The sequence below is a fragment of the Lemur catta genome, chromosome 3 (genome assembly GCF_020740605.2).
Source record: "Lemur catta isolate mLemCat1 chromosome 3, mLemCat1.pri, whole genome shotgun sequence".
NCBI classification, from domain to species: Eukaryota; Metazoa; Chordata; class Mammalia; order Primates; family Lemuridae; genus Lemur; species Lemur catta.
The window spans coordinates 99,630,430-99,702,518 of record NC_059130.1 but is presented as its reverse complement, the minus strand read 5'-3'; positions in this window follow the sequence as shown (position 1 = coordinate 99,702,518).

Sequence of the window (72,089 nt, the reverse complement as noted above, 5' to 3'; positions counted from 1 at the left end):
ACATGCTCTGCGGGGCCACCTTGGAGGCTGACCACACAAGGGCTGTTCTCCAGGCCTGTGGAGCGTGTGCCACAGACAACAGGCCTGTGTGAAGACAAGAAGCTTTAGGATGGGACATGAGGAAGCATGTCTTGACTGGTGGGTGATGGGGAGGGCTGGGGGTCTCTGCCCACAAAGAGCTCCCGGAAGATAACACCTACCATCTGCCCTGGGGGATTTGCAAGGTTACCTGCCAAAGGCAAGGGGCTGGACCATATGGCCAACTGAGGCTCCTGTCCCCCTCTGGAATCCTTTAACTCTAGATGTGTTACTATTCAAAGTACGCACAGCTGTCAGAGTTGTGAAAGAAGAGCTCTGGCATATACCCTCTGCTTTCCATTTCTTTGGTGGGTTTTTTTTTTTTTTTTTTTGAGACAGGGTCTTGCTCTGTCAACTGGGCCAGAGTGTAGTGGCATCATGACAGGTAACTGCAACCTCAAACACCTGGGCTTAAGCAATCCTCCTGCCTCAGCCTCCTGAGTAGCTGGGACTACAGGTGCATGGTACCACACCTTGCTAATTTTTCTAGTTTTTGTAGAGATGGGGTCTCGCTCTTGTTCATACTGGTCTCAAACTCCTGGCCTCAAGCAATCCTCCCGCCTCGGCCTCCCAAAGTGCTAGGATTACAGGGGTGAGCCATAGTACCCAGCCGACTTCCATTTCTAAGAGTTACAGTCTATTGAGTGTTTACCATGGTCCAGGCATTGTGCTTTTCATGTATCATCACATTGAATCCACTAACCACCATACAAGATAAAGGCTACTGTTCCCATTTTGCGGATGTGAAAACTGAGGCATAAGATCAGTGGCCAAAATTGGATTTTAACCCAGTCTGTGTACTCCAGATCTTGCACTCTTGATCTTGACAGCATGGACCCTCAGATCCCAGTTTTATTTCTCCAGGGCTGACCCTTACTCAAGGCTTGGATCCCCGTGGTATGTCTGGCGGAAGCTGAGTAAGGCAGTCATCAGTCAGGAGATATGGCTGCTAGTGCCAGGAACAACTTCATCAGCCTCTCATGCAGGGTGAGCAGGGCAAGAACCTGCTGAGCAAGTGGCCCCCACACCTCAACTCGGTCAGGGAAGGCCGGGGGCAGTCTGCTGCCCAGAGCTGCTTGGTCAAAGCAGCTGGGCCAGGAGAGAAGGGGCTGATTCAACATGGAGGCAGCCTTTGGGGTCATCAACCAGAGATGCTGATGCTGTTTGCTTCCAGACAAGCTCATCCTCTCTTTTTGTTGTCTCTGTTGGAGCATCCTGGAGATGGGCCCAGCAGGTGGCCGGGCAGGAGTGGCCTGGTGTCTGCCCTCGGCCAGGCCACCCCAGCTCCACCTTGTGCTGCTACAAGGGAAGAGAGGGGGAGACCATGAGGGAGATGCCAGGTCAGAGACAGAGACGTGGGAAAAAGTCTAGAGTTAGAGAGAAGCAGAGATCATGACAGAGAGACAAAAAGCCCAGACAGATGAGACGGAGGCCGTGAGAGAGCCGTGACAGGCGTGGAGGTCTAGACAGGCAAACAAGGATGAGCGCAGGGACCCCGCAAGACACAGAGCCCAGCCAGCTGGCAAGTGCTTATGGAGCCCCTCTGTGTGCCAGGCACTGTTCTAGGCACTGAGGACGCGGCGGTGAGTAAGACAACTGCTCTGCTTCTTAGAGCTTCTGTCTAGCCGGGTAATCGGCTGGGCTCGGAGAGACAGACACTTACATGTAATCTCCCCAGACACGGTGACTTCGGACAACAGTGAAATAATAAGCCAAGGTGAGGTGGCAGGGAAACTGAGGACAAGGGAGACAGAGAAAGAGACAAGAGAGAGACAGAAATGTCACAGGGACCTTTAGCAGACCAAGGAGTGGGGGAAGGAGGGAGGGGGGTAGGGGAGGAAAAGAGAAAGAGGAGAGAGAGAGAGAGAGAGAGACCATAAGAGAAGTGACACCAGAGAAACCAGGAGCTGCAGAGGCCACGAGAGAGATCCCAACAGTTATGCGTCCTAATGAGAGAACAGAGCCAGAGACCAAAGAAAGAGACAGGCCTAAAGCCGGGGAGGCTGGAGATGGGAACAAAATGAGGAAGGCACAAGCAGAGAAAGTTAGAAACCTAGAGTCAGGAAGGCAGAAAGGCTGGACAGCAACCCAGAGACACACAGAGACAGAAACAGGAGGACAGAGACAAAGAGACTATCACCATCACTTATGATGGCGTTGGATTTTCCAGGCTTCCTCTAGATCCATGAACTTCAACCTTCTCATTGCTGCGGGTTACTGTCATTATCCTCCCTGACGGGCCCCAAGGTTTGGAAGATATTTGTCTACCAAACAATCTGCATTTCATAAGTAATAATTAATTCACTGCCCCATTTTTTATTCATCAAAGACGTCTATAACTGGCAATCAGAGCTTCAGATCAGCAGGAGAGAGCCCCTGTTGCCACACTGAGCTGCTGCACTTCCAGCCAAAAGCAAAGAAATCTGCCATTTGAGTCATCAGCCTTGCTCAGGCTCATCACAGGTAAGAGCATCATTCATGTTAAGTTTTGGGAGCTGTTGACAATAGTTCAAAGGACACGCTCAGCCCTGCTGCCTTCACAGAACCCTGGGGTCCAAGGGCTCAGTTTTCAGATGACAGTCCCAGGAAGTCCCTTCATCCCGCCAGCACTGGGCTGCACTACCTGACCCGCGGTCCTGGGCAAGGTGGGCTCCGTTCTTGGGAGTGTGTCGCCAGAAATGGATACACATCTTCTATTCAAATAGCCAGTTTAAAAACCAACTACAGCTATTAAAGTAACAGTATAAAAGCTTCAGCTTAGCCCTCTAGCTGCTGTCCTAGTTCTTACCTTCCTCCACTGTCACAGCGAGTATATTCTTTTCTTTGACCTCCTATAACAGGGCTCATTACTCTTTTGGTTCTTCTCAAGCAATTCTCTGAAAGTCTTCCATTGTATTCCAGATTGCCTGGGCCAATGGCTTTTCCAAACTCAAATCTGTCTATCATTTAACATCGTAGACACTGCCCTCCCACTCGGTTCTCAGATGCTACACTCAGGTCCAAAAGACTTAAGTGTGAAGGTAGGTTTATCTGTGTACCGGGAAGGGCAATCTCAGGGCTCCCAGAACAACAGCCCAGCCTGTGGCCAACCACTCATCCCTCTGTCTTTGTCCCTTGGTTGTCCCTGTCAAGTTTAAGCCCTAAAATAACCTGTGGGGATTGGCATTTCTTATTGTGTCCCCCTGGCCATGCCCCCAGCTCTGAACCTGGGGGAAGAACTTGGTTTGAGGTCTATTTGTAACCTCTTCCTGAGCTCTGACCCTGAGTTGGGTTGGTCTTAGTTTGGTTTCTTACTGCCTCCCATCACAGTGTTCTTTGGGTTCTCCTGCAGCTCTTCCTGCAGCTTCACTGCCTCCCCTGCTGGCTCGTCTTCCTCCCCAGTGTCTTCAGTGGTGGGCATTCGCCAGGGCATCATCCCCTGCTCTCAGCAACTGCCCTCCTCTCAATGCGCTCTGCTGCACTTGTGCATCGCTCATCCTGTCCCCACCCTGAACAGTGTATGCCTCATCCTCCACTTCTGTCTATTCAGCTCGACCGTCCTCTAAGGCTCACTTTCTTCCCTATCCCTTGCTGCAGGGAGTCAACTGGATAACATGCAGGAGCTCAGGGGTCCCCCGAGACATGCAGGCATAAGGAAAGCTTGATAAATCTAAATCCCAGGGGATCCCAAGAAGACAAGTACAGAGTGTCTCTACTAGGCAAGCAGGGAGCCAGGAAAAAAGACCAGACCAGAATGATCAGAACCCAGAGAGACACTGGGACCAACCAGGAATGTGAACATAGATGGAACAAAATAAGATACTCTTCTACCTTTATGGCCAGGGCTGGGGATCCAGAAACTTGGAGTTTCAGCCACCGCTACAGGAGTGGGCACCGTGTGAGTTAAAGGCACAGGGTCAGTGCAGATAATTCCTAACTGCTACAAGAGGCTTCCCACCTCCCTGTCATCATGTACAATAGCAATCAATTTCTCTCTCTCTCACACACAGTATCTTTCCTCCCTCCCATTCTCCCAAAGCACTTCATCTTATCACCATTCATATATCATGTATAGTTGCCGTTTGCGCACATGTATTTTTCTTCTATTGAGAGCATGAAATTTCACAAATATTGGTGACATTAATTCCTCAATTGTATATTAAAATTGGGAGAAAATTCTACTTGAAAAAAAAAAGACTTCAATAAATGCACGCAGTGCCTAGGGATAGATTTATTCCCTTCTTACTTTCAATACTGTCTATAATTAATTTCTACTTAGAAATAGTGTTCGTTCATTTGTTAACATTTACTGAGTGTCTATTATATGCTAAGCATCATGCTAAGAGCTTGGGTACCACAAAAACCAAGATACAGTCCAACAGTCCCTCCCCTCCAGGAGCCTATGGTGAAAACAGGGAGATGGGTGAGTAAACAGTTGCCAGGCAGGTAAGAGGTGCTGCCACAGAGATGTGTGTCGAGTGTTTGGGGACTATGTACTAAGGGAATAGGGCAATTGGCCAAGACTTTGAAGGAGGCAGTGGTCAGGGAAGGCAGCGGTAGTACCTTAGTGAATTCTGAAGGACACGTGGCAGTTGGAAGAGGATTGAAGAGGGAAAGTGAATTTCCAGTCAGAATAATTAACCTAGAAAAAAAGGGAGAGCATGACACACAAATGAGTGGAATGACAGTTTGTTCAGAATGTCTAATAATAGGGTGCATGGTGGGGAGAGGAGGGGAGAGGTGAGAGATGGGGCTGGCTGGTGAGGGGAAGTGAAGTGAGATCATGAAGGGCCTTGTATTCAACGCTAGGGAGTTTGTGTCCCTATGTTATGTTAACTACCCCTGCCCCTTTGCAGAAGGTTAAGCAGGGAATGGTATGACTGGATTGGGGTGTAGTAGGACGCTTCTGGCCAATGTAGAGACGACGTAGGAAGATATTGCAATAGTTCAGGTGAAACGTGATAAAGACTTGAATGAAGGCATTTGGGACAGAGAAACTGGACAAATTAAAATGATTTTAGGTAGAAAGTGTCTACAGCCTTCAAAGACTGTCTGGGCTGCAAATTTGCTTTGACTGTATCCTATGTCAGCAGCCTTCCTGGGTTGGACTTGCTCTTGCCCTGGGCTCAGGCTTTCAGAGCTAATGAGCAGCAGTAGCCTCACCTCCATGTGCTGGCCTGTGCCAGCAGCTCACAGACTGATCAACCTCTATAGTCAAACATGCTGAGATTGATTTTTGCTTGCTCTCGATTTTATTAAAATTGAGTGTCACTCATGTCTTCTAGCTTTGCCAGCTAGCAGACCAAATTTCACAGTCCAAAAAAAACCCCAAAACCAAAAAACCAAACAAACCTCTGCAACTAACCTTTGCAACTAACTTCAGGTTCACAATCCATCCCCCCCTCCTTCAATACCCATTATTGCCTTCTTTTCCTCTTCTCGTTGCTCCAAAGAGCATTGCTGACAAATGTGGCTGTTTAACCTTAATTCCATCCTTTGACTATTTTTGCCCAATCAGGATCAAAGTTTACCTTGGTTGCTAATGGGAACCATGCTATTAGTTATCTATTCACCTATCTTTGAAGCTCACCACCAATGTGAAAGTTACTTTGCTTTAAATTCTAAGGGGGAGCTCATTAACTCTATTATGCTGGAAGAAGCAGTTCTAATGCAAACTACTCTTAAAAGAACTTTTTCTTCTCTTGAATATTTTAGAAATATTTTGTAGAGTAGAATTAATTTTTAAAGAAAATTACATAGTGTTTTTCTGATAAGCACAAATAGATTGAGGGGAGAGAAGGGGAGGGATAGAGAGGAGAGGAAGAGAGAGATAGGGAGGGAGGAAGGGAGGGGCAGAGGCTGCTTGAGCACAGGGAAAGACAGAGATAAATAGAGAAGGAATATGACAGAGACAGAGATAAAGTGGTCACAGATTACTTCCTATTGGAGTTGCTCTTTGCTGTTTGCTATAATTTTGGAGATAGTCCACAGAACAGATCATCAAAGCCACTTTTTTACACTTAGTAAAATACACCAAGACTCTATGACAACTACAGATTAAGGAAGTGGCACCAGCACCAACTGTTGATCCTGTAGTTTCACACTCCTAATTTCAGTGCTCACCAGGGCCACCACGACTTAACACTTTCACTTTCTACCCAACGGATGTTACATCTTGTAGCCATTAACCAGGATCATAACTCAGTAAGGGCTGACATGCCTTCTACCTCCTCTGCCCCTGACCTATGACTTGTTCTAATTCTCTTTCCTGCCCAGCTCCAGAAATTCTAAAGTTTTTGAACCTCCCACTGATGAAGACCATGTTGAAGCTGGTAGCATAAATGGAGTTCCATGGAGGAATGGGGTGGGGCAGGGGAACCCCAGCTCTCACAATTTTCCAGAGAAACAGCCACGTCCTTGTGTGCAACACTGATTCAGCACTATGGACAGTGACAACGAGCCAGGCAAGCTCCGAGTCCCACCCTCACCCTCTCCCCCCAAAACCATTCAGATCTGGCTTTACTAGAGAGTAGAGGAAATTAAACATTTAGTGCTGATGGTGGATTGTGTAGGAAAGGGTTGGTAGGACATTCTATAGAGTCAAAATGTATTGAGAAGTTTGAATTGTAAGTCTGGTAGCGTTGACTCTGCACTTTTACCAAGCTTAGGGTGCCCGCTCTGGGCCAAGCCTGGCTCACAGAGCTAGTAGGAATAGATACGAGACTCTGATCCACATCTGTACGGCTCCAAGACCCATGCTCTTGTACACAACGTGGAGGTTCTATGTCTGAGCCCTTAGCATGAAGGAGTCAGTGTCACCACTACAGTGGGTTTCCCATTGCGGAAATTGCTCAGATTCTGACCTTGTCTGCTCATAGATTCTGTGTGCTCTATGCCAACCCTGAAAAATTATTTCAGAGGGGAAATAGACTAAACAAAAAGAATTAAAAAGAAGCAATTCATTTTGGAAGGAAAGAAAACACACCCCGATAGCACAACCATTTTTCACTTCTGCATATTATCTTTTAGCCCTTGTTGACACACTGACATGTTTTCCATCATTACAATCAAAGCAATTGTAGTATTTGCATTGTATTTTCACTTAGTGTCTTATCATAACCTTTCCCTAAGTTGCTCTACAGTCTCTGTAATGATCACTTTTAATGTCTGTATAATGTTCTAACAAATGGATACATCACGATTTACTAAACAACCCCCTAATTGTTGAACATTTGGGTTATTTCCAGTTTTTTATTTCATAGCTTGTGCTATGATGAGCATTTTTATGTGAAAACTACATGGGGTGATTGAAAAAGCATGAGCTTTGGAGTCAGACAGAAGAGAGTTAAAACTCTGCTCTGCAATTTACCTCTGATATGTTGACCGAATTCTCAGAGGCTTCATCTTGGCAGAGGGGCAGGAGGCAGGGGGAGTGGACAGTACCAGGACAGAGGCATAAGTGCTTGTTGGGCAGAAGCAGGCAACCCACAGGGAGGGATGCAAAAGGCAGGTGGGAGCTACTGGTTATAAACCACCATGACTGTTCGACTTTGCCTCCTCGAGCCCAGAGCTGGGCAAAAGCAGTTCACCCAGAGGAAGGCACGCAGAGCAGATGTTTCTGCTTCGGCAAATATTCTGAACCCAGGGCCTCGGCTTGGCCATATATACTGAAGATCAGCTGCCAGAAATCTCCTTCAAGGAGGTCTGATGAGAGTAGGAGGCAAAGAAACACATCTCCCCCATTCCTCTGGGCTCAGCATCCTGAGCTTAAAGCCCTAGACCCAGCTCTCTGCGCCCAAACAACTTTCTCTGAGCCCTTTCTTCCTTCCCGCAAGCCCAAGGCAGAGCCTGCTCCCCCCAGCATATCTATGAACCCCGATCACAGCTCCCAGCCAGGACTCAGTCTTCCCAGCTCCTTCTGCCTCTTCCTTCCAAGGACGAGCCCCTAGACTCCTCTATTATAATCTCGCCTACTGCCCCATGAGAGTAGAGAAGCCTGAGAATTATCAGATTTCTGGAATTTTTCATGGTTTTAGTCATTATCCTTGCTTCTGTCATCCTGATGGGATACCCCTGGGCTTTTAGATGATCTCTATAGGCTCCTTTTGCCTCTCCAGGGTGAACCTACCTGCCCGGTTTGAAGAAGTATCAAGGCCAAGAAGTAGATCAGCACCAGTTGGCCATTCAAGTGTTTCCAACTCCAGTGAGAAATTCTGTTCTCAGGGGACCTCCAGACTGAGCAACTCCTTCCTTAGTGTGGCCCCTTTTCCACACCTACATAGCAAACAGGGGTTCTCCCCTTCCACTTGCCTCCAAATCTCCATGGTCACCCCCACTTGGGGGAGAGGGGGAGAGCAAGCAACGGAGAGGTAATGCGAGCCTGGGGCCCCATCGGCCACCCTCGAGGCACCACCCCACCCCGCCCTACCCCACTCTCCTCCCTGCAATTCCCGGTGCATGGTTGAATTGTAGGCTGAGTGCTCAGCCCCAGGGAGCAGGGGTGCCTTGGCAGGGGAAAGTTGCTGACCACCTCCTTCTTGGCTGTCAGGGATAATCAACATCAGGCCAGTTAGTGGGGAACACAAAACCTATTTAAAAGCTACATTTACCACTTGGCTGGTTCCATTACATTGTGCAATATCCAGGTGTCACGCTTTTCCTGCAAGTGTCCGTCTCAATGCTTCCTTGAGCTGTCGGGGTGAGGAAGTCACTGCCAAGAGCTACCCAAGGAGGACCCCCCCCAAGTGGTCTTCTCTGCAGGCTGCAGCAGTGAGAGGTTCCCCAGCCCACTGAGCCGCCTGAGGAGGAAGGTTCTGGAGCTGGGCAAAACAGTGGACACTACAGGCACCTGGTCTCCACTCTCTCTCGATGCTCCCTGCTGTGGTGGCTATGGTGCCACCTATTGGCTGTGGTGCCGACTCCATGACCCACCCACATTTGAGAATCCAGGTACCAGTGGGCATGAGCTGTTGGGTTGAGACCTCAGCTCTCGAGTAGAGTCCAAATGAGCAGGGTGACATGCCAGGGCTTCCTGACGTGGCCACGTTCTATTCCTGCCCCTGAATCTCCCACTGAGGGTCTAACCGGGGGCAGAAGAAAAGCTGGGGCCTCCGTTTGAACAGGGCCTGGAGCTCTCTCTTTCTGAGCTGTCCCCTGCCCCACAGCTCTGCCATCCATGTGGCCCCACCACCCCCTCCCCTGCCAAGCAGCATTCAAGCATCCTTTAAGCCAAAAATATCTTCGCTCACTTGCCCCTGGCCAGCCGTGTGCAGAGCCTAATCTCTGGGCACAGAACCCTTACGCTAAAGGGAAAATTCTGAGACTTTGAAGGAAATCTGTACTGAGATCGCCAAAGGTGACTCTCTTTTTATGCATCCAATAAATATTTGATGAGTGCCTACCAGGCTCTACCCTTGGCCTAAGGAAGCAGGGTGAGCAGAGCACGTGGTTTAGAGGTAGACGCAGGCGAAAACCAGGTAACCACAGAAATACCTACTGACACAGTGTGGCACGTGCCAGGAAGGAAAAGCACAGGGGTCCCTCAAAGCAAGTAACAGGGGTCTTGACCTGGGCTAGGGGTCAGGGAAGTCTTCGAGGAAGCCCCTTGAGGGGACCGTCTGTGTCCACCCTTTTTCCTTGTGCCTTGCAGTGTCTGGCACACAGAAGCTTCTTGCTTGTGGAGTGCCTAAGGAAGGCTTCTTGTCACATCTCTGTCAGTCTCCATCACCTACTTCATCCTCTCAGCCACAATCTTCCCCCCTCTATAGCCAGCCCCAAATCTGATTTTCCCCAAACGAGTGTCAGCCTTGTAGCAGAGCCGGGCCTGGCTGCCCCCGCTGCTCCCGCGTCCGTGGAGTGGGCACCCTTCGGATGAGCCTGCGAAGGACGCTGCTGCTCCAGGATGAGCAAAGGATCCGCCTCCCTCCTACTCTGTCACTTCTAGGCACTCTCCTCTCAGCACGCACGGCCCGCTGACGGCCCTGCACAGGGGCCTGGTGAACATGCCGGCTCAGGGTGGAAATGGAGGCCCCGGCTGAGCAGGCCTCCTCTGGGCTGGGTGCTGGTGAACTTGGACTTCCCAGTGGCCCACAGGTCCTCCAGGAACAGAGCAGTCACCTCCCATCCTTGCATAAAGCAAGCCTGCTTATGCTGGGGAAATGAGGGCTGCTCGTACCATAGCCTTAGATCAGGTGGATCTTGGAGGCACAAGAGCCAATCCTGCGAGGGCATCTGGTGCCCACACATCCAGTCACACTCAGTGGCATCTGCAGGGGCTGCCCACACCACCTGCTCCACGGGCATCTCTCCATCTTGCACGTGGCTGGGTCACAGGATAAACAGAAGACCTAGCTTCTGCCTCTGCAGCCTGACGGGGCTGCCAGAGCTCCATCCATATAGTCACACATCTGCAGTCAGGGTGGGCAAGCACAAAACCCACAGCACCGTGCGTCAGGAGATGCAGGGCCAAGTCTAGGCAGCCTTAACTCACTGTGTGAGTTTAGAAGTGGCCTCCCTTCTCTGAGGCTCATTTCTCATGAAGTAAGTGGTGGGGCTAAATCAGCGGGCCTTGAAAAGGTTTTCCTTGGGTCCCAGTGTCCCTTCAAGGCAAACAGGAGGCTGAGGGGCAGGGATCTGAGCTCTGCCCAACCCCACTTCAACCAAACCAGCACCAATTTTATCTGCTTTGTATATAAAGCTTCTGCAGAAAATTTTCACTGCAGAAAAAAAGTTTGTTGCTAAGAGCAGGTTGGAAAACCACTGGAGTGATAGTCCCAAAGGACCCTTCCGGCTCTGACATTTCATGATTTATGAGTAAATAAAACAATGTACATGAAAGGGGCTCGGAACATGGCAGGGGTGCAATAAACAGAGTCCATCATTACTGCTGTGATCTGCGTGTGTCACGAGAGCCCTGACAAATGCTCCGCTGAAATCCAGATGGGGGCCTACACCGTTTTCTGATATTCAAGTCTAGGAACCCCACTTGGAGAGGCTCGATAATTCCGTAAGTGGATAACTGCAGAAAGGAAAAGAAGGAGGGAGGGCAGGAGCACAGAGGAAGGAGGGGGCATAAATGCCAGAGTTGGGTCCAGGAGCCCTCGGGTGCTCAGGTTCCTAGAGCAGAGGGGTGGAGACCTCAGACTGCCAACTCCATCATTTGGGCCGCACATTGGTTGCCATGGAGATGGGAAGCAGGAGCCCAGGACACTGGCCTCTCCACCAGAGGCAGTATCTGCTCCTCTTGGTTTTATTCCGTTTAAGGTGGTGTGGAGGTGAGACCTCGCACTGCTCTCGCCCTGTGTGCCCGATGCCGCCTCACTGGCCTCTGCTCACCCCTGGGGCTTCTCTAGGCAGCCAAAGGCCAGGTCCCCTTTGGATAGAGGTCCCACCGCAGCGCACGGTGGGAATCCAGGCAGACTTCGCGAGCAGGCGGCGGAGGGAGGGTGGTGAAGAGGTGGGGTGGGATCCTGGGAGCAGAGAGTGACAGGATCAGAGTTAGAAGAGGTGAGTCTGACAAGCTGTGGAGGGTGGAGCAGAGGGGAACAGGCCACGGGCCAGGCTGGACGCTGCAGGAGTCATTCAGGTGAGGGATCCGCAGGCCTGGCTAGCTCAGCAGGGAAATGGACTGGAAGAATGAGCCCTGGAGTTTCTAGGGGACAGCAGAAACTGGATTTGTCACTTGGATCTAAAACCTGGGAACCTCAGAGCATAAACGAATCTTCAAGATCTCCTAGCCCAGCTTTTCCCAAATGCGCTCCCTAGAAAACCGGCCCCATAAGAGACTGTACTGGAGAAATGTCCAAGGTCAAGTTCGTTTGTAAATGGCTGTGCCCTGAGCTGGGGTCCTGGGCACTCACTACGTACATCAGCATAACAAAGGCTCCCAGAGGTCCTGCTGGGAAGCAGTTTTTATCTTAATGCTTGTTTGACTCAACTTTTATTTTCTCTTAGGTCCTGCTGTAAAGAAACTTATTTTAACTTTGTTTGACCCAACTTTGTATTTTAACTCTGACCATGGAGCTTCCCTGGTCCCCTTGAACACCTTTTTATACCTTCTGGAACATTAGGAAATTACTGACATCCTGTTATCATCAAATCTGCGCAGAGCACAATGGCGGCAGGCGAGTCCAGAGGCTGAGCTGCCCCAGAGATAATCACATCTATGACTCATGAGTCCCACCTCTGCGGATGGGGCCTGAGAAACGAGAGCTTAATGTGGAGTGTTGCATGATTTACAAGAGTGAAAATCATAAAACATCTGAACGTTCGACAATAGGAAATGGCTGAGTAACCTGTGGTTTCTTGATGGAACTTTTTGCAACATGATTATGAATATAATGTAGTGACACAGGAAATCATTTAAGATTGAATAAAGCATAAAGAACTGTGCCCCTGTAGTTTTTAAAAAATGTATGTATGGGAAAAATAAAGATAAGGAAACACAGAGCAGTTTGGTTTTGGTTTGGGTTTTTTTTTTTTTCCCAGAGAAACAATTTTCTCCAAATGGTGAATATAAGTTCTAGTCATAGAAATGAACAGTCCCCCTGAAATAGGTGGCAACTGGTTTGTACATCAGGCTTCTGTGAGTCTAGGTAGTTTGAGTTGGTTTCTTGCATTTCATTCCCTGCAGGCATCTTGAGTATCTGAATCTGTAGGGCTGAGCTCTGGTATCCTGGTTAAGTATGGCCCCTAATGAGGTCTACCCAGAATAGCCACATATCTTTCCCTCTGACCCTCATGTCATGTTCTCAACTTCAACAGGGCAAACAGGGCTTGGGAGACGGAATAACTGGAGCACATAAAGGGGGAATTTGACTCAGAATAGGCCTGCTGGGAGATTTCTACCTTGTTGCTTGGCCTTGACCTTGGCTGTGTATTGGACTCACCTGAGAAGCTTTAAAAATACTGATATGGGGGTCTTGGCCTCAGAGATTCTGATTTAATGGGTCTGGGGTGTGGGGTATTGGAGCTTTTAAAAGCCCAGGTGATTCCAACACGCAGCCGGGGCTGAGGATGCTGGTGTGAGCCAGGTGACCCGAGGCTGAGGTTGGCGTGGAGTGCTCGCCACTTCACAGGGGCTCTACCTGACGTCGGCACTACACGCTGTGGGGCACGAAGGCCACCTGGGGTCGAATAGCCTGGGAGGCCTCCCAGACGGGGAGCAGGTAGGTCAGGCCTCGTGGGATGACCCAGGGCTCCCTCAGAGGGGCTCACAGGTCAGGCAGGTGGCAGGTCCCCAGCGAGCGAGGCCTGGGCTCCCCACCATTCCTGGCTTGGGAGAAAGCACGCTGCCCCTTAGGGCTCCAGAGCCTGTGCTTTTCAAATGAAGACATTGTCGCTCTCCAATGGACGGTTTGTTGGGCTAAACGACTTAATATTTTTGGAGAAGAAGGAACAAAACCGCAGCAAGGCACCACCGTTGTTTTCCCCGCTGTAATTGATGGGGCTCGGTCTTGTCTGCCGTTAAAGCACAAGCGGCAGCTATTTTTCTTTTTTTAACCAAACACTGCTGAATGTGAAACATCGATTTTTTTTTAAACCGGGTTTCAAACTGAGAAATGTCTTGATCCCAGAAGTCAATCACCTGGAGCGTCATGGCAACTTCCATGGGCACAACAGTAGGGCGGACAAGGGGCCCCAAGGGGGCTGATCTCCCACGCAGAGCAGCCCCTGCCCGCCTGCCCCCAGGCCACAGCACCAGGCCAAGCCAGATGCACAGCCACCCCGCTCCTGGCGCCTGCCCCTCCCCCAGCCAGCAGTGACTGCCTCCAGGAGAAGGACCTCCCAGGTCTTTTTCAGAAGGGCCCATGGGGCCATTCCCTGCCTTGTGCCCCTCTCCCAGCCCCTCTTCTGGGATGGTCCAAGCAGCCCTCCCCTCCCCCCTCTCCCGCCACGCCCGTGCCAAGTCCATCCTGTCCCGGGCAGGAATGACACTCAGAGCCTCTTCCCCACTGGGTCACTGGTTCCTCACTGCACCACTCTAGAGAGTCCTTCCTGCCCCTGCTGCTCACCTGCTGTTTCACATCAGTTCCTTTTCACTCTATTGACTGATTCATTTGCTGTGCGCAGCTTTTTAGTTGGATATAATCCCATATGTTTATTTTTTCTTTTCTTGCCTGTGCTTTTGAGGTCTTATTCATAAAATCTTTTTCCAGACCAATGTCTTAAAGTATTTCCCCTATGTTTTCTTCTAGTAGTTTTATAGTCTCAGGTCTTATATTTAGGTCCTTGATCCATTTTGAGTTGGTTTTTATATAGGGTGAGATGTGAGAGTCCAGTTTCATTCTTCTGAGTCTGGATATCCAGTTTTCCCAGCACCATTTATTGAAGAAACTGTGCTTTCTCCAATGTATATTCTTGGTGTCTTTGTCAAAAATCAGTTGTCCATAGAAACGTTGATTAATTCTGGGTTCTCTGTTCTGGTCTATTGGTCTATATTTCTGGTTTTATGCCAGTGCCATGCTGCTTTGGTTCTTATAGCTTTATAGTATATTTTGAAGTCAGGTAATGCGCTGTCTCCAGCTTTGTTGTTTTTGCTCAGGGTGGCTTTGACTATTCAGGGTCTTTGTGGTGCCATACACATTTTAGGAGAAAATACTTGCAAACTATTCATCCGACAGGGGATCAATATCCAGAGTATAAAATGAATTCAAACATCTCAACAGCAAAAAACAAACAAACAAAAAACCCAACAAACAATCTAGTTAAAAAATGGGCCAATGATCTGAACAGACATTTCCCAAAAGAAGACATACAAATGACCGACAAATACATGAAAAATAACATCTCTAGTCATCAGGGAAATGCAAATCAAAACTACAAAAAGGTGTCATCTCACCACAGTTAGGATGGCTATCATCAGAAACACAAAAAATAACAAATGCTGGCAAGGATGTGGAGAAAAGGGAACCCTTACACACTGTTGGTGGGAACGTAAATTAGTACAGCCACTATAGAGAGCAGTATGAAGGTTCCTCAAAAAACTACAAACTACCATATGATCCAGCAATCCCACTGCTGGGCATGTACCCAAAGGAAAGGAAAAGAGATATCTGCACTCCATGTTTACTGCAGCACGAGTCACTATAGCCAAGATATGGAACCAACCCAAGTGCCCAGCAACAAACAAATGGATAAAGAAAATGTGGTATGCGTGCATGATGGAATACTATTCAGCCATGAAAAAGGATGAAATCTTGCTATTTGCAGCAACACGGATGGAACTGGAGGACGTTATGTTAAGTACAACAAGCCAGGAACAGAAGAATAAACACTGCACGTTCTCACTCATATGTGGAAATGAACAAAAAGTTGATCTCATAAAAACAAAAAGTAGAACAGAGGTTATTGGAGGCTGGGAAGGGGAGAAGGCAGAGGGGATAGAGAGAGATTTGTAAAAGGATACAAAACCACAGCTAGATGGGAGGAATAAGTTCTAGTGTTGCACAGCACTGTGGGATGACTATAGTTAACAATAATACATATTTGCAGATAGCTAGAAGGAGGATATTGAATGCTCCCAACACAAAGAAATGATAAATGTTTGAGATGATGGATATGCTAATTATCCTGATCAGGTCACTATACATTGTATGTATCAAAACATCAATATGCACAATTATGATGTATCAATTTTTTAATTAAAATAAAATAATAATTCATTGCCTGCAAGTAAAGTCCAAACTCTTCAGTGTGCCTTGCAGGGCATTCCAGAGCCCAGCCTGACCTCTTCTCTAGCCGCCTCAGGCTTTACCCTCTCCTTTCTAGCTCCGGCCCCACGGATTCCTGTTCCTTTCCCAAAGAAGTGTGTTCCCTCTGGCCATGTCCTTCCACGTGCCATGCTCTCTGCCTGGAACACTCTCCTCCCTTCCCTCCCCACCTCCTTGGAGAACTCAACTCCTCCTTCAGGTCTCAGTTAAAACATCGCTTCCTCCAGGAAGCCTTCCCTGACTTCCCACTCTGTTGGGTCCCCTGCTGCGTTCTCCGTGGCACCTTTTACTTGCTTTGGCACACCTGTCATCGCATGTCATTATAGTGACTCCTCGAGCCTGTCTTCTCTGCTGAACTAGAAGCTACATAAGGGCAGGAGCTGTGTCCCTTGCTCATTGCCATCTCTCCAACTGGCACGTAGCAGGGGCTCAATTCATTTGTTCTGAATGAATGAAGGAGTGAAGAAATGCCTGGCTGTGGTTCCAAGACGGCTTCTGGCCTAGTGTGTGGCGCAGTCCTCCTCACCTCCCACCGTCTGACCTCAGTTCCTCTGATTAGACCAGGAGCCTGCCGGCCCCAAGTCCCGCCATTCCCGACTGGGGCTCCGGAACCTACCAAGCCCTTCCTGCCCCCTCTCCTGGGGCAGAGGGGACACCTGGTCCCCAGAGGGCCAGTCTCTGGGTGAAGGTGCACTGGTTTGGCCACAGCCAAGGTGCCAACGCTCCCTGCCTTGCGCTCTTGATGCCCAGGCACCTGAGTCCCAGGGCTCTCGCTGTGCCGCCCCACCCTCTAGGTTACAACAGCAAAGAGCTAAGTGCTTCATAGAGTTATCTCGCTTAAACCACACCACAGCCCTTCGAAATGGACATTATCATTACTATACCCATTTTATAGGTGAGGACAATGAGGAACAGGGGTTAAGCGACTTGCTCAATGTCACAAAGCAAGTGGCTGTGCTGGAATTTGAGCATGAGCAGATGACTTCAGAGCCTTTGCTTCGCTGATAGTCCCTGGACTAAGCTCAAATTTGCTGCACAGCATTGAGACTCAGGGCCTTGGACGGTGGGACCATCCCTTCCAGCCCACCTTTCCCAGCCTCCACCTCCCCTGGCATCCCCTGGCTCTGTGGAAGAGGCCCTGGCGAGTGTCCGGCCCAAGGCTGGGGACACTTCCCCACCCCGAGCAAGGCCTGCCCCGCCCATCCCGACCTCCTGGCTGCTGTCCCTTCTCCCGGCTCTGAGCAGGCAGGGAGGACAGGACGGCTGCTCCCGTCACTGCCCGGCCGATCCCTCAGCGGCAGTCACAGCAGCCCTCAGTCTTCCCCTCTCTGGGCTAAGCCACCGCGTCCCTCCGATGTCACCATACTCGCAGCACAGGCAGCGTCCCCTTGGACTGCAGAGGCACAAACAGTCCTAGAGTCACAGGGAGAAATAGGCAGAGAAATTGCATGTCCTCCGAGACCATTGTGAGGAAATGTGTGTGACCTGCCACTTTCGTTTTGGATTGCTTTCGCCCAAAACGGTATCCCTGCTGAAAAGTTGAAGGCAGTTGGTGCAGGGAAAGAACAGACTATGAGCAAGGATACTGGGTCCCAATCCCAGCTTTGTCACCAACCTGTGATAATTTCCAAGCTCCTGCTTGGAGAAGCCTGGGCACTTCTCCCACCTCCCCGTGGGTGGCTGTTCTCCTGAAGGCTCCGCTCCGGCCACGGTGGGCTTCGTCCTGTTCCTCCGAGGCCCAGGCCAGGGTCTCTCTCTCCCGCCTCTGGCCCCCATCGATGTCATTCCCTTAGCCTGCAGCTGTCATTTTCCTCCCTCTTTGCCCAGAAAACCCTTACCCTTCCTTCAGCCTAAACATCGCCTCCTCCGGGAATTATCCTACTGTTATCTCCCCTGGATGAGGTCAAGTTGCTAATGCTCCTGTGTCACCGTGGATGTTTCCTAGTGGAGCACGTACTGCAATTTAATGTACTTTCCCTGCTCAGTCATCTAACATTCGACAGCGTAAGCTTCAGGAGGCCACACTTACCTGTCTCACTCACCATGGTTTCTCCAGCATGGGCCTGACATACGGTAGGTGTCATAAAGGCGTCTCCTGCGTCAGTGAATAAGAAACGCATCAGTCAGGACTCTCGGTTGCGAGCTACAGACACCAGCCATGCCTGGTTTGGGGAGAAGAGCACTTTGTTAGAGGGCGACTGGGTAACTCAGAATCACAGCAAGCTCTGCAGCACCGGGCTCGGGACCACACAGCAGAAAGGTGGCCCGAGCCACATGGCTGGACTTGCTTGGGGAGGATGCCCGTCCGTGAGAGCAAGTCCTGACAGCCGAGACCACCACCGTCTTTGGCCACTGAGCTTTGGCCCCTCCTGCATCAGCGCCACCCCCCCCCCCCCGACTCCTGCTTCTTTGTGTTGTTAGCTCTTGACCGAGAGACTGGGGCTGGTGGCCTGGTTGGCAGGGCCTGGGTCACGTGCCCAAATCTGCGCTGCCAGGGAGCCTGGGAAAGGACCGCCCAGTGTTTGCATTTTCTCCAGTGCAAGTTGGGTTCTGTTTCCCGTGGAGAGTCATAGATTGGGGAACTCCTAGGAATGGGGAGCATGTGCTGGGAGTTACAGAGAATGGGAAACAGCTGTCACAGTGATAGAATGAATGAGCCAATAAGCCAAACGCCTTAGGCAATTTCCCTCCTTTTCCCTGCCTCAGTTTCCTCATCTGCAAAAGGAAAACATGTTAGTCTCTCAGTTCCGCTCTGGCATAAACACTCTACGCTTCTGGTTTTGAGTTGTTGATCCACCCAAAACTCAGGGCACAGCCTGATCCAGGCAGAGGTGGATCTCCCAGAAGTTCTCCTGTCAGCCAGGATGGCCTGGGCTGAGCCACAGGAACAAGTTAATCCCCAAAACTCAGGGACTTAACACACGGGAGGAAATTGCTATAATTAGAAGGGGCTTTGCAACCTAGGAACGGGAAGGCTTTTTCGCCCACGGCTCTTGGTACTTTTGTTTTGTGTCGTAAGGAAACAGGGTTGCCTCGAACTCCACTGAAAGAACATCACGGCAGAAAGGCTAAAGAAGAAACTAGCTGGTGCATCAAAGAAGTCAGAGGCAGGTCGCTGCAAGAGGAGCGGTTCACCACACTGACGATAATCCAATCATTTGTTCATCCATTCATTCCAAGGAGCACTTTTTGAGCACCCAGTAAGTGCCAGGTACTGTGCCAGACCCTAGGCGTATGATTGTAAACGGATGGAAAAGGTCTGTGCCCTCTTTGAGTTCATATTCTAGAGGAGAAGAAAGAAAAGAAATGGGAAAATAAGTAATTAAGCAAAATGCCTTCAGATGTTGTGATTGGTGCTATAAAGACATTAATCAGAGTGATGCAGTAGAGTGACAAGTGTGTGAGTGAGGGGTATTGTAGCTGCGAAGCCCCTGAGTGACAGTTAAGCTGAAATCTGAATGACAAGAAGGGGGAAAAGCAAGTCGGTGGAGGGAACAGCCAGGCACAGGCTGAAGTGGGAACAGGCGTAGCTGGACAGAGGTGTAGCTTCTCTGACCCAGGTCAGAGAAGCAGATGGTCTTCAAGCCACAGCGAGGAATCTTTATTTGATTCTGCGTACAATGGTTTGCAGGGAGGGTGAAGTGACTCGCTTTAAGCAAGAGAGTGACATGATCTGATTTGATTTTACGTTCTTTTCAAAAGATCACTTTGGTTGCTGTGTGGATTGTAGGATTGTGAGAGGAGCAAAGTAATAACAGAGCAAATACAATACCTAGTTCAGGAGGAATGAACGCGCCAGCAGAGAGCCTTGGCTTTAGTCACGATTGCAGATGGTAGATACTGCTGGAACCATGGAGAGAGTCTCATGGCTGGGACAGGGAAAATGTTTGTCTATGGATTCCTGGAGGAGAGTCCTCAAAGATCCTTGCATTGGTCAGAATGGGGTAGACTACACCACAACAACTAATTCAACCCTAAGCCCAGCCCGGCGTGGTGGCTCACACCTGTAATCCTAGTACGCTGGGGGGCTGAGGCAGAAGGATCGCTTGAGCTCAGGAATTTGAGACCAGCCTCAGCAAGAGTGAGACCCGATCTCTACTAAAAATAGAAACAATTAGCTGGGTGTGGTGGTGCATGCCTGTAGTCCCAGCCACTCAGGAGGCTGAGACAGGAGGATCGCTTGAGCCCAGGAGTTTGAGGTTGCTGTGAGCTAGGCTGACGCCACGGCACTCTAGCCCAAACAACAGAAAGAGACTCTGTCTCAATAAATAAATAAGTAAATAAATAAACCCTAAGCCCCAGTGGCTTAAGAAACAAAGATTTAATTCTTGCTCACGCTGCATGTTCACTATGAGTTGACCTCGAGTCTCTGCTCCTCACAGTCATGCAGGGACCCAGGCTGACAGAGCTCCACCCTCAATGGCCTCGACCTCTTGGTCACTGGGGCAGGGGAAGAGCATGCTTGGAGACCTCACACATTCTCCTCCGAGCTTCATCACCTCTTCTCGCACCCCACAGGCCAGACCAGCCACACATCTCCATGTAGCTGCCAAAAAGCCAGAAAGGGTGGTCTTCTGTGTGCTTGGGAGGGAAGGCGGACTGGACGTGTCTGCCAGGGCCTGGAATCAGAAGTGATGGGAGACCAGAGAGTTGCCAAAGAAGAAGTAGAGCTGTTTTTCTGCTGGAATATACAATGTGACTTGGGAGCAAAACACACTTGTTTTAGGGTGACTGTGGATGTGTCTGGGGCACACGAGGAGGAGTTTATATTTCCACCCAGTAGTAGAGGGTCTTTCAGAACAGTGTCCCCAAATGCCAGGAAAGTGGGGCTTACCTCCAGCCCGCCTTCTCTTGGCTTCCGTTTTCCTGCCTCTTTCTGAGGTCCATGGAGGTACATGCATATCCTGGAGAATTTTGTAAGCCTTCTTATATATATTACTATGTGATCTTTCTATTCCACATTTGTTAGGCATACGTAGTTTTGCCTTCTCTGGTAGCATCATTTTTAATAATAATCATAGCTACACTTTTATCAGCACCTTCCAAGTATTTCACCTATCAAAGCTAATTTTATTTATTTATTTATTTATTTATTTATGACAGAGTCTTGCTGTGTCGGCCCGGGTAGAGTGCAGTGGCATCATCGTAGCTCACAGCAACCTCAAACTCCTGGGCTCAAGCAATCCTCCTGCCTCAGCCTTTCAAGTAGCTGAGACTACAGACGTGCACCACCACACCCGGCTAATTTTTTTATTTTTAGTAGAGACAGGGTCTCACTCTTGCTCAGGCTGGTCTTGAACGTCTGAGCTCAAGCAATCCTCCTGCCTTGGCCTCCAGAATGCTAGGTTTACAAGCATGAGCCACTGCACCTGGCTTTGTCATAGCTAATTTAATCCTCACCATAATCCTATAAGTAAATATTATTATCATTGTTCATATGGGGAAACTGAGGCAAAGAGTGATTAAATAACGTTCATAAAGTGTAACAGCTAAAAGTGGAAGAGCTGGGATTCAAACCAGGTGCCCCTGCTCTCATGCTCCAGACTATTTTGCTGTTGACATAAAGTGTGCCCGTGCGGCTGGGCCGAGATCCACGCTGGCTGCGAACAGCAGCGGTCCCCAGGAGGGGCTGGAAGAAAGAGAACAGCAGATCCTCGGAGGCCGCATTCCTGAACTGGTGACTTGTGACTTCATAGGAGGATGAGCCTTCCCCAAACACGCGCAGGTAGAAACCGTTCAGAGCACAATGTGTAAACAGCAGCCTCTGAGTGCGTGAGAACAGCCAATGATGGACTAAGCCGAGAGAACCAAAGCAAACAGTTGGGAAGCTCTCATCCCTTCTCACTTTTTCTGCTTCATATTGGTTTGACTTATTTTGTTTTCAACAAATATTTTTGAACATCTTCTACGAAGACGACACTCTGCCAAGGCTATAAAGGAAAAGATAGAGAGGGACTTAGGAGTGAAAACCAAGCAAGATCTCTTCCCTCAAGTCAGGGAAACCCAACAGGATCACGTGACAAGTTCAGTCGTTCGAGCATTTGAAGAGAAGAGACAGTAGTGCCGTGCCAGACGAGGTCATGTGATTAATTGCTAAACAAGTGTCCAAGACAAGAGAAGCTGTTGGAGGACCAGGGTGCAAGGAGAAGGGGGCGTCACTGAGCCGGATGAGCAAGGAAGACTTCAGCAGGGGGAGGAATATAAACCGGATTTGGAAGGAGGTGGCAAGAGCTGACCTAAGCTGCCACTGGAGATGGCTGCCCCAGGGCACCAAGGCCAGGAGGCTGTGTCGGCTGTGCCCCGGGTGGGAGGCGACTGGACAAAGGGGGACATTCACACAGGCGGGGCAAGCGGCCCTCAGCAGACCCTGCCTGCAGGGAAGCGCCCACCCTGGGCTTCTCAGAATGGCAAGTTTAGAAATAAGACTTAGGAGCAGGCAGGAGACAGGAAAGCAAGATGGCAGGCGGGTCTGTGGGGCCACAGGCTCTGCTGAGCCCGTCTCTGTTAACATTCCCTGCTGCTCGCAGGGAAGCCGGGCTGGGGTCCTTGGGTGCCTGAGCATCTGCGGAAGCCCCTGGAGGGATTCCCCAGGAAACTGTGAGCAATTGTTTTTAACCCTCCTTTACCTACAGCCTTGGGACTGCTACCTTCTACTCTTTAAAAATTTGCTTCCACCTCACACACACACACACACACACACACACACACGCACACATCAGACAAGCCAACAACAAAAAACCTACACATTTCCCTATTGCATGAGTCAGAACCCACAACCTGTAACTGATTTTGAGGAGAAAATAAATACATCAAGCGTTACTAGATCACTTATAGAACTGAAGAGAGGGCCAGAGAGCTGGTCCTCTCTGCTGCCAGGAATAACACCCAGGTCCTGTGACTGTCCCACTTGTGGATATGCCCCAGGCACAGACACTGAAGCTTGCTGTGTGGACCTAGAGCATGGAATCCCACCCCAGGAGCTGTCACCGCTGCCAACAAAAGCTCTATGTCCTCCACCACCCTCCACCCCTTTGCCATCCGCTGGCTTGGCTCCCCCAGGGTGCTTTCTTTCTCTGCTGTTGTCTTCTGACCTGAAGACTCATAGATGCAGCTGATTGGAGGAGCCCAGGTCACATGGCTACCTGGCAGCTGCAAGGGCGGCTGGGAAAACCAGTTCTGACTTCTATCCTGGGAGAGTGGAATTCATAATGGGGGTACCTTCCAGGGTAGCCACACATCCTGGTGTCTTAGGACAGTCTCGGGTTTTGCCTGTTGTGCCAGTATCATGATTAATAGCACCCTTTTACTCTCAAAAGTGTTTTGGTTTAGATCATAAATTATATAGACACCCTAATAATTCTCAATAATAATTTTTGGATTCGATCATCACGAGTGCCCAGCTTTCCCTCCTTTTCCTGTCTTCTGCTCCTCCCACCCTCCCAAGAAGCATGTACTGGATTTGCCAAAAACCCTCCTCTTACTACAGAGCAAAAGTGGGGCTATTCTGCATGTGCTCGGGGAAAGCCCACAACAGGCGTTACACCAGAGCATCACTTCTTCCTGCTAGAAGAGGAAGAACTTACCTATGTGAGGTGAACGATCCAAATGAAAATTCAAAGAGGCAAAGAAGGAGATGCGTGTGAAGGACCAGCTGGCCAGTATAGATGGAGATCCAGGTTGGAGCCAGCTCATGCAGCTTGAGCTGAAAAGACTTGAATGTCAAGAAAAAGACTTTGGACTTTATCTCTGGGAAATAGACACATGGAAGGTCTCTGAACAGGGGAAGAACCTGACCTAGGCCAGTGTATGTGGAAGAGCAGGGGCCAGACAGACCTGAGTTAGGAATAGAATGGAAAATTACTTAACCTCTGTGGACCTCAGATTCCTCATCTATAAGATGGAAAAACTGAATGCCTCCTCTTGAGGTTGTTGTAGAATAAATTAAAAGGTAAAGTTCTTGGCTGGGCGCAGTGGCTCACGCCTGTAATCCTAGCACTCTGGGAGGCCAAGGTGGGAGGATCACTCGAGGTCAGGAGTTCGGGACCAGCCTGAGCAAGAGCGAGACCCTGTCTCTACTAAAAATAGAAAGAAATTATATGGAAAGAAAAAACTAAAAATATATACAGAAAAAATTAGCCGGGCATAGTGGTGCATGCCTGTAGTCCCAGCGACTCAGGAGGCTGAGGCAGGAGGATCACTTGAGCCCAGGAGTTTGAGGTTGCTGTGAGCTAGGCTGATGCCAGGGCACTCTAGGCAGGGCAACAGAGTGAGACTCTGTCTCAAAAAAAAATAGGTAAAGTTCTTGGCTCGGTATACAAACCCACAGGACGTACTTGATACACAGCAATTGCATTAGCTAATGTCAAGACAGTATTTTGGGAGCATCATAGAGCAAATGCGCGCAGACAACAGGAAAAAGGGACAGGCTGGAGTCAGGGAGGCCAGTGAAGAGGCCTATGTAGTTATCTTTATTTGTACTTTTTATTTCTTAGTGTAGATTCAAAGTACTGTCTAGTATCCTTTCATTTCAGCCTGCAGGACTCCCATTAATATTTCTTGTAGGGAAAATCTGTTACCAACAATTCAGTTTTTGTTTATCTGGGAATGTAATATCTCCTTTTGTTTTTAAAGTATGGTTTTACCGGAATGTCTTGGTTAACCTTATCTTTCTTTCAGCAACTTGAATATGTCATCCCACTGACTCCAGCCTCCTTTATTTCTAACAAGGTTTCAGCTCTTAATCTTTTTGAGGATCTCTTGTATGAGATATCAGCTCTTAATCTTTTTGAGTAATTTTTCTCTTGCTACTTTCAGTATTCTCTTTTTGTATTTGACTTTTTAGCATTTAACTATGATGTATCCAAGTGTAGAACTCTTAGAGTTTATTCTACTTGGCATTTATTCAGCTTCTTGAACATATGTATTAACGTTTTTTTCATCAAATTTGAGAAGTTTTAGGCCATTATTTCTTCAAATATTCTTTTTGTCTCTTTCTCTTCTCTCCATCTGAGACTCCCATTATGCATATGTTAATGTGTTTGATGGTGCCCCATTGATCCCTGAGGTTCTGCTCATTTTTAAAAAATTATTTTTCTTTCTGTTCCTTACACAAAATAATCTTGATTGACTTATTGTCAAGTTTGCTTGTCCTTTCTTCTAGCAGTTCAAATCTGCTGTTGATATTATCTAGGAAAATTTTCAGTTCAGTTATTATACTTTTCAACTCCAGGATTTCTATTTGGTTCTCTTTAAATACACAGTCTCTATTTCTTTAATGATATTTTCTATTTGGGGAGACTTGGTTCTCATGCTTAAATTCTTTGGGTAGGTTGTTTTTTAGTTCTTTGAATATTTTATCATAGCTAAAGTCTTTCATCTAGTAAGCTAACATCTTGGCTTTTTTCTTTTTCTTTTTTTGGAGACAGAGTTTACTGTGTCACAGTGATATCATCAAGCTCACTACAACCTGAAACTCTTGGGCTGAAATGATCCTCCTGCCTCAGCCTCCCAAGTATCTGGGACTACAGGCATGTATACCACATCCAGCTAATTTTTCCATTTTTTTGTAGAGAGGGGTCTGGCTGTTGCTCAGGCTGGTCTTGAACTCTTGACCTCAAGAGATCCTCCCATCTTGGCCTCCCAGAGTGCTAGGATTACAGGGATGAACCATGACACCTGGCCATCTTGGCTTTTTTAGGGACAGTTTCTAATGACTACTTCCCCCCCCCACCCCATGTATAAGCCATACTTTCCATATCTTTCCATGTCTCATAATTTTTGTTGAAAATGAAATAATTAATATAAAGTGGAAACTCTGAAAATCAGATTTCCCCCTGCCCAGAGTTTGTTGTTGTTTTGTTGTTGTTGTTGTTGCTGTTTATTTAGTGACTTTCCTGAACCAATTGTGTAAAGTTCAGGAATGTCCCTAAATAAGCTTGTGGGAAGCTATTGAGGTCTCTGCTCTGTTAGTTTAGTGGTTATCTAATGATTGAACAGAGATTTCCTCAAATGACCTCAACCAATACCAATAAGTCTCCCATCCTTTGCTGAGGGGGATCTGTGTATGGCTGGGGAACACTTTGAGGGCTCTGACAATTGGTAACTGGCTGAGCCTTCATTTCCTGCTTGTGTAGAATTCCAACGTCACCTAGAGGTAAGAGATTAGGGCCTTCTCAGGACTTTCCTACACACGTGCACAGTCCTATACATGTGGGTGTCTTTTTAGATCCCCAGGAATATGTCAGAGCTTGTAAAAACTCCCTTTAGATATCTCATTCACCAGATTTAAGTGTTTTGGCCAGCCTCTTGTTTGCCCTAGCGGAGATCAACACCTCAGGTAGCTGTGATGTTAAACAATTGCCTGTGATTGTTTTTGACAAACGATCTTCCAAGTGTCTCAACGAACAAGCTTCTAGTCTGGTCAAATAGAGACAATCCCTGTGACTGGGGCCTTTCCAGAGAGCTTCCAGACAAGTCAAGTAGTGTCAATTCTTTTCAGATGGAGCTTTTGGGGGAGCTCCACACCTGTTCTTCCCCAGCCAGTGATTGTAGACCACTGATTTTCAGTACTGCTTATTGTAGACTACTGGGATTGTGAGGCTGCTGGTTTTCAAGGCTATCACGGAACTGGGGACAGAGGCATGCAAATAGGACAAGTTAAAATGCCACAGAGCTCACTGTCCTTGCTGAAACCAAGCCATTTGTCTTGAATAAATATTCTTTGGATTGTTGTGAGCCTTTGATTAATTTCCAGAGTTCTGAAAATGTTGATTCTGACCATTTTTCCAGTGTCATCATTACTTTGGTGAAGGAGTAGATTTTTGGAGGCTGTTACTCTGCCATTCTGAAAGTGCTTCTCTCCTGTGCAGGGTTTTAACTGGGGCCTAACATGGTCAGATCTTCCTTTTGTTAGGATCTCTCTGGCCACAGCATTTGGGAACAGAGTAGGGGAGTAAAACAGGCAGCAAGAAGACAGTTAAGAGAACTGTACTGGGGAGAAGTGGTGATTGCCAGACCCAGGCCTGCAAAAGAGTGGATCAGTCCAAGAGACTTAGATACGGTGCTTTTTAAAACTGAATTCTTTCCCCCATCCACTCAGTCAACCAGGAGCTGAAATAGGGCCCACGCTCTATCGGGCAAGCTGGTCCAGAGGGAGTGAGCCCAGACACGATGCAGGGAAGAGCAGAGGCTGCTTCTTTATCCAGGGAAGCCCATGGCAACTTTGTGAGAGAGGAGATGCAGGATCCCTGATGGAGAGCAAAGTAGGGTTAGGAGGGACAATGAGGACCGTCATGGGGGCATGAGGGCCTGGGTGTCCCCTGGCCTCTGCCTCAGGACAGCTGGGGAGCTGACCAGAGCTTTGCCTTTTGGGGTCCTCCAGGAGCACAGATTCTGCTCTGCTCCAGCCTCGTCCACCCATCTCAAGAGGCTGCCCCTGCATGCACTGTGCTCCTGCAGAACCCAGGAGAGGGGCCGGGTGCCGGGTGAAGTGGGCTGCTTTCTTCTTCCTGCCTTTCTCTCCCAAGCAATTCTCTGAACAAGCTTTTGTAAGTCCCATATGTTCCAGCCTTTGTTCAGATTTAATCCTCCCTATTTATCCCCCTTCTGGTACCTGTTTATTATGTTCTACTTCTCCTTGGAAGCTGGGGCTCAGCGGATCTGCCACATCTGATATTATCTGTGTTTGGGCAAACACAATCGTGCCCATGATTTGTCATCCAGCTCCCGTGTGAAAGGGCCAGAGAAGGAGAAGAATTAAAATCAGCACCGCCAAGAACCGCAAGCCCAGAGAGATTTAAAAATAAAAATGAAAGCTGCTTTGGGCCCCGTTCCGAGGCACTTGCAAAACCCTTCACTGGAGACACAATGGCACCAGGTGCACCCACTCTCACGGCTGCATCCCTGGAAAACACGTGGTTGTGGCTCTTGACTCCTGCCTTGACGAGGTGACCATGACCCCTGCCAGAGCTGTGGGGCCAGTGACTCAGAGCTTCTCCTGCTCAGACTCAAAACCTTACAGCCTTGGGTCCCTGGCAGGTCCCTGAAGCCAGCGAGGAGCAGCCAGTCACAGTGAGACAGGCATAGGGGAGGTCAGGACACAGGCCTCCTGATTCCCCCTCAAGACCTCTTCTTCCCTCTACGCTGCATGTGCCCAGGCTGCAGAGTGGAAGCTGAGAGCCACAGCAACATCAGAGGAGAAAGAAACTAAAGGAAGGCAGAGATTTCACTCCTTACTGCTGCTACAAGACAGATCTATGGAGACCAATCGACCTGACCATGCTGTCTCTAATCTGGACCTCTGAGGACACCCCTGGACCTGGAGCCACCAGGGCCTACCAGCCCCACCTTTGGGTCAAAGACAGACAGGAGTTGAGGGCAGATGGGGTCTGGTTTTTCACTAGATTCTAAGTCCAAGTTACCCATAAATCACAGATTGGGGCAAAAGCCTTGGAGCCAAGTCACTGTCAAATCCCGCCCCGGGGGGGGGGGAGGTGTAATCCACACACCTTCTCTCCTGAAGCACACTCCTCCTCTCACCCCCAACCCCCAGTCCCCACCTCGGCCTTGGACAGAGTGAAATGGGATTTCGAACGGACTTAGGGCCAATTCCATGACAAGACGTGTGTCAGTTCCATAAACCACTGTACTCTAGCTCCCTTAAGCCTCATATCAACTCTTCAAGGTAGGTATGGACATCTCTGTGGTGGAGACAAGTTCACCGAGACTATGAGAGGTTGCCCAAGATCGCTCAGCTAAGAACTGACAGTTCCAAATTTGAGTCCTGGTCTGCTGGGTCCAAAGCAGAAACATGCCTGGGCATCTCCAGTACCCCACCCCTCCCACTAGCTGGTCCTCTGGACTGTCCGTCATATCCATCCAGGATAGACGAGCCCTGCGCCTGCACTGCCAGGAGGAGGGGGTGGGGGACACGGGTGCCACGGCACTCTGCCTCTATCCCTGCGGTCACTATAAATGGCTTGTTTTATAGCCGTGGCTGCAACAGCAGCTTTGGGCGCCTTTGCCTTGCAGGATTGACATCAATCCTCATTCAAATCAAACTCCTTCTGAAACATGCTCCAGTGGAGTGGAATTTTCTGCTAAATAAGGTGTTATTAACCCAGCTCCCAGCTCCTTGGGCCCGGGCTGAGCTCAGCAGCGCCGGCAGCCGCTCCACGCTGATGAACCCACTTAAATACCGATTAATAGGCATTGCGGCACTGGCCCCGGCAGACCCGGTGACCCCGGCTCCTCCGGGCTCCTTGTGCTGCGGCTGGAAACTCAGTCACATCTTCTCTGACTCTCATCCCAGCCCAGTCACCGCATTGGATGCTTTATGGTCTGAGGATGAGGAGAGAGAAGTGGGGGGTAAGAAGGGGGAAAATTGTGTTTCTTTTCTGCAGCTTCTGTCTTGGCAGGCTTCGGTTCCCAGCGCTTCTCAGGGTGGGGGAGACAGAGGACAAGCCCCTTCGGGAAGGAAGGGAAGCAGCTCTGCCCTCCACCACCGCCCCCAACACCACACACGGGTGATGGGGAGGCTCCCACAGTGACAGTGACATGAGGAGTCATCCGCACTTTAGGGTAGGACTGGATCCCCACAAAAGGCCATCCTAGTGCCAGTGCAGCGCGAAACAGGCTCTGATGCCTCAAATCCAATCGTTTCAGCCACATACAAGTTCAGTTTATGTAATTCTCAGACTTTAAGCTTTTACAGCTGAAAGAGCCCTAGAGAGTCCCAGATCCAAGCTCATTTTACAGCTAAGGAAACTCAGGACCAGAGAGGGACAAGGTCATGCCCAAGGTCACACAGCTAGTAAGCGGCAAAGCCAAGACTCATACCCAGATCTCACAACTCCCTGTGCAATGCTCTTTCTGTTATTCTATTTCGCTGCCTTCCAAGAATACAAGAGCATCACTGAGAGCCAGAAAGTAATAACCACATGTACATGATTCTCCAGTCTGCATATTGCAATGGACATGAAATTGTTCTTAAGTGATATGTTATTAAGTAAGATCAGAGAATATAAAAATAGATTTCGAACTATAATAAATAAAATACATACCTCACTTATTCATCTGTCTTTTAGACAAATGCTTACGAGGCATCTGCCAGGCACCAGGCATTGTGCTGGGTGCGGATTCTACAGGGCTGAGTGTGTGGGAGCTGGTCCCTCCCCTCAGTAAGCTTATGGTCTAGTGGGCGGGAGGAGGAACAAAACAATCGCATGCACACACACGCACACACTTGCAAATGGTGCTATGCAAACCAGTGCTATGTAGGAAAAGACCAGGAGTCCAGTTTCTTTCTCATCCTTCGGGTCTCCCCGTGGCTATCACCTCCTCAGAGAAGCCTCCCTTGACCCTCCAAACATAACTTTCTTTACTTGAATCATGTGGCATGAATTCTGTTTCTTGCCAGGTGCTGAATGATACAGTCACTTTCCCCAGACACAAGGCCCAGTGGCCCAGCCGTGGTGGGTTGTCCTTAAGCCTATCTGCTGTCCCCTAGATCTAAGGTCCTCTATAAGGCCTTAGGCCTGAGTATCTATGAGATGAAGTTTCCCCTGCCCCGTCTCTGGCACCTCAACCAGCACATCACCCTCAGGACTGGCCTTTGCTGCCCTGTTACTTCCCAGCCTTGTCCTTTTCCTAGTAGAGGCTTTGCCTGGCCCTTGACCTACACTCTGTCCTCTGCTCATGTTGTCAAGGCCAGAGCCAGCCTCATGTCCTCATGGCCTGGCCTCCACGTTGGCCTTGGTTCAGACACATCCTCTGATGGTCCCACCCATGTACCTCCAATGAGTGCCCCAGGGTATTGCAAAGAAGCCATTCCCTGTGGTTGTCTTGGGTTCCTGCCCTTCCAGAGGGTTCTGGGCCATGCTCAGGGACCAGAAGAGCCTGGGACCCGGGGTACATCTGCCTGAGGTCTTCAGCTCAAGCTGGGATGTGCATCACTCCCTGACTCACCCGCTTAGCAGAGAGTCTCTGAGCAGCTCCTAGACGCCAGGCCCAGCCCTGCACAGCGCACCGGCATCCTGAGCCCATTCAACCAGACCCCTGCCCTCAGGAAGCTCACAGTCCAGGGCAGAAAGGCCTGTAAACAGACCATTACCACGCAGAGCGACAAGCTCCCTAAGGTGCAATGGGAGCAGGCCAACGGGGACTAAATCTGGCCTGGAAAGTTCAGAGAAATCTTCCTGGGGGAGGTGATGTCTCTGCTGACTCTCAAAGACCTGCTGGGGAAGAGCAGTTGGACAAGAGTGGGCACGGTGGGAGGCAGCACACGAGAAGCTTCAGGAGTGGTTAGGAAGTGGAGAACTGCAGGACATGGGGACGTGTCAACCCTTGAGGGCAGGGTACGGGCTGATCAAGATGGCTCCCAGGCTCCCACCTGGACATTTAGGTGGGTGGGTGGGGGAGGGGCAGCCTCTGAGCCCAGAAACACAGAAGGAGGCGCAGATGTAGGGGCAGAACGCGGGGCAATGAGGATGAATTCAGTTTGGAAGAGCCTTGGAAAGGTCCACTTGGAAGCGCCCAGTGGCTGGAGGGACTTGGGACACAGGGAGAGAGTTGGGAGTCAGGACCCCACTGTGAAAGTCAAGGGGGTGAGTAGGACACACTGCTGAGTGAGGAAGGGAAGCCAAGCTCAGAACTGGTGGATGCCAACATTTGAAGCAGAAGGTTCTGGAAAGAAGAATGAGACAGAGTGGTAAGAGAAGTGGGAGGAAACCCAGGAGAGCGTGGGGTGTGGAAACCAAGGGAAGAACGTCTCAAGGAGGGCGGTCAGCACGGGAGGGTAACCCAGACGAACAGCTTGTTCAGTATCGAATCACGGTGGGCCCGGCAGCCTGGATTGGGTCCTGCCTCCTCCACTTGCTCCGTGGATGACCCTGAACAAGGCAGGTGGACTCCGAGCCTCAGTTTCCACTATGTAAACAGGAAACAATGACCTAGGGTGGGTCCTGGGAACCACATGACCACGTCGCAAAGCACCTAGCACAGTGCGCGATCAATAAACCGTAGCTCCACCTCTGAGTGTTAATGCCCTCAGCGAGCACTCGTGAGCACTTGCGAAACGATCCTTCCAGTGGAGATGCTGAACCAAGAGGGGGTCTAGTCTCAGAGAGAAAATGACATCAATCACTGAATTCCAAGGGAGCAAGTGCCAAATGGCATGAAAAGGAGCCAGAGGGCAGCTGCAAGCAAGCTAAGGAAGCAAGATCCCCGTTGTCACCACGACTTGTGTTGGGGGAAGCTTGCCACGGAGGAGGGAGCCACGAGCCAAGCCTGGGAGGCTAAGCCAGGAAGAGGGAAGAGCCTGAACAAAGTCCCAGCGGGAGGAACCTGCACCTTCCGGAGAGACTCCCAGGGCTCCCTGCTGCCCTCTGGTGCCAAGCTCAAGGGTAAATGGCCCCGCGTCTGGGCAGCAAATGCAGGACAACCCAGCCCTGCCCTTCACGTCACAAACACTGCGACATGATCATTAGGTGATTGTATTTTTAAGGTCCAAATTGTTTTATTTGTTTCCCTGCCAGCTTTCATGAGGCCATCAGTCATTCCCCACACAGATAACATTTCTTATGTACATTGACAGAATAAATTACATGGTTCTCATCCGGCAAATCAACATTACAGGGGAACATTATCTTTTGCAAAACGCTGCCTGGGCGCATCATAAATCCTAACCAGGTTTATTACATCTGTCTTGTCAGAGATTCATTTTATTGAGAAGTGAGGGTTTTTTCCAGATTAATAATCGCATTAATAGATGAGATTCTTTTTAGAGGCCGACACTCTGCTCCGGCCATGCTGTCCCCTGCACCCTGCCCCCACAGCCTTGCTGCGCACCCCTGGGAGAAACCCTTCGCCTTGTTGCTTTCGTGAATGCTGCACGTGGGTCGTGCGACTCAGCCACTCTGCTCCCTTAGCCTAGAACACCCCTCCGTAAGCTGTCCACGCCTGGTCCCTCAGCTCCTTCAGGGTTTTGCTCAAAGGTCATATTCTCAGTGAAGTTTTCCTGATGTTTTATGCAAAATTGCAACCTCCACACCACACCTACTCTCCCCAGCTGCCCGGCCTCCTTTTTATCTGTATATTTCCCTCCATCTGGCTGATTTGTTTATTGTCTCTTGACAACCCCCGCCCCCCAAGAGAAGTAAGCTCTGAAAGGGTCCAGAGTTTTTGTCTGTTTTATTCGTTGCTATATCTGTAATACCTAGAGTAAGTCCTGGCACATAGTAGGCATTCAATATATAATTGTTGTATAAAAGTTTCATGAATTTTAACACTGTTCTACCCCTTGTAAGCTATGGTTCTTTGGACAAGGTATTTAATTGCTCTAATACTGTTGCCGCGTATATAACAAGGGAGTAACAATATTACTTTCCTCCATAGGTGCTGAATGACTGAAAAACAAAACAAGGCTGAAAAGAAAAACTGTAACATGCCTAACTCAGAGTCCAGCACAGAGCCTCGCGTGCAGAGGTTCTGGGAGATGTGCTCCTTCCTTCTGGAGGACGATTGTGAAAGCCAAATATACCTGCATTATGAGACCGAGACCAAGACTGCGTCCACCGGGCTCTGGTGCGGACCACAGTGAGGAACTCAGCTGCAAGACCTACTCACAATGGGACTTGGGAATGTTCCTTTATCTCCTTGCACCTCAGTTTGCTCATCTGTAAAATGGGTACGAAAAACTGCGTAGAGTTGTTTAAGGACGCTGAATGAGGGAAATCTCAAAAAGATGGTTGGCATAGGACCTGGCCCACACCGCTTGATAAATGGGAGTGATGACGAGGATGGTGATGACAATCCTGGCGGAGACTGCCTGGGAAGGAGGTGCTGGTCCAGACAAGGAGTCCTCTGGTCCTTGGCCTCTTAGCAGGAAGTAGGTTCTGGAAGAGTCAGGCCTGAGCAGATTAACGTGCAAAGTCTCCCTCTGTATTTTTTTTTTCTTTTTAACATGAAAATCTGTCCTAGCACCTGTCATTATCCACTTCATCAGTCTCAAACTGTCTGCTAATTGCACTCCCCTGCAGCCCCTCCCTCCCTGCCTCTTCAACAAGCTCAATAACACCAGTCGCCTCCCTCTCTGCAGAGCCCCTGGGGACTCACAAACAAACTGTAGCAAGCAAAACCCCAACTGCCTTCTCTGGGCTCCCTTTCCCCTCCTGACTTCTCCCATCCTCTGCTACACCCCCACCCCCAGGAGTAGGGCTGCAGGAGAGCCAAGGGTAGAACAGGGATAAGGGAAGCGGAGATGCAATAAGATTTCATGGTTTACTCTGGCTCCTCGGTCTGCAAGACTCTAGCTTCTAACTGGTTGTGATCCTTGAGAAAGGAGAACACAGGAGGTGAGTTTGACATTCACCCCAGCTGTCTGCCAGGGGGCACTTTCCAAACCTCAGCATGGGGAGTGGAGCCAGAGAAAGAGCAGGGGCCTTGCTGGATGAAGGAATCAGACACTGGAGTTTGAGGCAGCTGGGATGTGTGGGGCAGGTTATGGGAGAGTTGGCAGATGCTCAGAGAAGGAGCACCAGGAGTCTACACAGTCTTTGGCTCGATTCTGAGCTGTGCCTGCACAGGGTGAGCCTTTGTGCTGCCTGGCAGAGAAGAGCTCCTGGCATGCTGTAAGCCAAACTGCCTTGCTGGAGATCATGCACTGCTGAGAGAGGGTGGAGTTATGACCAGCCAGAGTGGAGCAATCTTGCTGAACATGCTGGGCATTCAGCAGTCTCCAAAAAGGCCATACCTTAAGGAGTACTCTACACCCACTCTATCAAAGCCTAAAATCCATCCCTTACAGAACTAAGCTGACTCATCCGCAAATTAACTGCCTTTTGTTTTGCTAGAACAAAAACACAACACTCTTTAAAAGAAGACAATAAAAATCCATATCTCAGTTATACAGCATCCATAATGTCCAGCGTACAATTTTTCCAATGCTAAAAATGCAAAGCCATAAAATATAACCTATAACCAGGAGAAAATTTTATCAGTAGAAACAGGTGACACAGGGGTTGGAATTATCAGTAAAGGACTTTAAAACATTCATTACAGAGCTGTTTAAGGATTTAAAGGAGAATATGTATGTAATGAGTGAATCAATGGGGAGCCTCAACAGAAAAATGGAAACAATAAAGGGAATTGAATAGAAATTATAAAACTTAAAAAATGCAACCCCTGGAATGAAATATTAACTAGATGAGCTTAACAATAGACTGGAAACTAATAAGAAAAGAACAGTGAATTGGAAAACATGGCTTGACACCGTGAAAACTGAAGTACACAGAGAAAAAAGAACAGAACCTCAATGACCCATGGGATGATACCAAGGATTGTCATATAAATGGAATTGCAGTCCAAAAAAGAGAAGAGACAGATTAGGGCAGAAAAAAAATTTTTGAAAAAATAATGACTGTCAAGAGAATGAGAAGACAAGCCACAGACTTGTCTTCTTGGAAAAAAAAATTTGCAAAACACCATACCTGATAAAAGACTATTGTCCAAATATACAATGAACTCTTAAAACTTAACAATAAGAAAACAAGCAATCCAAACTAAAATGAAAAAAAAATCTAAACAGACACCTTACCAAAACTGATATCCAGATGGCAAATACGCATATGAAAAGATGCTCAACATCTTACATCATTAGGGAACTGTGAATTAAGACAACAATGAGATACCACTATACACCTATTATAATCAACAAAATCTAAAACACTGACAACACCAAATGCTGACAAGGTTGTGAAACAACAGTAATTTGCATCCTTTGTTGGTTGAAATCCAAAATGGTACAGCCACTTTGATAGACAGTTTGGCAGGGTTTTTTTTTTCCCCAAAACAAAACATACTGTTACCATACAATCCAGCAATCATGCTTCTTAGTATTTACCCAAATGAGTAGAAAACGTATGTCCACCCAAAAACCTGCATAGGAATGTTTATAGTAACTTTACCGTAATTGCCAAAACTTGGAAGTAAACAAGATGTCCTTCCATAGGTGAACAGATAAAATAACGTAGCACCATCCATACAATAGAATATTATTCAACACTAGAAAGAAATGAGCTATCAAGCCTTTAAAAGCATATTGCTAAGTGAAAAGAAAGTCAATCTGAAAATGCTGAAGTGCATGATTCTAGCTATATAACATTCTAGAAAAGGCAAAATTATGGAGACAGTAAAAAAATTTCTGGTTATCAGAAATTCAGGGAGAAAGAGGATGGTTGAATAGGCAGAGCACAGAGGATTTTTAGAGCAGGAAAATTATTCTTTATAATACTGTAATGGAGTCATACATGTCATTATACATTTGTCAGTTCATAGACTGTATACAGCTGAGAGTGAACCACAATGTAAACTATGGACTTCAGTTGATAATGATGCGTCAGCATTAGTTCGTTGGTTGTAATAAAGGTACTACATTGAAGTGGGATGCTGGTGGGGGAGACTGTGTGTAAGAGGAAGGAGTATATGGGAACTCTGTACTTTCCATTCAATTTTGCTGTGAACCTAAAACTGCTCTAAAAAATAAAGTTTATTAGTTTCTTAAAAGAATGAAAATATTTCAAATGTGATGAAAATGTCAACCCACAAATCCAAGAAGCTCAGCAAACTCTAAGCAATAAACATACACACACACACACACACACACACACACACACACACACACCCCTCTGCCCCTACCACCACCAATAAGGCACACAATAAAATTTTTAAAAAACAAAGATAGAAAATCCTAAAAGCAGCCAGGAAAAAAAGATGCATACAGATAGAGAAATGAAGATAAAAAGGTAAAATGATCACTGATTTACCATTAAATACAATGCAAGTCAGAAGGCAATAGAGACCTTAAAGTGCTAAAAGAAAAATAAGTTCTTGCTCTAGAAGTCTATATTCAGAAAGCATTCAAAGGTGAAGGGACATTTCATGTGACAAAAGAGTCAATTAATCAAGAAGACAGAATAATCCTAAATGTGTGTGTATCTAATAACACAGTTTCAAAACAGATGAAGAAAAAATAGAGAAATTTTGAAACAAACAAAAGCTGAGATAATTCATCACCAGCAGATATCAACTGCAAGGGATGTTAAAGGAAGTCCTTCAGGCTAAAGAAGATGGGTACCGGATGGAAGCCAAGATCCTTATCAAGGAATAAAGAGAAAAGGTAATACATATCAGTAGATGTAAAAGACTTTTACCTTAATATTTAAATTCTTTAAAAGAAAAAATGACTAAAGCATAAACAATAACATTGCATTTTGGGAGTTAACATTGTAAAAATAAAACAAATGTCAAAAATGGAACAAAGGAGGGAAGAAATGGGAGTACACTTTTGTAAGATTCTTACATTGTACATGAAGTGGAATAATATTAATTCAAGACAGACTTCCATAATTTAAAAATGCATATCACAACTCCTGGTGCAACCATTTGAAAAGAGGAGACAAAAAGCTAGTAGATGAGATAAAAATAGGATGTTAAAAATTCTCACGAATTCACAGAAGGCAAAAAAGGAGTGAAGAAAAAGAAAAATAACAAAAGAGAGAAATAGATATCAAATAGTAAAATGGTACTTTTCAATCCAACAAAATCAATAATTACATTAAATGTAAATGGGCTAAACACTCTAATTAAAAGGCAGAAATTGTCTCATTAAAAAAGTAATTCTCAACTACATCTTGTTTATAAGATACACGCTTTAAATATAAACACACTGAAGTTAAAAGTAAAAGGAATAGAAAAAGATGTTCTACCAAAACACTAATTAAAAGAAAGTTGAAGTGGACATATTAATATTAGACAAAGTAGATTCAACACAAGGACAACTACTAGAAGTAAGAAGGGACATTTCATATGACTAAAGAGTCAATTAATCAAGAAGACAGAATAATCCTAAATGGGTGTGTATCTAATAACAGAGCTTCAAAACAGATGAAGAAAAAAACTGATAGAACAAGATCTGTGTATTTCACAATATGTAAATTATATCTTGATAAAAATTAAAGTATGTATTTGTAGAATTTTTTTTTAAAAGATAGGCTCTCTGGCACAGGTTCAAGGTCAAGGCCTAACCAGCAGCCAAAAAATCTTGACACAGAGTCTCAGAGGATTGGGCCAGAGCTCTCAAATCCCTTCTGCGTGAAGCCAGGGAGGAGCTGGGTCAGGACAGATCCAGTAGTCACAGGCGAGAGGTAAGTAGAGCAAGGAGCCAGACAGCGCTCACCAGACTAGTGTGTTAACACATGAGAAAAAACAAGAAAGAGACAATCTGATTTCCTATCCCAGCACTTTTGTTTTCTTCATAATAGTACTACGATCTGTGATCATTGCATGTATCTATGTGTTCTCGGTTTGGTGTCTGTCTCACCCTGGGTCTGTAAATCCCTTGAGGGCAGAGACCTTGTCTGCCTGTTTCATCTTACCCTAAGCCTTGGACACAGTGGCTAACATGTAGGACAGCCCTTGGTAATTGGTCATTGGATAAATGAGTGAATGAAAGAATGAATGAGGAAATGATAGAAAGGAAGGGGAAGGGGAGGGAGGGAAAGAAACAAAAAGGAGAGAGAAACAGGAAAGATTTCTACTGTCCCTACTAGGGATTTCCCACTTTCCCTAACAGGGCTAAGGCAATGTCATAAAGAAAAGGGCTAATAACCAGAATCTACAAAGAACTCAAGCAAATCAGCAAGAAAAAAAAATCCCATTAAAAAATGGGCAAAAGACATGAATAGAAGCTTTTCAAAAGAAGGTAGACAAACAGCCAAAAAACATATGAAAAAAAATGCTCAACGTCACTAATCATCAGAAAAATGCAAATTAAAGCCACCTTACCTTTGTTAGAATGGGTTTTATTAAAAAGTCCAAAAGCAATAGATGCTGGAGTGGACGCACAGAGAAAGGAACGCTTATACACTGTTGGTGGGACTGCAAATTAGTACAACCTGTATGGAAAACAGTATGGACAGTCTCCTCAAAGACATAAAAGTAGACCTACCATTTGATCCAGCAATCCTGCTACTGGGTATCTGCCCAAAGGAAAAGAAGTCTTTCTATCAAAAAGACATCTGCACTCAAATGTTTATTTATTGCAGCACAATTCACAATTTCAAAGATGTGGAATCAACCCAAGTGCCCATCGGTTCATGAGTGGATTAATAAAATGTGGTATATGTACACCACAGAGTACTACTCAGCCATAAAAAGGATGAATGAGTGCCACTTGGTTGGAACTGGAAACGTTCTCCTAAGTGGAGTATCTCAAGATTGGAAAAACAAACACCACATGTGCTCACTATTAAATTGGAACTAACTGATGAGCACACATGTGCACAGAAATAAGCAAAGCTCAGTGGAAATCAAGCAAGAGGGAGGGAGAGGAGGGACGGAACAAAAACCTACCTAATGGGTACAGTGAACATTACCTGGGTGATGGACACACCTATAGCCCTGACTCAAGTATTACAAAAGCGATCCCTGTAACCAAAAAAATTGTACCCCCTTAATGTTTTGAAATAAAAAAACAGCTACCTGGTGATGATCCTGAGCAGACGACCCAACTAGGTCGTACTCGATTCCTGCCCTATGGAACCGTGAGGTGGTAAGCGCCAGGCTCTTCCAAACAACCAGCTCTCAGGGGAACTGACAGAGCCAGACTCACTTATCGCTGGGAGGGCAGCAAGCCATTCACGAGGGACCCACCCTCACGACCCAAACACCTCCCACCAGGCCCCACATTCAGGAGATCAGACTTCAACATGAGACTTGGAGGGGCCAAACCTCCAAACCGCATCACACTCTGACCCACAATACACAAAAGAACAAACCAACCTGGGGAGAAAAAACACAGCCTCTGCAGCCATTTACACAGAACAGTTAGGACTTGGTCAGAGGCTGCTGACTTCTCTGTTTTTTCACCCCTGCTTCCAACTCAAGACCAACCAGAGAAATCTAGTTGTGCTCCCCAAACCAATCACAAATGATGTCCCCCTTCTAGCTAGCTCACCAGCTTCTCCTGCCAACAATCTCCAATCAGAACACACCTAAAGCCTTTCTAGGTTTTTTTTTTTCTCCCCTGTAAAGTGTTCCCATTCCCCTGCTTGACTTTGCATCTCTGCCAAATGCAAGTCGTGGTGGCTGCTACAGAAAGCTTCGAATAAATCGCTTCTGTTTATTCTCAAGTAAAAAAAAGGAAAAGAAAAAAAAAAAAAGAACAGGAGCTCAAAATGCAAATCCTGCTGTTTCCAAACATAAATAAAAACAAAAACCCTAAGGTCTCTTTTTCCATTCTGAAGTTTCCCAGTAACCCCTGCAACCCCTCACTAAGCTGCCCTACTCCTGCTTCTGCCCTGCCACCTGAGCCCCTGACCTCTCTGTCAGCGCAATGGCAGGGCAGCCAGCCCCTAAGGACCATGAGATCCCAGCACGAATCTTCTGCTGCTTCCCCCCAGGACATCCTCTCTCTGGACTTCAGTGTGTCCTGCACTAACTAAATCAGACCTTTGTCTGCCACAGCACCGTTCTCAGTTCTAAGGAGGAATCCACAGTCACTGATCAAAGACGCTTCCCTTAATTTGCTGCCTCCACCCCCACCCATCTCCACAATGGGCCATTTTCCAGACAATAGCCGTCATCACCGCCTTTGTGCAGGCCCAGGCATCCTGAAATTGAGCCTCCAATCTCCTTGCAGACATGCACAGGAAATGGAAAATCCATGCTAGTCCCTGCTGGCACATTGGCAGTTGATTCCAAAGCACACAGGGTGCCTGCTCCCCGGGGTCCAGAGGGGACAGATGACCTGGGACAGCCTGGGCAGGGAGAGAGCTAACTCACATGGTCAGTCCTTCGTGGTAGGATTAGCATCTTCCTCTACCCACCCACTCACTGCAGCACAGTACAGGGCAGGGCCCATCTGCTGGGGTCACCCCTGGAGAACCCCGGGACCCAGAGTCATAGAGTCTTGTTTGCAGGAGGGTCCCCTGATTTCCTGGCAGAGCAAGGCTTCGGGGTACTAGAATTCTGAGAAAGGAAGGTAGACAACGGACGCCCTACCTAGGAAGAAGCCCTTAAAGGCACAAAGGCATCCTGAGATAGGAGACATCCTTCCTTTTTGTTTCCCAAAGGGCAGCCTGCAGATGCCTCTGACTCATGCATCTGAATAACGTCACCTCTGCTTCAAACTCTCCCAGTACAGGGGCCCCACAGCTGTGTTGAACATAATCTTAAATATTTTAAGACGGGCGGGGAAAGTAGGGTATGGACTGGGTATTAGACAATACAAAGGATTTATTGTTAATTTGTCAGGTGTGCTGTTGTCACTGTGGTTGTGTAAGAAAACATCCCTATTTTTTAGAGATGTACTCTGCAAGAGTGTAATGACACAATATCTGGAATTTGTTTTAAAATGCTTTAAGTACAGGAGGGAAAAAAGAAGGGAAAACATTCATAAGACAGAATCCAGGCCCAACAAGATGTGATGCTATGATCGATTAATGCTGTCTGCCACGGGGAGGGGAGGAGCAGCAGGGGTTGGGGTGGAGGGAGTGACAGGACACCAGCTATACTTTGCCATCCTGGCCAGTACCTTGTCTGGCGGACAGATGTCTACTTTGCCTTTCAAGCCTACTTCAAAGCATACTTTAGTTATTGTTGATTAACTAGGAGTTAGTGTGTTCTTAAACAATTGGGTCTTATTCATTTATCCTATTTCTGCTCTAGGACAAGCCAAAACTGAGAATTATCAGGACCTTAGCCTAACAATTGCTATTATTAATTGAATTTTATATGAAAAGACTGATTTTATATTTTAGACTCAAATAAACAATTTCCCCTTTCCTTACTTTTGTGGAGGAGAAAGGAAAACTTCCCCTTTGCCCCCTGAAGTTTTGCTGAAAGATCAACTCACAGTACGGCAGATTCATAAGAGAAAGAGATTAGAAATTTATTTACTGTGCACACGGGGAGACTCACAGAGTGATCACCCAATATCCTAAACAGAACATAGGAAATTCTGTTTAGGGGCAATAAATGGTTACCAGGGAGGATGAATTGGTACTTGAGAGAATGAATGGATGGGGGAAACAGACTGACTTATAAATGATTCTCTTTGGAAATTAAATTAACCCGAGAGGTAGGTATTATCTTTAAAATGAGTTGGGCCAGGTCTGGTTATATTCTTCATCCTCTTTCCTGCCATACATTGGGATAATAGGGAGGGGAAGGAAAGACAATTGTCCTTCTTGATGGGTCCTTCTGGTTTTATGCAGATGGAGGGAAAGCCCACTCCAAGGCCCGTTGATCTCTAGGGGCCTTTAATTCAAAATTCTCTTTATACCAAGGAGTCATATTTTGGAGAGAAATTTCCCGAACTCCTTCACTTTTAAGCAGGAAGTTATATTAATAGCTGCCGTTTATTGGATGTCTACCATGTGCCAGGCACCGTGCCGAACGTTGCTAACACATCATGTCATTAATCATCACCACAACCCCATCAAGCTGAGGCTGTATGATCCTCGTATTTCAGATCCGAGCTGGCATCACTTGCACAAGGTCACCGAGAGCGTAAGCAGCTGAGTTAGGATCTGACCTCAAGCTCTCTGATACCAAAGGCAGTACTCAAACATTATACTCTCCCACCTCTCAGTGAACACCTGGACAAGGAATTTACCCATTTTTTTGGCCAGAGGGAAAAGCTGAGAGTTTGTAGACTATAAGACCAGAGAGAAAAATAGAAGAGACCAAGTTCCAATGAACAGCTGCTTGAGAGCTGGTAACCCGGGGGAAACTCTGCTCTAGGCAAGAGAGAGAGAAAAAGAGGAAACACCACGTGCAAGGGGCTTCCCCAGCCCACAGAGAGGGGTGGCTTCCTGGGCAGCTCAGAGCAGCTGTGCAAAAGCCACCAGGCAGGGGCTCCCTGCTGTGGGGGTTCCAGGTGGCTGGGGCCAATTCCTTGAAAACTTAGCCTACTTGTGTCCAGAATTCTGTTTGTCAGATAACAAAGCATGAAAACTGGAGGATCCAATCAGTGAAGCTGGAAACACAAGTTTGGAGCCATTAATGTAATTCTCATTGGGTGTAATCCTTAGTTTGGGAGTTTTCTTGTTTCACCATGATAATTTGAATCAAAATTTTTGTGTGAGTTTGGTTATTTCTGTGGGATTTAAATTTTTATCAGTCACTGAATATTTTACCTGATGTGCTCTGGTAGGGGTGTGCTCTCAATGCAAAATGCAAAGTTCCAGCGTAGGCAGTGAATGTACGACTCATGCAAAGAATCTAATATTCCAATGGAAGTGAAATTTATTTAGAAATAAGAAAGTGTTGCTATTTTATAATTCTCTGTGTTTTCTGAGTCTGCTTTTTTTTTACTCCTTTAAAAAAGGACTCCAAAATTTCCCCAGGAATTTATGTGAATTATTTGTAATAATTTGAGGTGGAGGTTAGTGAATGTAATGTGAATAAGGAGTTGGAAGCTAAAACCTGGGGCTGGAATTTTGGACAAAATATTGGGAATGAGGCATAATAAGCTCATTGGAATTGTACAGTTTGAACTGTCTTGGGGAATGTGTCCAGTTGCAACGCTGGGCTTAGTGTAGTTAGCTGGCATTTGTTTTAGTTGTGATGTTTGATATCCTTCATTGGCTATGTTTCCACATTAAGGGTTTAGGAAAATACTAAACTGCAATGACAAATGGCTAAGACATTAGAGTTAGTATCAGAACTTTACTCACTGTCTTAAAAAAGCCCTCCATGACTCCAAGTTCTACAGCCTTCCAAAATCACCCTTCTCCTTAAAATCTGGATAGCGTTAATACAAGTCCCCAAATGGTTTAACTGGAAGAAAGCCTGGCCCTTGATCACATTTCCTGCCCCAGAGATCTCCCTGAGGAATGGATGTGTCTGTGTCCCACAAAGCAGCCCTGGTTGTCCCTTACAAGTCAAGCAGTGCCCGGCTTCTACTCAACATCTTCCTTTGTTCCTGTGCTACATTTCTCTGAATTATTTCTGCTCTCTTAAAAGTCCTGCCCTAAATTTCCCCAGAGCACAACTAAGCACAGACAGTAGCATTGAACCCAGTTTCACAAGGTGAGGAGCAGCGAAGGATCACAGCCCTCTGGGGGCTCCTGCCTGAAGCTCCCTGCGGGGTCTGGCTCCTCCTCACTGGGCATTCCTTTGCCTCTGTCTTCCCCGCACCAGTTTAGATCCTCGCCCCCACCCCAGTTGCTCCAGGGGCCAAGAAGAAGGAAAGGATAGGATTGCTGCCCCCTGGAGAAGACATACTGTTTTGAAACCCAAATCCTGTTAAACTTTTTGTTTTAAATTAGAATGTAATTGCTTCTCAAGTAAGATACAAATCTGCCCTTGGTGAAACAAGAAGTCATCAGTTTTCACAACAGCACCTTTTCCTGCCACTTCTAAGCATCTTTACTGGGGTCCACCTGTGCGGTTTGGAGGTCGGCTCTAGACTCAGCAGCTGGGAAGGACATGTGGCGCCTAAGCTGCATTTGTTCTTTGCGGTCTGTCCTTTCGTACCTGTCTCCCCAAGGGACATCCTATACCTTGGATGGCGAACATCCTATATTTGTGCCCCTGTGCCCCAGAAAGGGTTCTTTACACAACACTTTCCTGCTGGGTCCAGGGAGGAATGAACGGTTTTGGATCAGGCTGGTGAAGCGAACTAGAGAAAAGGCCTTTGAGTGTTGCTGGAGGCAGCATATGTGGTCTAAGTGGAAGAAAGGAGAAACACCATCGGCAGTGACACCGTCTGTGACAAAAGCAGGGACAATGCAATGCAGTTTGGCCCACATCGCAAGAACAGAGCCAGGGCAGAACTCCTGACAGCGCCCCGAAGCCAGCATCTTTTTCAACTTGTCTTTGTGCTATTGCAGTGTGTTTTTGTCACAGGGGGCCTTGGCCTTGGTGTTTCTGGCAAAAGTTTAAGTTTTCCCTTTTGAAAACATTTCAAATTCTTTGCCCTGATATGTCTTAATTTATATTTCTCAAACTAGGACACATTTTTCCCATTCCCCAGGGAAACAGAGCAGCCTGCTAGAGGGTATGTGAGGCCCCAGAACACCATGCGCAGTTGTGGCATGTGGATTTAACTAAAACAGTGGCTTGGGGGCAGGCATGGGTGCCACTTTGGAGTTTTGCACACTCACACGCATCTGTCACAAGCAAAGGCAGTAGCCTCCTGCTTTTCCATTTCATCGAAATTCATTTCTTTTCATGAAAGCTTAGAGTGTGTTTGTCTTTTTAATTTTTAATCAAAATAATGTTTGAACATCGTTTTAAAATCAAATGCTACAAAAATCTTCTCATGAAAACCCACAATGCCTTGTCCTATCCCACCCATCCCCCAGCCTGTCCCCCTAGAGGTAATGATTTATAATTCTTTATAATTTTTCTACTAGCTACTTCCATATTTCTAAATAATATATTTAAACTTATTTATTGATCCATAAATTTGACCGTCTCTATTGATTTTGAATTATGATGGATGTGGGGTCGGCTCTTTGATTCCCACTATCTGCACTGCATCATACAGCAATTTCACTGTGTTCAGTTAAATAATTTATGTTGTAAAATAGACATTGGCTGTTTCATAGCCACCTGCCCTCCATTCCCTTTCCTCTTGCGGCTGTAACTTGACTCCCATTTGGAATGGGAATCTACCCATCCCCCTATGCAGCTGACCCCCTTTCTAGCAGAAGGGTGGGACTTGATTGGCTGAACCACACCCCTCAAGCTATAGTGATTGGTTCAAGAAAAGGCAGATAACTCAATATTGACCAATGAGAGGTTCACCAGAGGAAAGTGAGATAGCATTTCCCTGTTCTTATGCAGAACTAGAGAAATATTCTTTCTCTGATAGACATGAATGAGGAAAAATACGGTCCCCGAGCTGCTGGAAGCCACCTTGAAAACAAAAGGGAAGCCAGTCTTACTTGGAATATATACTGCAGAAAGCCAAGAGGAGAGATGGCAATTAAAGAATTTTAGAGAGCCCATGAATCAAACCTGCTCTGGAGCTTAAACTACCTTCAAGGTGGACAATTACATGAGTGAAATACTGTAATTTCCTTTATGGTTTAAGCTACTTTGAGTTTTCAGTTACTCGCAAAAGAAAGATTCCTCACCAATATGAGGGTTTTACATTATTATGATACACAGCAAATTATTATGATTTCACTGCAGAGTTAAGTAGTGTATGATTACATTTCCTTTCATCTATAGTATTCTGGTGGCTTTTAAAAATAATTATTATTTTCACTTGCAAAATTTTCCATATGCATATCCTTAATTCTTTCCACACACTCATCTCCAACCTCTTCCTTCACTCAGGGCTGGTGACTTCCAAGCTGTCAACCTGGGCCTTCTCTTCACTGCTCTCCTGAGTTGAATCCATCTATTCCTTGATCCCATGACTTCCCTTTTCTGGATTACTCAGGATTTACTGGAACATTTTCTCAATCCTTTCTACGAAAGAGTGTCAAATTGTCTATGAATGGATGAAGGTGTCTTAATTTTGCCCTCATACTTGACTGATAGCTTGGCAGGGTATAAAATTCCCAGTTGAAAATTATATTACGTAAGATTTTTGATGCTATTGTTCAATTATCTTCTGGTATCCAATTTGCTACTGAGAAGTATGATGTCATTCTGATTCTATTCTTTTGTGTATGACCTTATGTGGCTCTTTGGAAGCTTATATAGGGGACCTCCTAATCCTAGAATCTAAATCCTCTCAATGATATGCCTTGATGTAAGTCTTTTTTGTTGTGACAAGTCCCCTTTTCAATAAGGAGGCTAGTGTCCTTCATTTTGGAAAAAAATTTCTTAATTCTTTTCCTCTGTTTCCTTCGTTCTGTTTCCTGTCATCTTTCTTTCTTCTCTTCTCTTTTCGTTGTTTTCTCTCTAGAATCTTAGTAAGATGTGGGATCCCTAGGGCTTATTCTCTATGTCTCTCCTCACTGTTCTTATATTTTTCAACTCTTTATCCTATTGTTCTGCTTTATATCATATTTCCTTGACTTTGTCTTCTATACATTTTAAAATTTAGCGATCATTTTTTATTTCTACAAGCTCATTATGGTATCTTGTTCTTGTTTTATAGATGTGATACCTCCTCATAGCTCTCTGAGAATATTTATTAGAATTGGGTTGGTAGTTATTTCGGAAGTTTGCTTCTTTTTCCCTGTATTATCTCTGTTTCCTCCATATTCCTTTTTTTTTCCAGTTTTTCTTCTTATTTTGGCTTCTATCTTTCAAAATAAAGATTCTCCTCAATTGTTAGTGACCTTTGATTGTCTATCTGAGTTTAAGAACTGGCTGAAACCTTACAGACCTGAACGAGGTTTGTGTAAGGTGGACTTACGTTAGGGTGGTGAGGAAAGAAGGTAGCCAGCTCATTCGTGGATGCCCACAACATCAAAATGTATCACAAAGCTATTGTAATCAAACAGCGTAGAACTGGCATAAAAACAGACACATAGACCAAGGGAATAGGACAGGGAGCCCATAACCACACCCACACTTCTACAGTCAGTTGATTTTTGACAAAGGTTTCAAGAACACACAGTGAGGAAAGGTCAGTCTCTTTGATAAATGGCCCTGGGAAAGCTGGGTACCCACATGCAGAAGAATAAAAGTGGACTCACCTCATTCCTTGTACAAGAATCAACTCAAAATGGATTAAATATAAGACCTGAAATTGTAAAACTACTGGAAGAAAACATAGGGGAAAAGCTCCATGACATTGGTCTGGGGATAGCTTGGATATGATACCAAAAGCACAGATGACAAAAGCAAAAATAGGCAAATGGGATCACATCAAACTCAAAAGCTTCTGCACAGCAAAAGAAACAATTAAGAGAATGAAGAGGCAAGCCACAGATTGGGAGAAAATATTTTCACATCATACATTGAATAAGGAGCTAATATCCAAAATACACAAGGAACTTGAACTACATGATAACAAAAAAACCCACAAATAAGCTGATTTAAAAATGTGCAAAAGATTTGGAAAGACATTTCACAAAAGAAGAGATACAAGTGCCCAACAGATGCATGAAAAAATGCTTATCATCTCTAATCATTAGAGAAACATAAATTGAAACCACAATGAAATATCATTGCATAATTGTTAGAATGGCTATTATCAAACAGACAAATAACAAGTGTTGGCAAAGATGTGGAGAAAAGGGAACCCTTGTTGGTGGGAATGTAAATTAGTAAAGCCATTATGGAAAACACTATAGAAATTCCTCAAAAAATTAAACTGTAACTACCACGTGATCCAGTAATTCCACTTCTGGGTATATATCCAAAGGAATCAAAATCAGTATGTCAAAGAGATATGTGATCTCCCATGTTCATTGCAGCAATAGCCAAGTTACGGAAACAACCAAAGTGCCCATCAATGAATGAAGGATTTACTAAATGTGATATATATACACACAATGGAATGCTATTTAGCTTTTTAAAAGCAGGGAATTCTGTCATTTATGACAACACAGATGATCCTAGAAGACATGTTAAGTGAAATAAGCCAGGCAAAAAAGATAAATACTGTATGATCTCACTTATATGTGGAAACTAAGAAAGTCAAACTCATAGAAGTAGAGAGTAGAATGTCAGTTACCAGGGACTGAGGGTAAGAGGGAGCGGACAGGGAAAGGGGAAATGTCAGGAGTCAGGAGAAATAGGTCCTGGTGAGCTACTGCACAGCAGGACAACTATAGTTAATAATAATGTACTGTATATTTCAAAACAGCTAGAAGAGTGGATTTTAAATGTTCTCACCCAAAAGAAACAATAAGTATTTGAGGTGATGGATATGTTGGTTAGCCTGATGTGACCATTCTATAATGTATACATGTATTAAAACATCACATTGTACCCCATAAACATATATAATTATTATTTCTCAACTAAAATTAAAACTTAAAAAAATCAAGGTGTAGAGAGGTCTTTCTTCTGGGTCAATTCAGTTTCTCCAAAGAAAAGCCTTCTGCTCCCCCACCTGGTTAGGGGCATGGGTTGGTCTTCACACCAAGCAGGGTTGGGGAGGCTCATGCTGTCATTGTTTCATCGCTAGACCTTCAGTTAATTTTACTGTCTTTATCCCCATGCCCCACGTCATCTCCAGACTTCTTGGCCTCAAGTTCTCCAGAGAATAAACTTTCAGTTTCCCTCTTGGCCTGGAGGGGACGAGGTCTGTCTTCTGGCATTGGGTGCACAGCGTGGGAAATAGGGTTCGGGGGGGGGCGCCCAACTATTCCACACAGAGTCTTCCAACAAATCCCCCACTTTGCAGCTCTACCTCACCAATAGTCTACTCAGTAACCAGTACTCTGCCTCCTCGGCGTTTCCAGAATTCCGCGGGATGGATCAGCTCGCTTATCTACATCCTCCTCTGCACAGACTGGATACTGGAGCCTTTTGTGTCACAGTAAATCAGTTGCCATTTCTCCTCCATTTGTGTCTTCTAAAGATTGTCAAAATCTCTCCTCTACGGATGCCCCCACTGTCATTTTTCTTTGGTCCTGTGAGTTCATGACTATTTTATTCATTTATTGTCACTTTACTAGGTTTTTTGAAATGAAAAGAAAAAGAGATAAATGTGTGTGGTCAATCCATTATCTTTAACTAGAGTTTTCTAAAAACTTTTTTTATATGAAGACAGTGATTGGCAAATAAGTTATTTTGTGTTGTATTAATAATATAGTTATAGTTAGACCCAGTTGTATTAATAATATAGTTAGAGTTAGAATTAGGGCCAGTGATCAGAGAATGTGTCAAGACTGCAGGAAGCACAATGACAGAGACATCACCATCCCCACGGCTAGCCCAGGCCACTAGACTAAAAAAAAAACTCCAGTGTAGAATTTGTTCAGAGGTCACAGAAAAATGCAGATCTAAATTTTTGAAAGTAAATATATCATCTTTTCTTTTAACTTTTCACACGTAAAGGTATATTGTATATATCATTCAACTTCCTAACAAAAATATACGCTATTAAATATTTTATTTACAAATGTGAAAATATTCTTATTTCAACATCTAACTACAATGAATTCCCAGTAACCCCCAAATTCAGCATCTTATGGATTTGGTTTCATTCTTTTTAAGTCACCTCATAATGCAATCGTTTAAAAATTCACATTCAAGTGAGATCATGGATCAGTGGTTAAAAACAGGAAGTCTGGAGCATAAGTTTAAAATTGGTGGAAATATGCCAGCTGCTTAATGAGGAAAACTCAGAAGAACTCAAAAGCATCGAGGTTGTGTTAGCCTTGACCGAGTCACTGATGTTCCCCACAAAGATTTGAGAATGAAGAAGATGCTACCATGATGTAGTAGCAATTGAGAGAAAAGTGCAGGATGGCTTAAATCTTCTTTAAAATATGAGTTTCATTGTTGTGGACTACAACTGAGTCTAAAATTTAACATTTCCATTTCAGAGAAACCTGGGGCAATAGCTGTGTAAAACCATCATTCTTGAAGTGACATTTGAAATTCATGTACAATCTATAGGCCAGTCACGGTAGCTCACACCTGTAATGCTAGCACTCTGGGAGCTTGAGGTGGGATGATTGGGAGTTTGAGACCAGCCTAAGCAAGAGTGACACACCATCTCTACTAAAAACAGAAAAATTAGGTGGGCATCGTGGCACATGCCTATAGTTCCAGCTACTCAGAAGGCTGAGGCAAGAGGATTGCTTGAGCCCAAGTTCGAGGTTGCAGTGAGTTGTGTGTGAATGCACCACTGCACTCTACCCAGGGTGACAGAGCAAGATTCTGTCTCAAAATATATATATATATATACAATCCATTAAGAAAGCTAAGTTGCAAAGTAATGACAATACCAAAACCAATAGTGACAATACCAAAAACTAAATGCCATTGAAACTGGATTTCTCTTACATTACCGGTGAGAATGTAAAATGGCACAGCCACTCTGGAAATACTCTGGCAGCTTCTTAAAACACTAACATATAGTTACCATTGCTGCAACAGTCACACTCCCGGGCATTCATCTCAGACAAATGGAACTTACATCCATACAAAAACCTGCACCTGATTGTTCAGAGCAGGTTTATTTGTAATAGCCAAAACCTGGACACAACCAAGATGCCATACAATCAGTGGATGTTTAAACACACTGCAGCGCATCCGTACGGTGGAATACGACTCAGCAGCAAAAAGGAACAGACGGTCAAGAACCGGGGTGGATCTCAATGGCATTACGCTGGGTAAAAGAAGCCAATCTCAAAAGGTCTCATACTGTGTAATTCTGTTCATAAAATGTTCTCAAAATGGCAACATTACAGAGATAGAGAACGGATTAGTGGTTGTCAGTGGTTAAGGAGGGGTAGAGCCGTAGGCAGGAAGGGGGACGTGACTATGAAGGGGTAGCACAGGGATCTTTGTGTTGATGGAGCAGTTCTGCTTCACGATTGCAGTTGTGGTTATACAAATCAATACATGTGATAAAATTGCAGACAACTCAATATGTACTTTTAGTTCTATGCGATAGATAAATGACTACACTAAAAAAGAAGAAAGAGCTCAAACAAACAACCTGGATTTATACCTCAAGGAACTAGAAAAAGAAGAATGAACTAAGCCCCAAGTTAACATAATGGAGGAAATAATAAATATTAGAGCAGAAATAAATCAAACAGAGAATAAAAACACAATGGAAACAAATCATTATAGAGGCTGAGGAAAAAAAAGAAACAAATCAACAAAACTAAGAGTTGGTTTTTTAAAAAGGTGAACAAAATTGACAGACCTTTAGCTAGATTAACTAAGAAAAAAAGAAAGAAGACACAAATAAATTAAATCACAAATGAAAGAGGAGACACTATAATGAATGTCTCAGAAATTAAAAAAGATCAGATGAAATTATTATGAACATTTATAAGCCAACAAATTGAATCACCTAGAAGAAATGGATAAATTTCTGGAAATACAACCTATAACTATACTGAATTAAGAAGAAACAAAAGGCCTAAAAAGACCAGTAACAAATAAGGAGACTGAATTCATAACCAAAATCTTTGCAATAAAGAAAAGCCTTCACCATATGAGGCCAGCACCACGCTGATATCAAATCCAAACAAAGACAGCACAAGAAAAGAAAACCACAGGCCGATATCCCTGATGAATGTAGATGCAAAATCCTCAATAAGATCCTGGCAAACCAAATTCAACAGCGCACTAAACAGATTATAGACCTTGACCTTAACCAAGTGGGGTTTATCCCAGGGATGCAGGGATGGTTCAATATACACAAATCTATAAATTGGATACACCACATTAACAGAATAAATGATCAAAACCACATGATCATCTCAACAGATGCAAAAAATTTTGACAAAATTCAACATCTATTCATAACTTTTTAAAAAACTCTCTCATCTATGTAACAAAAACATTTGTACCCCCTTAAATATTTTGCAATTAAATAAATAAAAATTTAAAAATTAAAAATACTTTCAACAAATTAGGTATATAAAAATGTATGTCAATATAATAAATGCTATATACAACAAGTCCACAGCTAACATCATACTCAACAGTGAAAAGTTGAAAGCTTTTCCTCTAAGATCAGGAATAAGACAAGAATGCCCACTCTCACCACTTATATTCAACATTGTACTAGAAGTTTTACCCAGAGCAATTAGGCAAGAAAAAGAAATAAAAGGCATCCATACAGGAAAGGAAGAGGTGAAATTTTCTCTGTTTGCTGATACTCTTAGAACTGATAAACAAATTCAGTAAAGTTGCACTTAACAAAATCAACACACAAAAATCAGTAGCATTTCTGCATACTAACAACAAACTGTCCAAAAATGAAATTAAGAAAACAATCCCATTTACAATAGCAGCCAAAAAATAAAATACATAGGAGAAAATTTAACCAAGGAGATAAAAGACCCGTACACTGAAAGCTATAAAATATTGATGAAAGAAATAAAACTTGATACAAATAAATGGAAAGATATCCTAGGTCCATGTATTGGAAGAAGAAATATTGTTAAAATGTTCATATTTCCCAAAGTGATCTACAGATTCAATGCAATTTCTATCAAAATTCCAGTGGTCGTTTTGTTAAGAAATAGAAAAAAATCTAAAATTCATATGGACAAGAAAAGACCCCAAATAGCCAAAGCAATATTGAGCACAAAGAACAAAGCTGGAGGCGTGAGACTATCTGATTTCAAAATATATTAAAAAACTATTATAATCAAAACAGCGTGGTACTGACATAAAAACAGACACATTGGCCAAAAGAACAGGATAGAAACCACAGAAGTGCACCTCAGTATTTACTGTCAATTGATTTTTGACAAAGGTGCCAAGAACACACAATAAAGAAAGGATAGTCTTTTCAATAAATGGTGCTGGGAAAACTGGATATCCATATGTAGAGGAATAAAAGAGAACTTTTTTCTCATACCATATACAAAAATCAACTCAAAATGCATTAAAGACTTAAACATAAGACCTGTAACCATAAAGGTACTAGAAAAAAACATAGGGGAAAAGCTTTATGGCATTGGTCTGGACAATGGTTTCTTGGAGAGGACTCTAAAAGCATAGGCAACAAAAACAAAAATAGACTAATGGAATTGCATCAAACTAAAAAGCTTCTGTGTAGCAAAATAAGAACAAACAAACAAATAAACAAAAAAACAATTAACAGAGTGATGAGGCAACCCACAGATTGGGAGAAAATATTTGCAAACCATACATCTGATAAGGGGCTAACATACAAAATACAAGGAATTCAAACAACTCAGTAGTAAGAAAACAAATAACCTGATTAAAAAATGGGCAAATCATCTGAATGAACATTTTTCAAGAGAAGAGATACAAATGACCAACTGATATATTAAAAAAGTTCTCAACATCACTAATCACCAGGAAAATGCAAATTAAAACCACAATAAGCTATCACTTCATCCCTGTTAGGATGGCTGTCATCAAAAGGATGAACAATAACAAGTATTGGTGAGGATGTGAAGAAAACGGAACCCTTGCATGCTGTTGGTGGGAATGTAAATTAGTACAGCCATTTTGGAAAATAGTATGAAGGTTCTTCAAAAAACTAAAAATAGAATTACTATATGATCCAGCAATCCCACTTCTGGGTATATATCCAAAGAAATCAAAACTAGTACGTTAAAAAGATATGTGCACTCTCATGTTTATTGCAGCACTAGTCACAATATTCAAGATATGGAAGCAACCTAAGTGTCCATCAACAGATGAATGGACAAGAAAATATGGCATATATACATGATGGAATACTATATAGCCTTTAAAATAAGGAAATTCTGTCATTCACAACATCATGGACAGAACTACAGGACATACACTAAGTGAAATAAGTCAGGCACAGAAAGACAAATACTGTGTGATCTCACTTATAGGTGAGAGCTCATAAAAACAGAGTAAAAAGGTGGTTACCAGAGGCTGGAGGGATGGGAGGGATGGGGAAAGGGAAGATGTCCATCAAATGGTACAAAGCTTCAGTTAGACTGGAGGAATAAGCTTTAGTGATCTATTGCACTATGTAGGGATCACAGTTAATAAATCACAATGTGTTTTATATTTCAAAATTGCAAAAAGAATAGACTTCTAATGTTCTCACCAGAAAAAAATTAAAAGTTGGTGAGGTGATAAATGTTAATTAGCTTGATTGACTCTTTCTAGAATGTTTACATAGATCAAAACATCACATTGTACCCCGTAAATACATAAAAATTATTGTCAATTAAAGATAAATTTAAAATTTTAAAGAAAGGAACTTGATGAAAAGTATGAAGTTTGGACACGTGCTACAACATCAATGAACCTTGAGGGCATTATGCTAAGTGACATAAGCTGATCACAAAATTACAAATACTACACGATTCCACTCATTTGCAGTACCTGTAGCAGTCAAATTCAGAGAGACAGAAAGTAGAATGGTGGTTGCCAGGGTTGGGGGAGAGAGGAATGGGTAGTTATTGTTTAGTGGGTGTGGTGTTTCAGCCAGCAATGATGAAAACAGTTTAGGGATGGATGGTGGCAATGGCTGCACAACAATGTGAATGCACTTAATGCCACTAAACTGTACACTTAGATATGGTCAAAATGGTAAATTTTGTGCTATGTATATTTTAGCACAATTTTTTAAAAAATCACCTTGGAAGGAAAAGCCTATGTTAAGGGAGAGGAGATGAGGAACGGAGCTGTAGATATGGCTGAATGTTTTTGGGCAAAAGGAAGCCCCGCCAAGCTAGAAAAGGTGCTCTTAGAGACTGAACCATAAAACAATGCATTTTAATGTGTTTGCAAAGGCATATTTGAACAACCAGTCGGGAGAATGAGGTTAAGTGGGTTCTTTACCTTACGGTCACATGACTGAACAGATGTTGATTTTAGGGCATTTTATTGGTCTGTGTTCACTATGTTTATAATGATGATGCCTGTAAGACATTAAATGCAAATTTCTTGATGGTAAAATAACTGGTTAAGGAAATTTCAACGAGATAATATGGGTTCCAGGGAGAACCATGGTATATCACTTGGAGAAGGGAACAGATGGAGCTGAAACTCTGACAGACGCAACTGCAGGAGTGGCAGTGGCTGGCCTCGGGCACATCCGGGATGCAGTAGCGTCACCCCTCCCTTACCTGAGGATGCTTCGCCTCCAAGAGTTTGCTTCTTGATTTTTTTTTAGTGTTCTCCATAGGGGAACTAAAATGGGTAAATTTTGTAATAAGGTGTGTTTTGAATCCTTACCCTGTAGAAAGTGCCTTAAAAAAACTTGTTCTACCTCACTAACATACATTGTTTTTGCAGGGAGAACTGCTAGCCAGTGTTTTTGAGCCATCAAAACTAAGTGTGAAAACATCAATGAACTTAATGAATTTGTTGTTCACCTTAATGATGAAGTGACTCAAAACTAGCTTATTTAGCAAGTTTCTTTTTTCAAGGTTGAACACACTCAATCACAATCTGTAAGGCCAAACCATTGAGGTACATTATTAATAATGACACCAAGGTCTGGTATTAATTATGGGGATGTCCAAGACTTCAGGCAAACCGGCTTTTCAAATTTGCTGACATTGCCTTAAGACAAAATAAGCAAAGTGCCCCAACATCCACAAAAAGCTTGATCTTTTTGTTGTTGTTGTTGTTGTTCTTTCTTTCATTATCTTAGTAAATGAGCCTGGACTTCTGCTCAGAAAGAGAGAGTAGATGTACTTTTCCCTATTCTTCCTGCTAAGTATAGCTAAAAACCCGAGACATCATTTATAAAACAAACATCAGACTCTGAAAAGTGGAGAGAAGAAGAAAGATGGGCTAGGGACTTCAGGACCCAAGGAATGACATAGCAGTTACCTCTCTGCATTTCCTCTTTGCCTCATATGCCCCACTGGGTAGTGGAGAAGCCAGCAACCTGGAAATGTCAATGCCCAGAGACTAACTAACTAACTAGCTAACTAACTAAATAAGCTCTAAAGACAACTGGCTCTCTCTAGACAAAGGACCAAGAAAGGGATAGTTTAGCAAGACAGAAAATGTCTAGAAAATAAGTGCTATACTCCAAACGTCACAGAAAAACTGTGGCCCCTCTGCTACCCCACCAGCAAAGACTGAGTGGGAAGGCTGCATGTCCACTTTCTCCAGACTGCACAGAGGTGCCCTGTCCCCACTAGGATAGTGTCAGAAAAGGTCAAGTAGAGATCTGGGGTTTTCATCGCCACCAAGAGGTAATGAGGCTTCCCTGTGTGGTGTCAGTGCAGATAATGTGGGGAACCTTGTGGGGTCAAGGTGCTCCTCCCCCTTTCCACTGAGGTGGTGTCAGAGGAGGCCTAGTGGAGAGTCAGGATTTTCACCACCGCCCCACCGGTAATGAGGTCACTGCACTCCCATCACCCCTGTCATGTTAGTGGAGGGCATATGAAGAGAAGAAATGGGGCATTTCTGCCTCTTCCCTGAGATGACATTAGATGGGAGAATTATCTGATGAAGATTTTAAAGCAAGCATCATAGAAATGTTTCAACAAGCAATTATAAATACATTTGAAACAAATTCTGTTAAATATTCAACAAAACAGAAGATGTAAAGAAGAACTAAGTGGAAATTTTAGAACTAAAAAATATAATAAACAAAATTTTAAAACCCAAAGGATTAGATCAATAATACAAAGAAGACAGATAAAAGAGCCAGTGAACTTGCCGAACAACTGAAATTTCCGGATTTGAGCAAGACAATAACCTTTTCAACAAAAGATGTTGGAGTAATTGGATATCCATAGGCTAAAACAGAGAACCTTGACCTAAACCTAACGTCTCATATAAAAATTAACTCAAATGTATCCTACACTTAAATGTAAATCATAAAAATGCAAAAAACTCTTAGAAGAAACAGGAGAAATCTCCTGGACCTAGGGCTTGATGAAGAACTCTTAAATATGACACCAAAAGCACAATCTAGAAAAGAAAAAATTACTAAATTGGACTTCATCAAAATTATAAAGCTTGCCCTGAAAATGACCATGTTTCGAGGAATAAAAAGACAAGTGACACTCCAGGAGAAAATGTTTTCAAACCACATATCTAGAATATATTAGGTTATTAAGTATGAAATGTCTGGTTTCCTTAAGTACTAAGTTTGACAGTTGATATCTCTTACATTTCATTTTGACACTTCTTGCTTTATTTTATTGTGAAGTTGCATCCTCATTCTTTCAAATGCATGGTTTGGCTTGTGATTATCTTCCAAAATTTTTTTAGAGCAATTTTTGTGAAACTGTGGGTAAGTAAAAAATTCATTATTATTTTCTAATATGAGTTATGTCGTGGAACCAATGCTGCGCAGACAGCTTGAAATATCAATGAAGTGTTAGGGTAGGGAAGGATGTGGCTAATGAACGCACAGTATGTTGATGGTTTGAGAAGTTCTTTTCTGGTGATCTTAATCTTGAAAATGAGCCACATGGGTGACCTGAGACCAAGGTCGATAATGATGAGCTGAAAACTGTAGTGGAAGCGAATCCATCTCAACCTGTGTGAATTAGCAGCAAGGTTTGACATTACTATTCCAACAATACTGGACCATTTGAAACAAATTAGCAAGGTAAAGAAGCTGGATAGATGGGTTCCGCTTGAATTAAACAAGCATCAGAAGAGAAATCATCTTGAAGCTTGCCCTTCTTTGTTGTCACAACAAAAAGGCAAAACATTTATATACTGTATTGTTACATGTGATGAAAAATGTATTCTTTTTGAAAATCACAAGCATTCGGCACAATGGCTAGATAAAGATGAAGTGTTGAAACACAGTCCAAAACCTAATATTCATCAAAAAAAAGCTAATGGTGTCTGTTTGGTGGTCCAGCACTGGTATTATCCAATATAGTTTCATGAAACCTGGTCAATGTATTACAGTGGATGTCTACTGTTACCAATTGATCGAAATGAAGAGGATGTTTGTGATTAAGCAGCTGACATTGGTCAATAGAGACAGGCCAATCCTCTTGCAAGACAACACTCGACCACATGTCACACAAACAATGCTGCTCAAACTACAGAGGCTGGACTGGGAAACTCTCTGTCATCCACTATATTCACAAGGCCTTGGACCAGCTGACTACCACTTCTTCCAGGCTTTGGACCACTTCTTGCAAAGAAAAACATTCAATTCTCAACAAGCTGTGGAAAACACCTTTCACAATTTCATCGCCACTCATTCTCCAGGCTTCTTTGCTGCTGGCTTAAACAAGCACTATTAAGATGGCAAAACTGTGTCGATAGTTTAGGCACATACTTTAATTGTGCTGCTTCTTGTTTGAGATACAACAAACTAAACTTTTGGTTCAAAATCAGACATTTCGTATTTAATGACCTAATATAAAGAACTCTCAAAACTCAATAGCATATCACCTCATACCCATTGGGATAGCTACTATAGAAAAAAAAAAAAAACAGAAAAAACAAGTGTTGGTGAGAATGTGGAGAAATTGGAACCCTGTGTACTGTTAGTGGTAATGTAAAATGGTGCCGCCACTGTGGAAAATAGTATAGCAGGCCTTCAAAAATTTAAAAATAGAATTACCATATGTTCCAGAAAGTCCACTTCTGGGTACATATCCAAAAAAAAAATAAAAGCAGAATCTTGAACAGATATTTGTAAGTCCATGTTCATGACAGCATTATTCACAATAGCCAAGATGTGGGAGGAGCCTAGTGTCCACTAATGGATGGATGGATAAACAAAACATAGTATATACACACAAGGAATATTATTTGGCCTTAAAAAGAAAGGAAGTTCTGACACATGCTACAACATGGATGAACCTTAAGGACACTACCCTAAATGAAATAATCCATTCACAAAAAGACAAATACTATATGATTCCACTCATAAGAGGTCTCTAGACTGTTCAAATTCATAGAAACAGAAAGTACATCGGTGGTTACTGGGGATGAGGGGAGGGAAAATGGGGAGTTGATTAATGGGTACGGAGTTTCAGTTTTGCAAGATGAAAAATTCTGGAGGTTGGTTGTACAATATGAATATACTTAACACTGCTAAGCTATACTCTTAAAAATGGTTAAGATGGTAAACTTTATGTTATGTGTCATTTATCACAATTTTTAAAAAACTCAATAGTATAAAAAACAAACAAACCAAGCAGAAAATAGACAAAAAATAGGAGAAAACATCTCACCCAAGAGAATATAAGGTAGCAAGCCATGAACTTCAACATCACTAGCCATTGGAGAATGCAAATTAAAACCACAGTGAGACATCAATACATACCTGTCAGGACAGCAAAAATTAAATATACCAAATACTAAAGAAGATACAGAGAAATCAGATTTCTCATACATTGCTGGTGGGAAAGTAAGACAGTTCAGCACTCTGAAAAATAGTTTGGAAAATTATTTAAAAACTAAACATACACTTACCATACAATTCAGCATTCATACTCCTGGGCATTTATCCCAGAGAAATGAAGCATATCCACACAAAAACTTGTGCACAATTGTTCATAGCCCAGAACTGGAAACAACTAAAATGCTCTGCAGTCAATGAATGGTGAAAGAAACTCATACATCCACACCTTCAAACACCATGCAGCAATGAAGAGGAGTGAATTATTAATGCACACTGCAACTTGGATGGATCTCAAGGACATTATGTGAGTGAAAAAAAAAAGCCAATCTCAAAAGTTTCAGAATATATGCTTCCATTTATACAGTATTCTGGAAACGACAAAATCGTAAAAATGGAGAATGGATTAGTGGTTGCCAAGGGTTGGGGATGATCACAGTCGGGTCGGGGGAGTAACTATTTTTAATATAAAGGGGTAGCACAAGAGAGGTCTTTCTGATGATAGAATAGTTCTGTGTCTTGATTAGGGTAGTGACTATAAAACCTACATACGTGATTTTTAAAAATTACATAGAACTGTACATGCACTTTCTATCAATGGCTACATCTTAGTTTTGACATTGTGCTATAGTTACATAAATGCAACCTATGGGAGAAACTGGGTGAAAGGTCCCCTAGACCTCTTCCATCTTTTCAACTTCCTGCAAATCTATAATGATTTCAAAATAAAAAGGGTTTTAGAAAAAGCAAATGAGACTGAGAGTGGATCTGAGACGTTTTCAAACTGCCATATGCATCTAGTAAATTGGCCTCTTTGCAGAATACACCTGTGGATCACACATGGTTTCCTTGCCTGGTTACCAGAAAATCTTGCCCATGCCACCTCTTTGGCAGACTTCTGGGCATCTTTCCTCAGCGCTTATGTTGACATAGCTCATAAAGCAATAAAAAAAAAACCCACAAACTGTTGTCATTTGTGTCCCCGTATTGATGCAAGTGTGAGTGCACATTGCGAGACCAAAGCAGAGAAAATAAATTGCCTCAGTCTTTAAACTGATGGGCAGTGTCGATTCAATATATGTGATATCTATTGGTGACAAAGCCATCATGCCACTAGTATTAATACAATTGTGGTCTGTTGCCTATATTCCTGAGGAAAGGAAATGCTAAATTCTGCTTTACATTATTTAAAACAGATACATATTTTTCGCAGCCAAGTTCACAGGGTCCCTGAATTCTTACCCGAGGTTAAGAACACCTGCTCTGAGTCTTCCAGCTGCATTTCTCGACTATTGATGTGTTCCCATTCTCATTTTTGTTCAATTCGAAATATTTTCTTATTTCCATTGTGATTACCTCTTTGACCCGAGGGTTATTTAGTAGAATATTGCTTTGCATCTCCTTCCAATCCACAGTGTATTCCTTGCAAATGTGTTTTAGAGGCGACGTTCTACTGATCTTGCAGATAATGGGAGCTCCCCTAGAAAAGGTGACTTGCAAGCAAGCTGGAAGGTCGTTGGAGCCATGGCTAGAACAGCCAGGATGAAGTGTTAATGTGTACGTTTTATTGTTTTAAGATTTATCATTTTTTAAATGAGCAGTAACACAGGCTCTAGCTTGAAAGACGCAGTGGCTGCCTAGCAGGGAACCTGGGGCTTGGAGAAAGATTGTCAGGTCAGGAGAGGGTATCTGGCTGGGCTTTGTCCTGCACTCCCTCAAGGTGAGAGGAGACCCTGGGGGCTACCAAGGAGCAGGACTGGAAACTTCTAACTGAACAGGAGTTGTGGCAAATCCTACTCAAGCTGCCCCACATCAGCTACAATCAAAAAGATACCTGGGACGGGGTGGGGGGTGGGGAGGTGGGATGAAGGAGGGTGGGAATTAGGCAGAGAAGACTGATGCTCACACCGAAACAGTCTGCAAGGGTTTGGGCACTAACTGTCAACACACCACCCTGGGTAGGGTTTCATCCCAAATTTGGAAATTCAGGGTGTCTTAGTCAAGCTCCAGTTGGGTTGTGCAAGATAGGTACAAGTTGGAAATTAAAGAGAAGTGTTCAGTGGGGTTTATTTCCATTGCCTAACTCACTGTGTGACCTTGACTATACACTTAAAATTCCTGCCCTCAATTTCCCCGTACGTGCAGAGAGGAAGTTGAAATAGAGCTGTCTGAGGATGCTTCTTGTTCTAAAACATCAGTGATGCTGTGAGTTGCTAAGTTGCGCAGCCTCTGTTTGCTCTTAGGTGCACGGGACACAGTAATGCCTGTCCATTCCCAGGGTCGGCATGATGACCAGAGATAATGGTGAGTAGGGAAAAGTGTGTCACAAAGTGATGTGACCTATGCTTCCCAACCCCCCTGGGTCTGAGACTGAAGAACAAGCTCATGGTAGCAGTTACAAGTTGGCGTTTCTCTGGCTCTGCCCTCTGCCCACACTAGGGGAACACCAACCTCCCACCCCACGCTCCAACCTTAAGTCCTCCCAAAACTCTCCAGGAACTCCCCAGGGAATTTTCTGATTACTGAGGCCGCTGTATGGCCTCTGCTACTTTAAGACTCATTGAAATAATTCCCCCCTTTATGGCCAACCCCCAACACAACAGAGGTGCCATACTAAGGCAATAGTCCTGCCCTCTAGGCTTCCGGAGTCTGCTGTGGGTTTGCCAGCATGCAGGGGACTGGTGCTGCATGCAGCAGGCGTGCTGACTCCCCTCTCCAGGGCCAGGAATACAGGGAGGCAGATGACAGACAGAGGGTGCAAAATGGAAGGAGGCTCTCACTCTCTCACTCTCAGGGTTGTGCAGGCGCCAACCCTGCACTTGGACAAATCTGAGAGTGAATGCGTTCTTAAATTCTACTGCCTAGGCCACTTGCTTTGTCATTCTAGTCCTGGCCCTGCCAATCACAGGCAGAAATGTTGGCCCACGTGGCCAATGCCATCAATGCTCAGTGTTCACACAGAGACGGTGGATGTAATGAGTAACGTTCCGGAAATCTGAAATTCAGCAATTGCCTCACTCCTGCTCCTGCACAGAGGTAAGCCCCGGAAGCCATGCTTGTAACCCCTGACTCTGCCCCAAGCCTAGCTGATTGCATCAGGGGAGACACCTGACCAAGCAGAACCAATTGGATCTGTCCTGCAGGAATTCGGAAGAAGATTGCCAAAGCCAGTTCGTTTCTGCAGGCTGGAACTGTGCACATCAACCCTGGGTCTGTGAGATACGAGGAAGCAGAGAAAGGGGACGTGCAGGGATTTGAGAAAGAAGCAGAAAGGAAAAATGAGGGCATTCCTGATTCTCAGCTCTCTGGGGCCTTGGCTTCCAGGAGACACCCTGTGTCTTAACAACACGACTCCTTTTCTACTTACACTGGTGGTTGTCTGTTACTTGCAGCCCAAGAAAGCAGAGGGATTGAGGGTTTCTGTTATCGCAGCCTCCTTGCCCTGGCACTCAAAGCAGATCCAGGGCTGTGCCAGAGACCCCTCTAAAACACCCCTATGAGCTCAGATCTCCCCTCCCAACTGGCCCATTGCCTTCAACTGGTTTTACTGTCTTCTCTTTCTTCTCTTAGGGTGAGTTTTCTAGAAGTCTCTTGGGACTTCATGTAAGTAGATCCCGAATCATTTGTTTTTCTAATTGCATTCCTCGAGTGGATCTGAATCCCAGAGTGGAGACCATGGTGTGGGTACCAGCTGGGGCCCAGCTACCTACCATGCCTTCCAGGTTTAATGTTTTCTCTGAGTGGCCCCAACCATTAGGATTCCAGTGCAGAGTGTCTCACTCCCTTATGAAATTACCCACTTAAACAGATGGCTGTCTGCCCAGTGGCATGCAGGCAGAACTCCAACAGGCCTGCAACCCACTCTGAGGGGACTGCCTGGCAAGACACCAAGCACCGCCCACCACTCATTTAGACCAAGGCGAGGCTGAGCCTAGGCTCCTCCCAACCCAGCCTTGATGTGGGAAAAGTAAAGAGATCACAGGAAGGGGAGGGAAAGAGAGGAGTGGCTTTTGCCTTCTCCAGTACTTTTCCTGCCCCCATCCCCCTCACACACACCCCAGGTCAGTAGCCCTTTTCTGTGTGGGGTGAGAGAGATGGGGAGAGGGGACCCATCACCCAAGTATTTCATTTATTAATATCTACTGTGGCTAATAAATCATGCCAAAAGTTAGAAGCTCTAGACAGTAGCCATCTCACTGAGGGTGATTTGGAGGATTGAGTGGGCTCAGCTGGGTGGTTCTTCTGCTTCAGGCAACATCAGCTGGGTATGCCGTCATGTGGGGACTTGGCTGGGCTAGAACATCCCAGATGGCTCATTCACATGTCTCATGCTTGATGGGGGTGGCAGAAAGTCTGGAATTCTTTCTCCCTTTTCTTAGAGTCACAGTTTTTCTCCTCCATGTGGTCTTTTCATGTGGCCTCTCCAGCACCATAGCCCAACCTCTTACTTGACAACTCAGGACTCCAAAAAGCACAAAAGAAGAACCTTCAGACTTTCCTAAGCCTTAGACTCAGTGTTATTCTCTGCATTCTCTTTGTGAAATTGAGTCACAGGCCAGTCCAGACTGCACATGGGAGGGCACTATACAAAGGCATGAACACCAGGAGGCAGGGCTTGTTAGGGACATTTTTGGAGACTAGCTACTGTACCATGATTTGACCTTGGAAGGTTACAGATCATCTATTAATAAAATAGACAGGACTTGCACTAGTACTCAAATGTGGATGCCATGCTATTACACACAGAGACCCACACAGTCAGGACACATAAATGCTGAGATCATCACCTTCACACACAGAAAAACATGTGCACACATATAGCCTCACCTTCACCCATGCACTCATGCACGCGCGCGCGCGCGCGCACACACACACACACACACACACACACACTGACATCCTACATTCTGTGCACTTTTATCCAACCTCTCAATTGTGTCAATTGTGGCCCTTGAATTAAGACAGTGATGACAAGGTATGTGATCAGTTTGCAGGTAGAAGAGCAAACACATTTTGCAAACAACTCAAGAAACAGAAGTTTTTCTGGGTTGGATGGCCAATGAGAAGATGAATTCCAGTCGGGATGGATAGAGCGGCCATATAATTTATCTATAAAATGGGTCACATTTAAGAGTAAAAAGAACACCAACTGAGAATGGCAGGTTGAAACATGGTCACCCTAGATAGGTGTAAAGCCCTGAATGTGGATTTCAAATATCAATTCCACAAGGACAGGGAGGCTGAGTGTAACAGCACCCACACCTGTGACATCCATTCAGGTACATGTTCTGGTTGAGATCCTCAATATTTACTTTAAAAATTTATTTAAAAATCTACTCTGCCAGCTGTCCAAACATATGAATATTTGAGAAAATCTACACAGCAGGTTCTCCCCAGAGAACACAACCTTGAACCCTCTGCTGCCCCTTCTTTATCGAAAACTTTACTGAGAAAAATGACATACTTGGTGGGATGCCCAAGGATGAATAATCCATCCATTCTCTTAGCTAGTCTACCTCAGTGCAGTCCATCAGAAAGCAGGATATTAACTTGCACTGTTTGCTCCAGCCCACTTTTCTACCTTCTCTGTCTCTTACCCCTGAATTCCTTTTTAAGTTGTGCTTTGGTGCTAGGGCACTGGGATTTTCTCTTTAGCTTGTATTGGGCCATTATAAGAAACAGCTATATGAGACCTGCCACTGCACTGAATGGAAGGGTATGGCCTGGAAGTGTTCTACCACGATGTCTTACTTATGAAGACCAATGGGAGAAATTTCCAGATCTCAGTATCTCACTATCAGAGAAGGCTGAGATGCTCCTAAACAACTGGTTTATTTAAAAGTTACAGGCACTGTAAAATTTTTAACATTTTGGCTTCTCCTTTTTGCTTTGGTTGCCGGGAAGCTCAGAGCTAAGTTTCCAGCCCACCTCTAGCAACCATCCTGGACCACAGTGTCTATGTATTTCTGGGTATTTCAGGGTATGTAGGTCACTTTGCCCCAGGAGTCATGAGCATTATAATAGATGCCCCAGTATTCATTCCAGCTATCATGATTAATATGATCCGGCCATGGAAAGTACATTCCCCTTGTCCATGATTGGGTTGGGAGCAAGAAAGGGACCCAAATCTGGCCAGTAAGAATTATTGAAGGAAAGTCTACTCAGAGCAACTGGGGAAAGTTTCCTTGCTCCTAAGAAGAGGTGGTCTTTGTTCTTCTTTTGGGCATCATGATGTCTGCATATAATCCCTAGAAGTGCTGCCAGCCTAAAAATAAAACAAAAAAATGATGACAGAGCAGAGCAGAAGGAACCTGTGTCCCTGGGCCATTCCCCTGGAATCCCTGTGCTAGAGTCTGAATGTTTGTCCCCCTCTGAAACTCGTGTTGAAAGTTGATCCCCAGTGCAACAGTATGGAGAGGTGGAGCCTTTGGGAGGTGATTGGGTCCTGAGAGCTGGGTCCATTCATGGGTTAATGAACTAATAGGTTAATAGGTTAATGGGTTACCATGGGAGTGGGTTATTATGGGAGTTATCATGAGTAGGCTACCGTGGAAGTTTTCACGAGAGTGGGTCTATTACATAAGCCAGATTGGCTCTTTCTGGTGAACCTCCTTACCATGTGATGCCCTGCAGTTCCTCAGGACTCTGCAGAGAGACCCCACCAGCAAGAAGGCCCTCACCAGATGCAGCTGCCTGATCTTGGACTTCCCAGCCTCCAGAACCGTGAACCAAAATAAACTTATTTTCTTTATAAATTATCCTGTCTCAAGTATTCAGTTATACCAACAGAAAATGGACTAAGACATCCTGTTATGTAAGATAATAAAAACAATAAATCGGTCAATTGTTTAATACTTATAGCTAAAATCAGCCTAACTGACACATGTTGGTTTTATTATTTATCCATCTCACTGTATCTTTGAACCTGGCCTCTCAACTAATTTTCTATTATTCTACATTTTAAATATTTTTGCAAGAAACTGAAATTTTTATGTTCAATGGGAATAAAAGAAAAAGATATATACACTAACAGGCATATTGATTAATAGCAAAAGACCTGGGTGTTCCATGGATGTGAGTCAATGATTTGACCCAACTGCTGAAAGAGTTAGTATGACCTGCAGCTGCCCAAATGGAGCTGTAGCTTATCACTCACTTACTGAGCACCCACTGTTTGCCAGGTCTGTTTAGGCACTGAGGCCACATCTGTGAACACACTGGATAAGTTCTCCCCTTTGGGGATAGATAGTAAACATGTAACAAGAAACAAGATAATTTCAAATAGTGAAAGGTGCAATGGAAAAGAGCAGGTAAAGGAGAGAGAAAGCTGAGGTAATGAGGTTATTTAAATAGGGCAGTCAAGGAAGCACCTTTTGAGGACAACAAGATGTTTGAACTGAAACATGAAAAAAAAAAAGTAAGAAGCTATTAGACTTTCTGGATAAAGGACATTCTACGTGATGGGAACAGCAAGTGCAAATGCCCTAAGGTGAGAACTAGTTTGATATGTGGTAACAGGGTTTTTCAAATGATGAGTACACTGAAACCTAGGGCCTTGGGGACTGGCCTGGAGCCTGAGTCTGGCCTGGACCTGTGGTGGGCCTGCAGCCTGGATCTGTGGATGCTAGACTGGTACCTGGGTGCCGGCCCTGTCCTAGCGCCTGGGACCATGACACTCTGGCAGGCCTGAAGGCTGGGTCCATGGGGGCCAGCCCAACACCAGAGTCTACTGAAGCAGGCCCGGCCCCTGGGGCTGCTGGAGCGTGGGGCTGCAGGGGCTGGCTAGGCATTGGGTCAGCCTATCTCCCTGGGGCTGGCCTGGTGCCTGGGGCTGCAGAGGCCAACCTGGAACTGGGGTCCATAGGTACAGACCCGGTGCTGGGGGGAGGGCTCCTAGAGGAAGGATTTGCAGATAAGAGCATCATTTTTTAAATGAAATAAAATAGAACAGAATAGATTAAAATACCAGGGTACATTGTGCCCAGTAAAGATTAATATATTGTTTTGTGACACTTTTGTTTGAGTTGTATATAGGAGCAATTAACTGGGTAGAATATAAAATGAATTTCTTGCTGTGAATTGTAGTTAAAAAAGAAAAAGAAACTCACTGTGCGAGAGGAACAGAGGCAAGCCAGTGGCTGGAACACAGTAAGCCACAGGGAGAATCACGGAACTGAGAGTTCTGCAGGAGGAAAAGATCTAGTCCAAGACGAGTGGCCAGAGCGGCAGGAGGAGAGGGACCGTGGGCGACAGTGGAATCGTGGGAGCTACAGAAGAGGGGCCTGGCACAGCAGAGGCCACCGAGAGGCGTGACACGGGGGCAAGACAACCAAGAGCTGGACGAAAGGGATCCCCATGGAGTGATGGGACCAAAGCCTGAGTGGACGGCGTTAGGAAGAGAGTGGAAGGTAAAGAATTGGAGTCAGCAGCTAAAGACACTCTGAGGTTTTATCACACAAAGGAACACAATTAACGGGTGGCAGCTGGAAGAGGCGCGGTGCCACTTGGAGACGGTGATTGACATCCCCCCACCCCACCCCAGCTCAGTCCCGGTCAGGACGCCTCCAAGATCGTTTTTCTTTCAGTTCCAGGCCCTACATCCCATAAGGACAGAAGACACTGGGGAGAACTGTCATAACAACTCTCTCTCCAAACCATGTCATCTCCCCAAGGACATAGGATGGGTGAATTTTATAGGAATAGGAAAAAAGACAATGTTGGAAGAGTGAGTTGCTTTTGCTTAAGAGCCAGATAGGAGTCCAGGATCGTGACACTCCGGCCGGGTGATCTTGCGCAAGTTGCCTGCTGTCTCTGAGACATGTGTCTGCTCAGTATTATTGGGACAATAATAGACACTTTGCAAGAAGCGATAGCATAGAGAAAGGGCTTCTATGTGTGTGTGCACAGTGCCAAGTACACAGTCACCATGCACACCCCTCGCCCGGGTCACACCAGCGCCTTTATGGGGCCGTGGACATCAGGGGCAAGTGTACAGCACACGAGACACCCCAGAGCCCAGAGGGGGAGTGAGCAGGCAACACAGCTTGTTCACCCGCCCCCACAAAGAAGGAAGCCTTCACTTCTTAACCGGGCCAGGCAGGTGGCTGAAGGTCACGGCCTTCCCCTGGACACACACCCACACTAACTGCAGGATCAAGCCCACTCCTCTGCCTGGCACCCGAGCTCTTCCCAGTCGGGCGGGCGCACGGCCTGGCAACATTGTATCATGACTAAGAGCAGCTCTGAGTCATCAACCATGTCTTCCCAGCTGTGCAAAGTCTGACCTCCAGAGTCCCCATCCCTACCAGGCGGAGATAATCATCTTGGGGTGGGGGCGGGGTGAGGAGCAAATGAGACACGTGGATAAGACGCTGGGTGCAAAACCAGGTACGTAGTAAGTTCTTAATAAATCCATTTGAATGTTCTGCTCCTTCACTCACTCCGTCCATTTACCCTCGGCTCCTCCTAAACCAGCCTCTCACCCTCACCCAAGCCCCCGGGGGCTCCTGGAAATGCCACGCTTCGTTCCTGCCCGGCTCTCTCTGGCAGGGTTGTCCCTCCTCCTCCCACTTTCCTGTCCACAAACTCCTACCCATCCTTCCCTGATTCCCCGAGCAAAATCGGTCTGTCTGTCTAGGTTGCTCTCCAAACACTTTGCTTATCCCTCCACTACAGGGCATTTCGACATAGCGTTTTAAGTAGTCATACATTACACCACCACCCCGCAAAACTAGATTCTTTGAGGGCAAGAACTGTATCTTACTTATCTCAGTACTGTCAGTGCCTCACACAAGGGAGGTGTTCAGAAGATGCACAGGGAAGGCATCAGTCCAAGCACACGACTGGGGTGGACACACGAACAGACGGGTGGGCAGGGAGCGGCATTCCTGTCCACTGCAGCCCGGGCCTCCACCCGGCCTCCCGGAATATCTCAGGCTGGCACAAAACCCAGGCGACCACTCACGTGAACAGTGACATAGCACAGCTCACCTGCGCTGGTGAGAAACGGTGGACTCAGAAAGCTGGGGTGCAGAATTTTAAGCATCCCTCGAGGCCAGAGAACCACCCAGAAAGAGCCAGGCTTCTTACCAACCTGCAGGAAGCCTCAATGGGAGAAAATGATTTAATTATCAGAGTGTCACCAAACAAATCGTACGCCTCATTTTGGGGTACTTAATGCTTATGGTAATTAACATTACGAAGATTTTTCTTCTCTCTTCTGTTTATATTTAGTTTAGCCATTCACAATAGAGCTAAAATTATTTCAACTAATTTCGGGCGCTCTCCCTGCGTTGCCCCTGCGTTTCTTCCCCAGCGCCGCTACCCAAACGCAAGCTTTAACTTCAGAGACAGCCAAATGCAGGACAAATTGGAATCAATGCTGCCTTTGTCTTCGCTAATAAGTGGCTGCCACGCAGAGGAGTGTGGAACTGCTAATTGGCTGATCTCAACAGGGAAGAGACAATGGTGGCGAGAATGCCGGGGGATTAATTATAGGGCTGCCTTCTGCTCCTGGCTTGCCATGCAACAGGGGTGGCCTTCTCCACCCATCTTTAGAAACAACAAACTTTCCAGCTGGGATTCTCCTGCACTGGGGATGCAGACCCCACACGCAGCACACACAGAGGTCGAGGGAGAGGAAGGCGGAGGAGTGGGCGGGGCCGCTCCCAAGGGGAAGGACCAGAGTGTGTGTGTGTGTGTGTGTGTGTGTGTGTGTGTGTGTGTGTGTGCGCGCGTGTGTGTGTTGGGGGGAGGAGGGAAACGAGGAGCCACTTCCTGGGATGGGGGAGTCTGGGCCCAACCACCCCTAAACACATAAGGAAACTGAGCCCCAGTGACGGACGTGACCACGGTAGGTGAAGTTAGCTCCTAAAGGGAGGCAACAGTGCCCTCGCCAAAGCAGCCAAGCTAAGGGTGAGGACTCCTCTGAACCTGGACTTGAACTCAACTTTGATTTGAACCTGTGCTCTGCATGGCGCTCAAAAGCTTTCCTTCTCCGTTAGCCTGTGGCCTGTGAAACCTCGTTTCATTGTCTTTAGGATAAAGGACTTACTTCCTAAAAGTCCTTGATAAAATGCAAATGTATCCATATATCCACTGAGCAGAGGAGCACATGCATCCCTGGCCCAGATTTGCTGTTTAAATCAGGCACCTGACACCAGGGAGGGAGGTCCTTCAGCGAACGAGACAGGCGGGTTTGGATCAGGGGAAGGGGAAACTGCAGGGCCAGATGGAACTCAGCGGTTGTCTTTTGGATGGGATGGGAAAGCTCAAAGCGGTGGCATCTGGAAGGAAAAAAAAACAAAGGGGTTGCACCAAAGGCAAACTGGGCCCGGTCCAATTGTCCCAAATCAAATTTGGTGTTTTCTTCCCAAAAGCCACAGTCTCTGCTGGATGCCATATCTCTGCTGCTCCACCTGGAAGCCTGCAATGGCTCCTGCTCTAAAATCTACGCACACACACATACAAACACACACACACACACACACACACACACACACACACACACACACGCTATCCTTGGGATAGTCTACGAATTCTTGGTATGATGGGCTACATAAGGCCATTCAATGATAACCTCAGAGTTCTGGGAAAACCTGACCCAGAAGATAGAGAACTTGTCTTAGACCATTTCCTGTTGCTTAGAGTACCTGAAACTGGGTAATTTATAAAGAAGAGGAATTTATTTCTTTAGTTCTGGAGGCGGAGAAGTCCACAGTTGAGGGGCCACATCTGGTGAGGATTCTGCAGAGCCCCCAGGGAGCGCAGGGCAGCGCATGGTGAGGGGCTGCGTGTGCTGGCTCAGGTCTCTCTGCCTTTTCTTATAAAGCCACCAGTCCTCCTCCCTGACAACCCACTGGTCCGTGAATCCATGAATGGATTAATCCATTCAGGAGGGCTGAGTCCTCATGAGCCAATCAGTGCTTAAAGGTCCCACCTCTCAACACTGCCACTTTGGGGATTAAGTTTCAACGTGAGTTTTTGAGGGGACACACATTCAAGCCACAGCAGAACTCTGTGGTGTTCGTTCCTGATTCCATTTGGGTCCTGAACCTAGAAAAGTTGAACACACCAGAACAAAACCTTCCCTGGCGATGACTTCACAGCGCTCCAACAAGACGCTTTAGCATTTCCAAAACTCTTTCTTGGGCTTTGTCTCCTTGGTTGTTATGCCCTCCCCACGTAGCAGGCAGTGTCATTACCATCTCACGGAGGGAGGATCACGATGAGAGTGGTGAGCTGACTTGCTCAGGTCACACAGCTAAGAAGTGGGCTCAGCCAGCATCCAAACCCAGTCTTTGGGACAACACAAGGTGTCATTGTCCCTTTCCCGCTCCCAGATGGTGAGCTCTGTAAGGAGAAGTACCACATCCATTCGATTTACCCCTTTGTCCCCACACATGGGAATG